This window comes from Ursus arctos, unplaced genomic scaffold (assembly GCF_023065955.2).
Source record: "Ursus arctos isolate Adak ecotype North America unplaced genomic scaffold, UrsArc2.0 scaffold_2, whole genome shotgun sequence".
Lineage (NCBI taxonomy): Eukaryota > Metazoa > Chordata > Mammalia > Carnivora > Ursidae > Ursus > Ursus arctos.
In genome coordinates, this window is record NW_026622874.1 from 72,852,785 (window position 1) to 72,924,171 (window position 71,387).

Sequence of the window (71,387 nt, forward strand, 5' to 3'; positions counted from 1 at the left end):
GAGGTCCCAGTCACTGTGACACCCAACTCCCTCCACGTCCCTTTCCAAAAATCCTCCTTGGAATGAGACAATACCACTACATTTGAGAACTGCTAGACCAGAGGCACTTTTGTTCCTGCGATAAGAACCCCCATTGACGAACAATGAAAGAAACCTTGTGAACCTGTATTTCTGAACAGAGTTCACGGTCGTCTGAGGTACAAGATGGTGGCAAGAGCAGGAGGGAGCTGCTGGTGGTACATCTTGCCTTGACTTTGCATTTTGTGGTTCTTCAGCTTCTGAAAAGACCAAACTGCTCTTTATTTATAGAACTGGGGTTTATATGTAGTAGAGAAGCACGACATGGTGGTTGGAACATAAGAGTCGGGACCCATTTGCTTTCTATTCTTCACTTTAGATCTTTTTGTTGTTGTTTGGTCATTGACAACAGCATAACCTATCCTGATTCTTATAACATATCGAATGCTTCCAGACAATGTGTTTGGACGATGCAGGGCACCGCCTCTCACATCCTTCATCCCACTACCCATCCTGGAGCCTCCCAGAACCTCCCTCGGGTAAAAAATAAGTGGTGTTTGGTAATCCTGAGCTGAAAGGTGGTAGTTAAGTCCAAAGTACACGTGAACTCAGCTAATTTGCACTAATCACCTATACTAGCCAAAGATGCGTAGGCGGGGACACACACACACACACACGATTATGATGCAACCACAACCACGCATTGCAGTACGCAGCCACCAAACTCTATTGTGATTTCTAAAAACCTTCATCCCTGGCCGCCTATCCAACTGGATTGTGCATCAGAATCCCTGGGAGGGCTTGTCAAAAGCACAGGCTGCCCCGTCCCACCCGGGAGATTCCGATGTCAGGTGTCTGGACAGGTGCCTGAGAATCTTCATTTCTAACAAGTTCCCAGTCCCCAGTCGGCACGGCTGCTACTGGACCCCACTCTCTGAGATCCGCTTCCTTCTTGGAAGCCTTTATTTGTCGATGTAAAGTCCAGCTAAGGCAGTGATCTTTAACCGAGGTGATTTTGCTCACCAGGGGACAAAATCTGGAGACATTTTTCGTTGCCCTAACTGGTAGAGTGGGCACTGCTGCTACTGGCGTCTGGTGGGAAAAAGCCAGGGATGCTGTTCAACATCCTACAATGCATGAGACAGCTCCCCCGCCCCCAAGAATTATTCGACCCAGAATATCAACAGTGTCAAGGCTGAGAAGCCCTCAGCTGTCAAAGGATGCATAAATAAGTTAGAAGATTATTATCGCAAGGAGTAAAAATTATGCAGCCACTAGGAAGAATGCTCCTTAGACCTTTTTATTTTATTATTCATTTATTTATTTTAAAGATTTTACTTATTGGTCAGAGAGAGAGAGCGCGAGAGCAGGCAGAGGGAGAAGCAGGCTCCCCACTGAGCAAGGAGCCCGATGCAGGGCTCGATCCCAGGACCCCAGGATCATGACCTAAGCCAAAGGCAGATGCTTAACCAACTGAGCCACCCAGGCGTCCCTCTTTAGACCTTTTTTAAAACTTGGGCAACTGTTTATGATATGTGGGGGGAAGAAGATAAAAGTACCTTCAACATTAGTGGTTTTGTTCATTTTCTTCATACCGTACTGCTTCCTAGAATTTTCTTGTTTATGTGTTTACTTATATATCATCTGTCTCCATTTACTAGGACATAAGCTCCTGGTGTACTTTCGGAGAGTGTTAACTAGTTGGGATCCATGATTGGGGAAACCCGACATCATGTAAGTTAAATCAGTGGTGTGCTGGTAGGTTGTTAACAACCAACTCTCTGGGGGCACCTGGGTGGCTCAGCCGGTTAAGTGTCTGCCTTCGGCTCAGGTCATGATCTCGGGGGCCTGAGATCTAGCCCCGCATCCAGCTCTCTGCTCAGCAGGGAGTCTGCTTCTCTCTCTCTCCCTCTCTCTCGGGGAAATAAATAAAATCTTAAAAAAAAAACAACCGACTCTCTGAAATCAAAAATCTCTCATTTGTAGCATTTCCATGGTGTAAACATGCCCACCATGGCTGATTTCAATCTACCTCATGATGTCACCAGAGGAGAAGTTGGATAGATGGACACAACTGGCTTGCTAAGCCCGCAGGAGCCAGCTCCCGCACACCATTGGAAATAATTATATTAATATAAAAGACTGGAAGGAAAAATGCCAAAGGGCTAATGGTAGTGCACTGGGATCATGCATATATTAGAAACCAAGAAGCTCCAGCTTGCTAGGAAATGAATTTCAGGGCATGGCTCCTGGGCTGGGGTTATGTCCTTCCTTCAAGGAGGAATAGAACAACTTAGCCATTAATTAATATGAACTCAGCTCCTAATTTCTGGTCTCAACCCAAATTCTAAATTTGGGATTCAGAGAATCAGTTGACATGATCTTATGTCAATTGTGGTGGGAGTTGGGGTCGGGGGGAAGATGCATATAAACATTTGGGACATGGGGAGCCCCATGTGGTGCAGGTGAAATTTGGGCGATGTAGAAAAGCGTGACGCCAGGAGACTCTGCTATGGACTGGCTGGTCAAGAAGGGCTGCTCAGAGGAAGTGACATGTGAACTGAGATCCAAATGACAAGAAGGTGCCCGACAGAGACTGGGACTGTGTTGTGAGAAGAGCTAGCAAGCGTCTTCCCGCTCAAGATGCAGTCCATGCCCCAAGAGCACCGGTATCACTGGGAGCTTGTTAGAAATGCACTCACTCAGGGCCCACCCCAGCCACACAGAACTAGACTTCTGCATTTGAATGAGATCGCCTCGGGATTAGAGTGGGGATTGCGGAGCTGTGGATTGAATTCGAGAGCCTGCTTTATTGTCTCAGGATGCTGGCTATGGCCAGACACTGGGACTCCATCTGGTAGACATCTTGCCCCAGTGAGAACCTGGTTCTCTCGTGATACCTGTCTTGGCAAACATTTCTGGGCCTTTGTTTTTGTCTTCAGAGCTGTGCCATTTTATTTTATTTTTTTATTATTTTTTAAAGATTTTACTTATTTAATTGACAGAGAGAAAGACAGTCAGCGAGAGAGGGAACACAAGCAGGGGAGTGGGAGAGGAAGAAGCAGGCTTCCTAGCAGAGGAGCCCAATGCAGGGCTCGATCCCAGGACCCCGGGATCACACCCTGAGCCAAAGGCAGACACTTATGACTGAGCCACCAGGCGCCCCAAGAGCTGTGCCATTTTAAAGCAGATTTTAGGAAAATCAAGGAATCACTTAGCAGGCAGAAGCCGGAGGCCTGAGAAACAGTCTGCTGGAGTGTGCCTCCAGCCCCAGCCCTGGACACCACCTGCAAAGCTGTGGCAAGTTGGGAAGGCCATGGGCAGTCTTTCTGAAAATGCATTTAACTGCCCATGATTCACCCTTCAAATAGCAGTCAGAAAATAGCAGTCAGAAGGAGAGATCATTTTTTTTTTTAAAGATTTTATTTATTTATTTGACAGAGAGAGAGACAGCCAGCGAGAGAGGGAACACAAGCAGGGGGAGTGGGAAAGGGAGAAGCAGGCTTCCAGCAGAGAAGCCTGATGTGGGGCTTGATCCCAGAACGCCGGGATCACGCCCTGAGCCGAAGGCAAACGCTTAACAACTGCGCTACCCAGGCGCCCCAGTAAAGATCATTCTTAACCTGACTATTATTTTATAACTGGCAACATTTTGCAACTTCAGGTTTAGGCTGAGCACCAGACCTGCAAGAAACACACTGTTGTTATGGGGAAATGTTTCATAAAAAGTGGGTAAGAGCAAAGAGAAAGCACAAACAGCAACCTCAAATCTCCCCAAACTACAGACTATTACCTTTATTTAGCATTGTGCAGATTACGTGCTATAATGAGTAATGAACTGTGTTTAGCTGTTGGTGTGGAGACGTAACCACAGCTGCTTATATAAACTAAAGGGTTTTTCCTCCACTTACAAAAAAAAAAAAAAAAAAGTTTAGAGGTAGTCTGAGGACATCCACAAATTCATCAGACTTCCTCCTTTCTGCTCCACCATTCTCTGCATATGGCTTCCTTCTTTAAGGTTACCTCTTGGTCAAAGATGGCTGCTGCAGCCCTGGCTATCTTGTTTGAGTTCCAGGTCCCAGGAAGGAGGAAGTAGCAAGAACAAGAGACCACGCTAAGTCACTTCCTTTTAAATAGCTTTCCTGGAAACCCCACCCAATGACTTCCTCTTATTATTTCATCAGCCACCCTTCGTTGCAAAGGAGGCTGGGAAATGTAGTCCTTAAGCTGGGCACACTGCCCACTCGAATACAATTTAGGCTCTGTTAGCAAAAAATAACTGTGGAATGGATATTGGGAAGGGAGCTAGCCGGCTGTGTTATGTTTATATTATTACATTCTATGCTCAGCTTTGAGAGACCCTTTGGAGAATCCACCATTTCCCGCACAAGGTCTGAGATTCTTGGACACTTTTTCTGTGTCACAGACAACAGATGAGCAGTGTTTTCTATTGCTTTTTTAAGACGCGTAGAATGTGCTTGCCCAAGGTAAGCCGCATTGTATAGCAAGGCGGGGAGAACATAGAAGGCTTCCGATTTTTGTTAAAAATCTCTTTCTTCAAAAGTTAACTTTGTTTTCTGTGTTTCTATTGAAAACAAGAGTTTAGGGGAAAACACCTCCCTTCAATTTCCCGCGTGAGGTGAGCTGTGAGCAGATTTGATCATGAGCTTGCCTTTCGTGCTCCAGGAAAGGTATGAAAACGCCTCTGTCCCACTCTCGTTCCCCCACCTCCCAGAACAGCAAATGGTTGTTTCTGTGCATGCGGACTATGAGATGGAATGGAGGGTCCACCCTTCTCTCCAGCGAGCCACACCACCTTTGGAGTCTAGGACTACACGGACAGTCAAAGAATCTCACCCTCAGTAGGGAGCTGAATGGAGCATGGGGTGTATTTAGTATATCAAAATTGGTCCCAAACTTGAACGGGGACTATATTAAACCACACAAAAACATTGCTCTTGTATAAATGTATATGCTGTTAAGTGTTAAATAAAAGATGTTTGATTTTATTTTGTTATTTAGATTGGCCTTTTGTGCTCACAATATTATTTGACTTTTCTCATGTCTTTTGACTCATGCCCTTGAGTCTAACTTTGACCTTTTCTGGCAGCAATTAATCTACGAGGCCACTTACACTGCTTACTGTGATGAATGCATGCATTATAGGTCGTGAGAAGCTGCTGGTATCATGCATTCTCTTGACATTTCTGTGCGGTAGTCCGGTAGGGGAGGAAAAAGATGGGCTGCCATTTCAGTTTTAATTCAATCGTGTTAACAAATAATCCCAGAGTGTGGAAAGCCTTCCTAAGCCTGATGCAAAACTCAGAAGCTGTAAAGTCAAAGGCTTAACGATTTAAAAAATTTCCAGACAAGAAAAATGGAAAAGGATGAACAAAATAAAAAAACCAACGACAACCTGGGAAACTGGACTAATTAGAGTACAAGCATAAGGAGATAGCCTTTTTTTGCTTATTTGATCAGCAAGTGCAGAGGGATTTTTAAAAAAATACTATTAATAAGACTATGGAAAAACAGCACGTTCATGTACTTCTTGGAGGCAGTGACAATAGCTCAGCTTTTCTGAAGGGCATTTTCAAAGTCTCTTATAAAATATCTAATTCTTATACCTTTTGACCACAAAATGCTATTTCTGAGGGTACACATTTGCAAGGGTGTTCAGTGCAGCACGTTTATACAAGGATGTTCATTACAGCATTACTTATAATCGCCAAAGACTCGCTATACCCTAAATTTCCATCAGTAAGGAATCTGTTAACTACGTAATATTTCACAGTACTTTAAAAGAATTTATATACTGACATGGAACAATGTTCAAAGGATGTTAAGAGAAAAAGGTTGCGATACTCATAAAGTGATCACCTTTTTTCCCTTAAAGGTGGACACATATGTATATAGTTACACATTCATGGGGACATCATGGTTACAAGTTATTTCTGGAGTATAGGATTGAGGAAGATCTGGGATGAGGGAGGTGGAATGACTTTCCGTTTTTGCTTTATGTTCTGTGTAATTGAAATTTTTCAGTTGAAACATGGAGTACTTCCGTGGTACTAATAACAGAACCAGTGAATACAGAATACAGTGGCTTTACCAGCTGATTCTACATCATGGGATGTATATGAAAGAAGTAATTGAAGGAGGGCAAAGATGAATGTATGGGAACACTGAATACATATTGCTGTAGTCCCAAAACCCTGAACACAGCCAAATGCTCTTTTGTGGTGAACTGATAAATACATTATGATGGGTCTACACCATGGGGTGCTAATAAGGAGGAAAGAGGCAACTATAGTTGACCTTTGAGTAACATGAGTTTGAACTGTATGGGTCCACTTATATGTGGATTTTTTCAATCAATACAGTACTGTAAAAGTATTTACTCTTCCTTGTGATTTTCTTAATCACATTTTCTTGCCTCTAGCTTACTTTATTTTAAGAGTATAGTATATAGTACATATAACATACACGATCTGTGTTAATCGACTGTATGTTATGGATAAGGCTTCCAGTCAACAGGAGACTATTAGCAGTTAAGTTTCAGGGGTGTCAAAAGCCACACATAGATTTTTGACTGTGCATGGGGTCATACCCTTAACCCCCACATCGTTCAAAGGTCAACTTGTATTGTTGAAATAGAATAGATGTCCAAGATATATTACAAAATGGAAAACAAAAGCTCAGTTTCCTAATATGCTATGTAATGTTATCTTTTATATTTAAAAGTGTTTACATGGGGCACCTAGGTGGCTCAGTTGGTTGGGTGTCCAACTGTTGATTTCAGCAGCGGGTGGGGGTGGGGGTGGTGGTGATCTCAGTGTCCTGGGATCAGGCTGCACTGGGCTCTGCACTTAGTGGGGAATCTGCTTCAGGATTCTCCCTCTCCCTCTGCTCCTCCCCCCCTGCTGGTGTAAGCTCGCACGCTCTCTCTCTCAAATAAATAAATTTTTAACAACATCAAAAAAGAAATAGAAGAATTTACATATACATACTTACAAGCCTGGAAGGATGTTTAAAATATAAGTACAGAGGTGCCTGGCTGGCTCAGGAGCGTGGGACTCTTGATCTTGGGGTTGCGAGTTCCAGACCCATGTTGGGTGTGGAGCCTATTTTAAAAAAAGGAAAAAGAAGTATATATTAATGCACATTTTCTTGAGTCATCAAATGCTAATTACTTCAAATGGATGTGAAATTTCCAGAGCTTAGCTGAGAGATGTCATATGCACTGTGGCTCGTCCAGGCCTCCCAATTCCAAGGTTGGTGGCTAATGTAGGAGCACTTTTTTAAGCCCCCAGAGTGCTAGTCTTTATTGCATAATTTTGTGGACTGGTATGGCACTCAGTCCTTTTCTCATTTATTCTCATTTAATCCTGAAAGCAAACCCGAGGAGTTTCTATTACCGACTCCATTTATGATGCTCAAAGAGTCTTAGTAATTTGCCCAAGGTCACTAGGATAGGAAGTGCTTATAAAATTTAGAAAGCCAAACTAGATGGTACTATCTCATCAACAGAAAGAAAGAAAATGTGGTTTAAGGCAAATCAAATAATTCCTCATTCTTTTGTGTGTGTGTGTGTGTGTGTGTGTGTGTGCAAAAAGGTAGTTTTATTATAGCATGGGGACAGGACCCATGGGCTGAAAGAGCTGCCTATTCCTGGTTAAGTCTTTTCCACCTCTGTGCCTTTGAATCCAGGTGTCCCTCTGCTCTGAGGGGGCTCTCCCTTCCAGGAGCCTAGTCTGTACTTCATGGCCTAGCAAAAATGCTTCCTATCCCAGGAAGCCCTCTGTGATACCCACCACCGGGAAGTACCCTTTTATACTCCTTACACATCTTACTTTCTGCCCTCATGGCATTCCGCACATGCTGCTTTTCACGGTGGCCACTGACAAGCCTCATCCGTCAGCTCTTGCAGGTTAGCTATGAGCACCCACCAGGTATTGATGTGTAACGATGTCACTTAGGTTTTATAAAGGGCAGTTTAGAATGACACTGGCCAGTAGCCTGGTGTCCAGAGTCATATTTGTGTGTGTGTATGTGTTTCTTGCGGGGGGGGGGGGGGGGAGGAGAGAGACTCATTTAAGACCATGGCAGTTCTCAGAAAAATCTGTATGAAAATGCACTCAAACTTTTTTTTTGCCATAAAAGTAAGATATTTTCAGATTTTTTCTATTGTAATCATTACTGAAAAAAAATTCTTTTTTAAAAAAGATTTTTAAAATTTACTTGCAATTTTAAAGATGTATTTATTTGAGAGCGAGAGCACCAGCAGGGCGGACGAGCAGAGGGAGAGAGAAAAGCAGGCTTGAGCAGGGAGCCCGATGTGAGACTGATCCCAGGCCCTGGAGATCATGGCCTGAGCAACAGGCAGATGCTTAACTGACTGAGCCACTCAGGTGCCCTTGAAAAAAAACATTTCTTTTAATATTACAGAGTCAACAGAGTGTTTTTGTAGTGCTTGTACAAATAGGTAAATCCTAGGCTGTGTGCCTCTGATACTGGGTGGACAAAGGGCACCACCTGCTGCTCCCACTCTGGTTGCCTGAAGAACTGGGGGTTCCCCTATGACCCCTACTTCTGCCTGGCATGTCCTTTCTGTGGTGGCCTCTAACCCCCTTTCTTCCTACACCCTACTTATGAATGTTTTAAGGACTCAACCAGGAACAAGAGTGCCAAGATTCTGCCCTCCAAGAAGTTACTTTTTGGTGACAAGAGACCTGTAAGTGAACGCATCAATCGTAGGATCATTTCAGGAAGTGATTCAGGGTATGGAAAAATAAAACCAGGCAATAGGAGTATGGAAGGCTCTACTTTAACAAGGCTGGTATGACAAGGGCTCTGTGCTTAAAGGCCATTTGAGCAGAGCCTTGAGAATTGAGAACGAGCCAGATTCCAGAGAGACAGTACTGTGAGGGCAAAGGCCCTGAGGCAGAGAAAAGCCTGGTGTCCTGGGGAAACAGAAAGGCCAGCGTGACTGGGCAGCACAAGCCACGCAGAGGATGGTGTGAGATGAACACAGAGGAGGCGGGCACAGATCCTGCAGGGACTCGCAGGCCGTAATGAGGTCAGATTTTAGTCCAGAAGTGATGGCTTTAAAGCCACCTTGCTTTGCAGGAGCGCGCTGTGGCAGCTCCTGGGAGGTGGTGCCCTGGCCGACTTCTGCAGGCCCTGGGTGGCTCCTGCCCTCGCCGGCATCATCTGAAGGGCCGGTTCTGCCTCTGTGCGGTCATCGCCCCTTTGCGTGGCTGCTTCCTCCGGGGGCCCTGACGGGGCCGCCGCGCGGCGCGGGTTAACCGGAGGCCGGGCGGTCCACCTGGGGCGGCCACGCGGGTTCCGGCCGGGGGAGGCGGGGGCTGGCGCGTGACGCAGGCGGCCACACGTGGCCCCGGAGTGTGCTCGCGGGGACAGGTGCGGGGCCGTCACCCTGGCCGGGGCGTCCCGTCCCGCGCTCCGCTTCACTGGCGGCCTCCCTGGCGGGTTGGCGGCCGCGTCACGGGACGCTGTCCCCGAGGGGCTGCGGGCCGCAGGAAGGGCCCGCTAGCTTCGCCACTTGCAAGTTTTTCTTGGGGCCTGGAAGCCCAACTTGCCCATCCGAGAAATGGGAACTCTGAAATAAACAGATGGGGGGCGCACTCTGCCAACTTGGCCGTTTTATTCTTTCTCTACGTCCCTACCCGTTTTGGAGGCCAAGTGCTGGAGCAAGAAGACTGCCGCCCCAGACACCCAACGTCCCCGAGGCACGGTGGCCCGACTTAAATTTACGTCCCCCGGGGTCGGAACGCTGCTGAAAAGCCCCTCCGGGGCGCGGTCCCTGGGCCGGGTCACGTGACCTCCACTCGACGCCCCGCGGGGGGGGGAAGCAAGCAAGTGCGCATGCGTACCTTTTACCCCCCCCCCCCCCCGTTTGGCTTGGATGCAACCACTGTCAGCTCCTCCCCCTCCTTTTCCATCCTTCCTGACACACACTCCCTTCCCCCCGCCCATTGGTTACGTCAGCCAGACAGGACGGTGAGCCAATCACGGTGCTGTGTTCAGAGGCCGGCACGCGGAACCGGTCGGATCGGACCAATGAGGGCCCGCGGAGCGGACGCGCCCCAACCGGGCAGGGGAGCCGAGGCCGAGTGGGCGGTGCTTCCCCAGTCAGCATGTGGGCGGGGGAGGGCGGGGACCAGCAGCCGCAGAGGCGTCGACGGCGGCGGCGACGACGACGTTCCTCAGTCTTTGGGGTGGGCTCGGCGGCGCAGGCCGGGCATCGCGGAGGGTTCGGCGGTCAGCGGCGGCGGCCCTAGGGGGCCGCGGCGCCATGGGCGGGCGGTAGACGGGCTCGCGCGGGCGAGGCGAGGGGAGGCGGCGGTCGTCCAGGCCGCGGCGACCTTCGGCAGGGCCCGGGGGTGGGGAGGCCCGGGGCGGGGGTCGTCCCGGACAGCGCGGGGCCGCGGGGCGGGTCTCGCAGGCCGTCGGGGTGCAGGAGGCCTGGGCCGCCGCGAGGAGCCGCCGCCGGCCGCTGGGCCCCGCCGCCGGGCCGCTCGACGACGACGCTCCCGCGGGGGCCCCGCCTGAGGAGGACGCGGCGGCGGCGAAGGCGAGGCCGCGGGAGGCCGCGGAGGATGGAGGAGCGGAAGGAGGAGGGCGAGGCCGAGATCCAGGAGCACGGGCCGGAGCACTGGTTCTCCAAGTGGGAGCGGCAGTGCCTGGCTGAGGCCGAGCAGGACGAGCAGCTGTCCCCCGAGCTGCAGGAGGAGGCGGCGGCCGCCGCGCAGCCCGAGCACAAGCAGCAGAAGCTGTGGCACCTCTTCCAGAACTCGGCCACCGCCGTGGCCCAGCTCTACAAAGGTGAGGTCCGCGGCCGCCATCTTGCCGCTGCCGCCGCCTCGCCGCCGCCGCCTTGGGGTCGGCGGGTCCGCGGAGAGCCCCGAGGGTGGCTTCTCGCCCGCCCGCCGGGCCGGGCCACCGAGCCACCGCCGCCGCCGCCGCCGCCGCCCCACCGCCCCCTCCCCACAAGATGGCGGCGCGGGGGCGGACCCGGCGGGCGGCCGCGACCGAGCTAGGGGCCGGCGCGGGGGGCGCCCCCGTTTGGGACCTATCTCGGGGGCCCGCTGGTGGCTGGGGCCCGGCTGCCGGCGCCCCCGGGCCGGGCGGGGAGGGGAGGGGCCCCCAGTCACAAAATGGCGAAGGGAGGCGGCGGGGCCGGCCCATTGTGCCCGGAGCCGGCCTCGGGGCGGAGACTGGGAGGGGGCGCCTCCCTCGGCCGCCGCCGTCCCGGGGCTGCGCCTCTGGGCCCAGCGGCTCGCCGTGGCCCCCGCCGCGACCCCCTTCCTGCTGTCCTCGCACTTGAGTATGGGATCCTGAAGCCCTGGAACAAAATGGCGAGACCTAATATGGCCGTTCCGGAGTGATTGACGCCCAAATAACATCTCTCTCTCTCTCTCTCTCTCTCTCTCTCTCTCTCTGTCTCTCTCTGTCTCTTTTTCTGTCTTTTGTGTTTTTTTTCCTCCTTCCTCCCGGCTTTTTCAGACCGAGTGTGTCAGCAGCCAGGACTTTCTCTCTGGGTCCCCTTCCAAAACGCAGCCACCGCCGTCACCAACCTCTACAAAGGTAAAGATAACCTTGCTGCATTGCCGGCTAAGGGGAAGGGCAGCCTGCGTCAGGGTTTGAGCCCTGCGCTGCGAGGGTATTAGACACCCTTCCCCGGATCCAGACTGCCGGAGTCTTTGCTGCTGCGGAGTCCAGCCACCAAGTGCCCGGGGTAGTATAGCTAGATCCCTGCTTCTCAGCCGGGGCGTTTGACCCCCTTCTCACCTCCCCCGGGCACGTTTGACACTGGGGGCAATTTTGAATGTCATCGCTAAGAGGGGGCTGCTGAATATCCTGCTTTGCAGGAGATAGGCTCCCCCGCCCCAAATGTCAGTAGTGTGGAGGTTGAGAAGCTCTGAGCTGGGAGACGAGTGAGGCGTGCTTCTCACTGGAGAGGGCGCCCAGGGAAGAAGGGAATTTATAGTGCCACAGACAGAGAGGTGAGCACCTCCCGGAAAAGAGTTTTGAGTTAGGCAGCTTAGACCAAGGTATTTTTGTAGCGTTTAAGTGCGTTGAAAACTAGCTGTTTGGAATAATCTGTGCACATTAACATACTCCTCTTCCCTAGCAAGTTTAAATATTTGCTTTCAAAACTACTGCATATCTGATTGCATATTGTTGGCCAGAAATGTCTGATCAGAGTTTGCATTGATACATGTTTTATGGTAGTGTTTTTCTGGAGCTAATCCTCTCCCCTCCCCATGACATGAAGATATGTAAGTAAATGTTCATCGTGCTCTCTCAGTAACCAAGGCTTTAGATTTTGTGTCTTAATGATTTTGAAGATTTGGAAATTTGGATTTGATGTTTCTTCCAGGGCAAGGTTTCTATGGAGAAAGGATTTGAATTTGACTGTTAATCTTAGTAAAAATGTAATTAAATCAGATACTTTCAAACTTGGAGAAGCTGCGCTTAACAGTATTGGACTTTGTGCATTTCAAAATAAAACAGGTTAAAACACAGGCTGTGGAGAGACTTGCTTCTCAGATTCTTATTTTTGCGTAAGAATGTGCAATGATGGCAGCATTCTATAGGAAAAATATTTTTTATCGTGAGATGTTGTGGGTTGAATTTGCAGTTTTTTTGGTATAGTAATTTGAAAACATAAGTGAAACCCAGTGAATTGAATGTTGGTTTTAGGGAAGGAGGAACTCATAGTCTAGGCCTACGAGAAAAGGGAAATACAGATGATGCCCCAGTGGTCAACTTTGATTTTATGTAGCTGAGTTCCTTAAATTTTGACTCTTGAGTAAATTACTCTAAGATCCATCAGTGCTTGAGGGTGTTCAGCATTGTCTGACTTGGCTCTTGGTTTCATCCAGAAAAATTTGAAATAATACATAAAACTTGTTTTAAAAACTCATTTCTTGGAGTATAATTTGGGTGCTGTATAATCACTCTTTTAAGAATCCTAGCTTGAATTGGACAAACACTGTGAAGACATAGAGCATCTATCTCCAACCCAAGCCCCTGGCACCGCTGATCTGATTGCCATGTATATGGTTTCCCATTTCCATAAGGTCCTGAATAGAGCCTTATGGCACAGTCTTTTGTGCGTGATAGCATCCACTTCCCATGTTTCTGAGATTGATGATGCAGGTGTTAATAAGCAGTTCACTGTCCATTTTGGCCCTCTCCCCCACCCCAACTTTTTTTTTTTTTTTTTTTTTTTTTTTGCCTGAGTAGCATTCTGTTGTGTGTGGGGTGTTACTGTTTATCCATGTGTTTGTTGCAATTGATTTTTGCTTGAAGGGGGGGATGGCACCATTTCTGGTGGCTTTTGTATGCCTCTCTTTGCCTAGGCCATACAAAAATATGAATGTTCTTTAGATTTTAATTTTTGGTGCTGTTGTGTACTGTTGTATCTTTTTAGGACTAAAGCTGACAGTTTTGTGTTGTGCTTCATATAAGAAGATGGGTTCAGAAGCTGAACTCTGAAATAATCTCAAATTGGATTGCTTAATTTGAAATTGCTTTTTATAATTTATTTTCTTTGTTCAGAAGATTGAGAGAGACGTTAATTTTTTAAAAAAATGAAAATCATATATTCTTGTTAATGCAAATGTGTTAGATTGTTAGAACTGGTTTTATTTTGTATCCTGTTTTTGTAAAAGTAAATGCATCCTTTTTTACCTGGTAGGGAAGGTAAGTTGTGGTATGTGGAATTTGGTAGTGTAGCAACATAATTTTACCTGAATGAAGGAGAGGAGATAATGCTCTGCAGATACTCACATTCCTCTTTTTCAGGGTGAAGTCTTTGGAGAACAGGACTACAGCTGTAGGAATAATTAGATACCTTTTTTTTTTTTTTTTTAAAGATTTTATTTATTTATTCAACAGAGATAGAGACAGCCAGCGAGAGAGGGAACACAAGCAGGGGGAGTGGGAGAGGAAGAAGCAGGCTCATAGCGGAGGAGCCTGATGTGGGACTCGATCCCATAACGCCGGGATCACGCCCTGAGCCGAAGGCAGACGCTTAACCGCTGTGCCACCCAGGCGCCCCGGAATAATTAGATACCTTAAATAGAACCAGTACAGTTGGCAAGGTAGTGTCACTAGTGCATGCAGCATTAAGTAGTGATAAATCTAAATCATTGTTCATAGCTCCGATTAAATATTTAGATGTAATTTACAAGGGGGAGATTTGGAAGGATGTCTTTAAGCGGGCAGTACTTCTGTATTTTGTCTGATTAAACACTTACCTGGCAAACTAAAAATGGCTCATTTTGCAGACTGGGGAGAGGTTGGCACTTCTACCAGGTTCTTGATAACTCCTAAAAGGAGCACATGGGCTTTTAAAAAGTCGACCGCTCAGTTATTTGGTTTGGCTGGAAGGATTTAGAGGACAGCGAATTGTCCCTCAGTGTGGACAGAATTCAGGAAAATGGAGTGTGTGGTTCCTTCTCTCCCTGTTGTAGGGCCAGACTTTGGTATCCTCTTTTGGAAAGGGGAGGAACAAATGTTGGTTGCTGGTTTTTGTTTCTACCTTGATTTGGTAAATCTAAAGAGGGTGATGTTTAGTTTTCAGTTATGTTCTCTTCTTGGCCTAGTATATTTTTTGATATCTTCGACTCTAGAGGGGAGTGAAAAGTTACTGAGGTCATTTTAATTTAGCCCCGGGTTCATGCTTACCTGGGAAATACTTGGCCACACCTAGTCGTTTGCTTTTTAAAGCACCCTCCTTGGATTTTCCTGGGTGCCATTAGGAATTATTCTCCTTGTTTAATGCTCACTACTTCTGTTTGGGGTTTCTTGCTCAGAAGAGAGGTTGGACTGGTGGTTGTCCTTTGGGACAAGGCTATCCTAGGAGCCCCAGTGGTCAGCCTGAGGTGGGTGCTGGCGCCTTAGCACTTCAGCAGCATCCTTGACCCAGTGCTTGATCACACCGCACAGGGTCACTTCTTAGCATTTCCCTAATGGTTCTCTCTCTCTCAGGTTTTTAATGTTTTTTTCTTCTTTTACTTTTGTTTTATGCTAAGTTCCATTTCTTTACTTCTACTTTTAATTAAATACTTATTCTTTAAAAAATATTTTTAATTTTATTTTTTTTATGTAAGCCCTGCATCCATTATGGGGCTTGAACTCACGACCCTGAGATCAAGAGTCACATGCTTTACCAACTGAGCCAGCCAGGCGCCTCTGTCTCCACTTTTAAAAACCGCATTTGAGACTTTTGTTGCATGCTGAGTACTATCACATATGTTGAGAGGTTTCTCTTGATACTGTTTGTGTGAAAGATGTTTCTGGTTCTCTCCCTGAGCAGCATGTGCCCAGGGAACAGCTGTACTCCAGCGGTGCTTGAAGAAGGCCAGCATTGTTAGGCTTTCTAGGCCTCCTGCTAGGTTGTATGAGTTCTGGTTTTGGCCTGTCATTACTTAGCTGTGTGGTCCGGGAGGCAGATGATGGAGCAAGATACTGCACCATGGTGCTCCTTCATTCTCTCAACTGGAACTGGGGATAAGTTACTCCTACTTCAGAGGACAAGATTTGAGTTTAGTGCTGGTGTATGGTGAGTATTCCAAGTGCTGATCTTGTTGGTATTTAAGTTCTGATTTCCAGGTGTTTCTGGCTATGAGCAGTCCTTAAAATGAAGGGAAGAAATTCTAGGTTGTATTTTGTCTTTGCATTTATTCTTGTGTTGAAATAAACTTTGTGGCGTGGCGCTTTCCTTCTTCATCTTTCCCTAAGAGGGTACAAGTAAATAGAATTGACAGGTGAGAAAATGGTGTGACGCCCTTTAAGTCCTTATTATTGAGATTTCTTGATGCCAGATCCCTTTGTAACATGCTGTCTCACTTCAGCATGGCCATGTTGGACTTGAACATAAAGTGAAACTGAGCTGGTCTGCTGAAAATTTTTGGGCCCAGTGGTGAGTGATTGACATATAAACAAATGGTCAGAGAAAACATGTTCTACCTGGGGACAAATAGTGGAATTTCATCTTCTTAAATTTGACTTTCTGGAGCTGGTTTGTGACTCTCCTTTCTGCAAAAAACTATTACTGAGCTTTGAGACTTTGTTCAAAATACCTTAATATGGATTCCAATTAGAAACCTTAAGTCTTAGGTTTTATTCTTTAACTTTTGCTTAAGGAGCTGTGGCCTCAGTCATTCCTAACACCATTTGTAGATTCTGTTTGTAAATTTTTGTGGAAAACATTTTCTTCTGTGTAACTTTTCTGTAAAAGGATGTTTTGATTGCAGGTAAGCAGAAATACAAGCAGACAGGCTTCAGTGGTGTGGACATGGATTGGCTCCTGTCTGACATGAAGGCCGAGGGTAGCATTGACTTCATTCAGTGGCTCACACTGTCCTGCTCCATAGTCTCTTGGCCAGAATTGGGTCACATGTGTACTCAGAACCAGTATCATAGCTGCTGTTTGGGGCTATGCAGATTAGATTAGGACTAAACCACATGTTCCACTCTTTGAATTTGTGGAGGAAGCTTACCCCAGAGCTATCCAAACTGAAACTTGGGGGAGTACCTTTAGGAGAGGGAGGATGAGGATTGGATGCCAGGCAAATGGGGTTGCTACAGTTCTTCCCTGGCTCCTGTCCTTTCTGTGTGTGCTAGGTGAAAAATTAATTATCTAAATAGCTAGAAGTTGGTACCTGTTGTTGGATGCTACGTTGTCTGGGAATGCATGAGTCGTTTTCTCAAAACAGTTGGAAAATGGTTTTATTTTGCCTACAATTTAGATCTTTGTTTCTTATGAAACATTTTAAATGCTTTTTTCCCCTGTGGCAGACTGGATGACTAGTGGAGGTTGAAGTTCTAAGTTTGAATATTTTGTAGTCATTAGTATTCTTTGGAAATGTTGCTTTGAGATAGCAACGTGCTCTTACACTTCATAGGTCCTCTAAGGAGGATGGGAGATGGTTTCTCTTTTGTTGGGGAAGAACTACGTTGTAGAAGGAACTCTGTCACTTACCTAACTTTGGGCAAGGCCCTTTGAGCCTCAGTTCCAGTTCCTTGTTTAAGAAATTGGGATGTCTGCTCTGGCCAACTCACATAAGGTTTGTGAATATCAAAAAGCTATAAATAGTGAAATTGGATTAATCTTGTCTGTGTATCATGTAAGAAAGCTCTGCATTTGGTCTCCTGTCTCAGATCAGGTGATTCTGTGCCTGTTGTTCCCTGCCAGTGGTGAGAGGATTAGACTTGTAAGAATCTCTAAGTCCATTTCAGCTGTTCATATAAAAAGTTCCTTAAAAACATAAGAAACACGGGACATCTGTTACTTGTCTGCGTCAGTTTGTTTCTTGTATAAGGAAATGAATGTGTTGTGCTTAAAGGTTAGATTGACATTTTGATGCCCTTGGGGTTTGCCTAACCTTCAAGTTTATGGCCCTGTTCCACAGTGGCTTCGGCTTCAGTAAAATAGTTTTGGACATAAGACTGTCCCCACAGTTTCTGTGCTCTGCATTTCTAGGATTTGGATGTCTATTTGTCAGGGTTCAGGTGTATTCACAGCAGTCTTTGGCAGAGAGCCTTCGGAAAGCCATGCTTGTGTGTGTGTTTATTGTGCTTCTGTACACTAAATTAGCCTGTGATTACATTAAAATCCAGCCTAGTCATGCCTAAGATTCTCCAGTAAGTATTCACGTCTCTCCTGTTTGGTTCAGGGTATGATAGGAGGGTTTTATTTTCAACCAAGTAACTATTTAAAGTCCTAAACATAAGGACTATATTTGAAATGCTTTTGTTTCAACGTGAGATTTTCTGTTTAGGGAAATAACTGAAATTGGATTAATCGGGGTGGTAAAGTAATTGGATTTGGCTTTCAGGATATGCTGTGATTGGTATCAAACCAAATTATGCACAGGCAGTGCAAAAGCAGGTACCTGAAAACCTTAAATGTCATGCCTGCTGTTCTCTTTCTATACCTTCTAATCTGTAGAAGTCAGTGCTTGTGGAATGCCTGATAATTTAGTTTGTTCTTGGTTGGTTCTGATGTTGAGGCTTGCTCACAATTTCTGAGGTGAAATGATTGGTCGGTTACATAAAAAATTTTTTTTAGTTGCGTAAATTTTAGAAGAGCATCAAACGTGGATAACTATCTTTCATCTAAACCAGTGAATATTGCATTTTCCAACTTTGTTCAGACCTGTGATTGAAGCATCAGGCCCTCCCGTGAGGCGCCTGGCTGGCTCAGTCAGTAGAGCATGTGACTCTTGATTTCGGGGTCGTGAGTTCAAGCCCCACATTGGGGTGTGGAGCCTACTTAAAAAAAAAAAAAAAGCCCCAGGCCCTTGCAGATCTGATATTTGGGACTTCTTGTTGTGTCCTCAGTCAAACCAAAACGTAGCCAGCTTTCTTCCCTGGATTGTCAGTTTTTTTGTGTTTTGTTTTTTGAAAAGACTTTATTTATTTATTTGACAGTGAGAGACAGCCAGTGAGAGAGGGAACACAGGCAGGGGCAGTGGGAGAGGAGGGAGCAGGCTCCCAGTGGAGGAGCCTGATGTGGGGCTCGATCCCAGGACTCTGGGATCACGCCCTGAGCCGAAGGCAGATGCTTAACGACTGAGCCACCCAGGCGTGCCCGGATCGTCAGTTTTTTAAATAACCATCTCAGGTGTCCCCCCTCCCTCTGGCTCTTGAGTTTTGTATCCAGTTGAGGGAGAACGTTTTGCTGTCTGGTTTGCCAGGTGTACATTTAAATGCCTGCTTCATCCTGCTTTTGCACTGTGCAGGCCTGCTTCAGACTTGTTTCTTGTCGTCCTTCTGTGCTTCCAACATTTCCCCTCTGTACTTCCAGTTCTGGGCTTACTTCCGTTTGGTTCTTGAAAAATAAAATTTCCTTGGTCATTCTGTTTGGACCCACTTCTCTACATACAAGCTTGAGTAAAACAGTTCTTTTAGGTAGGGCAGGTTTGTAGAAACCTGGTTGCTTTGAGGTTCACACTTAACATTTCTCCTTTCTGTGGTGCTGTGGGATGGACTTAGGTTTTGCTCAAAACTTTGTTTTCTCTTTTTCAAAAGCTTCCAGCTCTTTCAGAATCACTCTTCTAGATATAGCTTTACCAAGGTCATCTTGAGTTTATCTACCCCTAAGGTTGGCTTTATCTGAGTCTTTAAGAGATTGGAAAGTGCTGTAGTGTCCTCTTAAATGTTATTTACCTTTTTTTAAAGAATTTTTTTTTAATTTATTTGAGAAACATCTTGCGTGCCCATGTGCAAGCACAGTTGGGGGGAAGGGGCAGAGGGAGAGGGAGAAGCAGACTCCCCGTTGAGCAGGGACCCTGAGATCGTGACTTGAGCTGAAGGCAGAAGATGGCTTCACTGACTGAGCCACCCAGGCGTCCCAATGTTTTGTACTTTTAAAATGGAGTTCATGCTTGCTTTGTTTATGATGAAATGAGAAATTAGAAGCCGTTGGTTCACATTGTAACTTGGCCATATTCTAGTAATGAGACACTAGAGAAATTACTTCATTCCAAAGGTGCTTTTTATATCTTTAGAATAGGAGTAACCCACTTCTCAAAGTTGTGATGGAGTTGACTGTTTTTAAGAGTGCTCCCATAGACAACTTCTTCCATGTTTTTGTTTGGAAGATTTTTTAGCAGTAAGGACTGATCATCTAAGGAATAGGCCTTGTGATAAAGTTCTGCTTGTGCTTCCCTCTTACATTCTTGCTTAATAATGCAAATTCATGCAGCTTGGGATCCTCTGTACTGAATTACTGTGTTTGTTTCTGGAACACAACTCTTTATTGGTTATTGCTTTTTCTTTCAGAGTCTTCTGAGTTAATGTGTTTTAGACAAGAAATTAAAAAATCATGGCCCAGAAAAGTAGTAGAGGAATGATTCTTTGTGCTACAGAAGATTTCTTGCTTTTACAGAAGGCTCAGGGATAAATGGAACAGTTGTCTTTAATGTGATTAAAGGTATACTTGTGAGTTTCTCTGAGCCTAGCAGTTCAACTAAAAATAAATGGCTATGACTTAAATTTCCCAAAAGGTTAGGGATCATTTATTGAAAATGTGGGTTCCATATATACAGGGGTAGTATTTATTTACAGGGAGACTCGGAGGCCAGTCTGAGAGATTTTTAAGGCAGGGTCTTTTGGAAATGATTGAGTTGTGGAAAACTGTTGGGAACTGGAAGCACAAAGAAAGTATACCTCGGGAAATGAATGAAGCCTTTTCTCTTTCCACTGTGCTGTTTGGTTTTGGTGTTGAATAGTCAGTCAGAATTAAGTTTTCCTCTTGATTTCTAAAATGTTTGCTATTGCCTTCAGTGTGTTCCCAGTTCTTGGTGCTGAACCTTTCAGTAGGAGTGCATCCCCAAAATGACATAGTAAATGCAGGTGGCCTAAGTGATGTGTGATATTTAGTCATCTGTTGAATGATGTGTGCTCCTACTTAGAATTAATTGTGAGATTTCTCATTTCTGAAGGAGAGTAGAGCTTAGTGGTTAAGAACCACAGACTCTGGAGTAAAATTTCAGCTCTTTTATGTATTCTGTGACCTTGCTAAAGTGGCTCAGTGCTCAGTAGCTGTTTCCTCTTTGCAATAGAGGGAATCCTAGTACCACTTACAGTGTCGTCTTTTTTTTTTTTTTTTAATTAACTCTACACCTAGTGTCGGGCTCGAACTCATGACCACACAATCAAGAGCCCCATGCTGTACCACTGAAGCCAGCTAGGTGCCCCTCAAGGTCTTCTTACTACCTTTTTTCTCACATGAAGCAGAGTATAGTACTAATACACATTTAATAATTTACCCATCATTAGTATTGTTAAACAGGCTAGCTTAATTAGATTAAGCTTAGCAAGATTTTTAAGGGAATAGCATTTTAAAAATGGTAACTTGGCTAACAAAAAGTAGTCCTGCTTTCTATTTAAAATTACTGTTTTTGGGGGCCACCTGGCTGGGTCATTCAGAAGAGCATGAAACTCTTGGTTGTAAGTTCGAATCCCACATTGGGTGTAGTGATTACTTAAATAAACCTAAAAAAATATATATATATTTTTTAAAGGAACAAGGCAGAAGCTCTAGGTCTACATGATGTGTTAACTCTGAATTTAGACCATTAAGATTCAGTGCCATGTATAACACTTCAAATATGGATGAAATACAGTTTAGTTTAATGGATTACCAATAAACTTTGAGAACCACATACTTCACGATACTCCTTTTGGTTCACTTGTAAAATGGTTTTCTTTTAGAAGAGAATGCAGCATGGCTCTACTGATCATCATATATCTTTTTTCTTTTTCTTTTTTTCTAACAGAAAGCGTGGATACTCATCAGCGAAGTTTTGATATTGGAATTCAGATTGGCTATCAGCGACGCAATAAGGATGTGTTGGCTTGGGTTAAAAAGCGCAGAAGAACTATTCGTAGAGAAGATTTGATCAGCTTCCTGTGTGGAAAAGTTCCTCCACCACGAAACTCTAGAGCTCCCCCAAGACTGACTGTAGTGTCCCCTAACCGAGCTACTTCAACGGAAACTAGCTCATCTGTAGAGACTGATTTGCAACCCTTCCGGGAAGCCATAGCTCTGCATGGTAAAGCCGTTTAAACATATTTCTTTGGAAAAATGGTTAAGAGTGTGCCTGTGGACCCATTTTCACATTTAGGTTTAGGTCCAGATATATTGTCTGTGTTTTGTCTATTATAGTAACTACATGCTCTAGAAATGTTTAAGTAGAATGTAAGCTAAGAACTTAACGTGGGCAATTTTTTGAATGTTAGCTAGCCCATCCTAAAAAATGTTTTTAGAAAGCTAGTTTGAGCTTATCAGTGTGACAATAACAGAATCTTTTGCAACATTGATTAGATCTTACTGCTTTATACTTACTATTGTACATGTTTTCTTACTATTCTGAGTCAAAGAGGAAGTTCTTGTGTCTTAAGAATTCTGTTACATTTCTGACTGCCCGGAGAGCCTGGTCAGCGGCAGGCAAGTGAGGCAGGTAGTTGTTGGGCTGTTCTCGTGGGAACTCCCTTTGACACTCTCAGGTATTGAGTGTGCCTGTAAAGGGTGAGAGTTGATGACCCAAGTGGGAATGGACAGATGTAAGAATAAGTGACTTTCCTTATGTCTGTTGTTCCTTAGGTCTGATAGTCAGGACTGTCAGGACAGTCACCATCACCCCAGGCCAGACATGCCATAAGAAGGCCGCCTTGGCTAAGGGCTTTACGTATTACTGGAGAAGCCTGGGGGTGTGTAGTCAACAAGTCTGTTGTTGTTTGTCCCTCTCTAATACAGATTTACAAGTAGAGCTGGAAGAGGTGCTTACATGACATTTAATACTGCTGTAAAAATAAAAGAACAACAAAGCAATGAGACTTAGTTGGAACTGAACAGGAAACATGGATGATACAGGTGACTAAGAGGAAAGAAGTAATTAGTTAGGTCAGGAGACCTGTTAAAAGCGAACATTTCTGGGCCGTAATTTAGGTCATGTGAAACTAAGTAACCTCGTATTAAAAAGGGTGGGATATAAATGCAGAGGGTTTCTGTGTCCTTGAAGCTTTAAGGCTTGTACAGATTCTTGTTCTCTTTGGCAGACCTTGATTCTATACCTAAAACCCTAATCAGAGCGTGGGGTTGGAAAAAGTGTTTTTTCCTCCTGATAGTTTATGATAAGTTAAAAACACAAACATTTATTGCAAGAAAGTCCTGATAACATGGATGCAGTACTTAGGACTGCTGGCTGTTTCTAATGTAGGGGAATAGTCCTGTCATCAGAACGTCTCAAACTCAGGCAAAAATGAGGTCGATCTGTTCTTACTCAGTTACAGAGTTCACCTCTTTTACCATTAAGTTTGGAACAGATGACTGGAAGTGTGTGTAGTGTCAGGTGACTGGCCTGTCCATGCACAATAGAGCTGGATGTAGTTGTCTCTAAGCATTCTGATTTTCTTTATCATCAGATGCATTTATGATTCATTCCATACCTCTCTCATTAAAGTTTCTTTTTTCTGTATCATACTATAGTTTAGAAGGTAGTTTTAAGACCACAGATGCCACTTCTGTTACAAAATATTAGTGCAGTTGTATACCTTGTAAAAAGTGCCAGGTTTCTCCTGCCCCACCCTTTTTTGACTGTTAAGCTTGTGATTTGTTATTTTCCTGAATTTTTGGAGTTTTAGTAACAATGTAGTTTTAAGAAGAGACTTTATAATCTTACATTTAAATTGTGAGGTTCAAGAAAGTTTAATTATAAAGCTATGTAGAAAAATAATCTTTCCCTTCTAGCACCAGTGCAGGATATACTGGAGACTCTGTGTACTCTTACTCCTAAGATTCCTACACTGAATTCATGTAGTTGAAACACTGTTGTGGTCAAGTAATACGGCCCCTTGGAAGAATATACAAAAACATAAATTACACCGAGTTTTGTGCTTAGTGGTTTTAGAGAACATCAGTATATTGAGGAGACAGCTAGTCTGGTTTGGGTGTTTAAAGTGATTGGAATGATTTCTAGTGATAGGGCATTGTTGACTAAATTGTAAGGTAGATTAATGACCAACTTTGTAACCAGGTGTCCTCCTGATCTGAGTTACTGGATAGTCTGTAAATTGAAGTGAAAACTGTCCAGATGATCTTCTAAAATGTATTTGGAGACATTTTCGGTAGGGTACATTGTTAGAATTTAGTTTTGCATATAATTGCTTAGCCAGATCTGTGAAATGTAGTTGAAGTCAAAATTGAAGGTCTTAGTGCATGGGAAGGAGAGTCTAAATTCATGAGGTTTTGGACTACAAGGAGGGGGGGACAAAGGAAAAGAGTTGCATATTGAAGTATACTTAATAAGTTTATAAACAGCAAACATGAGTGTATGAGGTCACATCATCCTATCCCTTTTTATGAGAGGACGTTTTCCCCTGTAGTTTTTCTTGATCAACTCCTAAATACTCTCCTATACCAAACACACCTGCATACACCTAAAATATGCATTTTATTTGAAAAAAAAAATGGCAAAGATGTAAGATACTTGTAGAGCATTTGTTTCCTGTAGACACTGAGGGTATGATAGTAAGATCTTCTGATTAGTACCTTGTCAGCTTTGGACTTAACACAATTTCAGTCATACATACATCAATTAATGGTTATCAAACAGTTTCAGTCAAATCTGTTGGTTATTGAGGCTTAAAGAATATAATCCAGTGCTTTATTTTGGCACTGGTCTGCAATATAGGTTGCTTTTTTTCCTGTGTACCATGGGACCTAGTCATCTGGATATTAAACTTACCAAGAAGTCAGAGAAATACGTAAGCATGTGCTAAACTGATTTTTGTCCTTGCCTTATTAATCCTTGTCTTAAAATTAGAACATCGAAAAGTTACCAAGTGCTGAATTAGTACCTGCTACCTCGTTTTTCATGTAACAAAATTTCAGATGGACCTAAAATCCTCTGGACCGTTTTGTGGTTCTCCGTCTCCCTTTCTAATTCTACTTCTTAGTCATCCTTTCTCATCTGGAGCCTGCCTTTTCTTTGTTCTTTGGTTATTTTATTTTATTTTTTATTTTATTTTATTTGTTTTTATGCTCTTTCAGCCTCGATCCTTTCCTCAGACTCTTTTGCTGACATGGATTACACTCTATCAAGCCCTAACCGCCTCCTGCAAGGCCCCATACTTGTAGTTTAGCCCCTGTTCCTGACTGCCTGGTGCGTGTGCTCCGTCATCCTCTAGTGGATGTCCACACCACAGCATCCCTGCAGAAGTTTTAGATGTCTGCAGCCCTTCCAGCCCCCTTAGCAAATACCTGTCTTTTCCTCATTGAGCCATTCAGATGCATACACGGCAAATTCTGTGCTGTCTATGGGAATGTGTAAATGAAGAGTATTTCCTTTTCTGTTGAGGCCAACGCAAACTTGGATAATTTACTTTATAATGTCATGAACGTGGGATGTGTAAGATATTCTAGGGGTAGAAAGGGACATTTTACTGTGCTGCCTGGCTGTGCATTAAGAGAAGGCTGTTTGGAGGAGATGAGCCTGGGCTCCGGGAATAATCTCCTTCCTGCTCTTGCTTCCTGGCCCCGAGATGACCCAGTCGACGGTCCATTTTTCCTGGGGCCACTGGAGTAGTCTTTTCGATCTTGTCACTTCACTGAAGAAAACTTTTATTTATGGCTAATGGGTTGAAGTCAGAACTGAGAATGGCATTGCAAGGCCCTTCTGATTGGGTCTTGACCTTGGGGTCAGATATCTTAGCCGTACTGTCTCATCTGTGGAATACCTCCATGCTCATTTCCTGATCTTTCCCTCTGCCTGCTCATACTTAAAGATGGATCAAGCGCCTCATCCAAAATGAAGCTTCCTTGCAGTTCTGAAGCCCTTCTGGAGCCTTCCTTGAGCTCTTAGTCTGTTCTCCCCTGGGATTTGCTTCTCTGGCTGTCCCTCACAGTAGATTGGGGCTACCTGAGGGCAGGGCCTTGTCTTAAAGCTTCTGGCTTCAACAGAACCTGGCAAAGAACCTGCTGTAGATGTGTTCTGAGTTGAACAGAGTTCAGAGGTCTGTTAGTGGATGGATATAACACAGTGGGGGCAGAGAACCTTTCAGAAGAGTTGAGGATCTTAGATCCCGGGATGACTGCAGTGAGGGTAGAAAGAATGGTGTGTACCTTAGGAGAGCTGCGGAGGAAACTCCTTAAATTAGAACAACTGAGACTTTGAACAGGGCTTGAAGATGATGCACTGTTACAGCTATGTTAGTGTTTACTTTGTGCCAGATTCTGCTAAGGAGGTGCATTTAATCCTGCACTTGCCTTGAGTTATTGCCATTTTGTTGATGAAGAAAGGGGGTTTATTTGGCTTCGATGGAACAGATTAGGAAGTGGTAGGATAGATGTTCCAGATCTGCCTGTCTCCAAAGTGCATGCTCTTAACCACTGTGCCTCCATATTTGTACATTTGTGGTCCCTCCCCCATGGGTCTGGGGGTGGGATGGGAAAGATCTTTAGGCTTATTTTTCTTATTTAAAGATATCAGACAATACGTGAATTTTCTATCTGTCTCTGGTTTTTTGTCATAAATGAATCTTAGTAGGCTTGAAGATGAATGGCTCTTGACCTGCTGCATTTCTGGTACTCTTTAGTAGGAAGAGTAGTTAGGCTTTTTTGTGTGTAGATTACATTCCCAGTATGACCTTGGGCAATATGGTTAACGTTTCCAAGGCAGTCTCCTCCTTTGTGGAAGGCGATATACTTATTGTAAGGTGTTAGAGTGAATGAGAAAGTAAGCAAAGTACCTACCTACCCTTTCACAACACTGTTTTTTCCCTTCAGAGAAGTGGGACTTCTGATTAGTTCTAAGTCCTGTGAGCGCCCTCTTTGCCTCTGGGTGACATTTCACTGCAAAAGTAGACCTAGAGCTCGGGTAGCCTCTGAGGATACTTTTTCCCCCCCTCCCTTTTCAGTAAGGATGGCCTTTTAAATTGAGTATATCACTCCAGGAGGGAAGGATAATGTAAAACTTACTGTTAATTACGTTACTTGCTAGGATCTGGAACTTTTTTCATTTTTCATGTTGATATAAACCAGGGAAGTTGGTGCTGTTCTATTTCTACTGGATGGACAGAGATTCTCAGTTGACTTGCCCAAGCAATTGGAAAGCCTTGGATTGAAATCTGGTCTTCTTGTTCTGAGTTTTGTTCGTTATTGGGGAGAGGGTTTAGGTGAAAAGGGTCCAGAGTAGGAATGGGGCATGTGTTCATGGACGGGAAGAGAGAGACCAGGCTGTGAGAAGCAGCTGGATGCCAAGGCAGACTTCACTCTTTTGATAACTTTATACAAGGCCTCCTCACTCACATCTTCTCTTAGATTGTGGGTTCCTGGCTGTGGTTCAGACTGTTCCTATAAAGATCAGAAACACTGGGTTATAGTTCTGAAGTCATTTTGATGACATTCTTGGCTGAGGTACTAGGAGCCAACCTCACTGGGTCTGGATTGTCCCTTCTGTAAGATTCCATCCGTTCACACTCAGGGACCCCTAGCATGCAGGGTCTGGTGTCATAATAGGCACTGGTGGGAATTGCTGTCATTGGCATTTGGCTTTAGGATCTAACCTTGCCCGGTTTTAAGTTCATTTCGTGTTTAAATTAGTAAGTTTTAGGGGCGCCTGGGTGGCACAGCGGTTAAGCGTCTGCCTTCGGCTCAGGGCGTGATCCCAGCAGTCTGGGATCGAGCCCCACATCGGGCTCCTCTGCTGGGAGCCTGCTTCTTCCTCTCCCACTCCCCCTGCTTGTGTTCTCTCTCTCTCTGTTAAATAAATAAAATCTTTAAAAAGAAAAAAATTAGCAAGTTTTAAAAAGGCTGTGGGCCGCCCCATTCACTAGTATAAGTACTGAAAGGGGCTTAGGTAGGCTAGCCTTTAACGTGACCCTGGAGAATTTCAAACAAAGGAAAGAAACAGAGCATTTGTTGTTTTAAAGAAAGCACTTAATGACTTAAGACAGCAACTCCTTAGTATGGAAGTCTGGCGTCTGAACCCTTTTTAGTTTGAAACCCTCCCTTTTGGTGGATGTGTTAGGAGTTTGATTTCTGCAGTTCAGATCCTTTTGTGAAAGTCGTGGTCATTTAAAAATAAAGTATATATTGTCATTCTGTAGCCTTTTCTATTGCCCAGGGTTTGGTGAACACTAAGTACTAAGTGCTGTTTATTAGAGAGGCTAGTGGTAGGGTCTATGATGCAAAGGTGAGTTACATAATATCCTTGAGTTTCTAGGCTGATAGAATTTGGTTAGAGCTTTTGAAGTATAATAACACAGGCAGTCAGATTGAGGTACAGTACCATCGCCCTAGGAGTTGAATAAACTCCATTTCTGGCTCCTCATTTTTTGCCTAGCAGTCTTCTCTGGGCTACGTACCTGGTGGTCCTTAGTCTCTTGAATCATTAAATTGCTTGAAAGATTCTTGGATCTGGAGGAACTGGGTGTAGGGCTTTTTCAGAAAATCATAAAAGGTCAGATAGGAATTTTTACCTAGGAAAAATGTAAGGTAAATTCCTAATTTGTCATACTCAATGTATAAAACTGATACCTCCTTCTCTTAGTGTTTATGGAAACCTGTGGATTCCAGGGCAACCTAAATGAATAGGGTTTTCGTTCTCTGAGCACAGGTTTTTGTAGCTTTTGTTTGTTTGTCAGAAAACATTTTTGGACCTGTGTGCACTAGAGCGATACAGAAGAGAGTTAAGAAATTTTGGTGAGAACAAGGCCTCTTGATAGGATTTGCTAGACACCTGAGATCCAATACATTTAAGAAGAAATGAAGTAATTGTGTTTGGTTCTGTTTCTTCCCCTTTCCTTATCACTCTTGTCCCTTTCCATCCATTGAGCTAAATATTTAGAAATAAATGTTTGATAGCTAATACAGATGTTTAGGTTAAGTGTTTTTAAACTGATGGTATAGTATATACGAAACTCCTTGTAACTTTCCGTTGCAGAGGACTAACTGGAACTGACCTGTGGGAGATTTTGATTTCATCCATCTGTCAAAGTCCTTCTCTTGCCTGTCTGTGCTCCTAGTGCAGTGTGTGGAACACGGGAGTAGGGACTTAATAAATGCGTGTTGAATGTTGCAGTCTGCATCTTCCTGAAATACAGAACTGTTAATAGTTACTTAACAGTAAAACGTTTTTAAAAACTTACTTGGAAATTAAGATGTAAGAGATTAATGCACCAAAGCAGTCTCATCGCTTAATTGCTTAAAATTGATCATTTCAAAGAATCTTCTTTAATTAAAATTCCTCTGCAGGCTGGAATTTCTAAATTATGGCCTTTGCTCAAGCCAGCTTTTGAGAACAAGAAAAATGAAGGCAGTTAACACAGCATTAACATTTTTGATGAAAAGTTGGCATTTTCTGTATATTAAGATTAGGTATTAGCTGCTGAAGTTTCTGGGGTAGGACTTAACTAAAGCTACCATACCAACATCAGTGATGCGAAATTGGTTTTGAACTTGAAGTAGAATTTTGTTGGACATTTTTTCATTGACGTGAAAAGGAGTCCATGTAGCCATGCCTCAGTCACTTTTCTCACCTAGTACTGGTAGTTATGAAGCACTTTAACATTTGAATTTAATTTTTCCACTAGTTTTCTGATTTATAAATACCAGTTTCTTGGAAAGTTTGAAAATTTCCGAAAAGTAAAAAATTCAGTATCTTGTTATCCCACTATATAGAGATAACTACAGTTAAATGTTTGGTGCATTTTCTTTCAGTCTTTTTTTCAATGTATAAATATTAAAACTATTTCATAGTTGAGATCATACTGCATATATGGTACTGTATCTTGCTTTTTTCATTTTAACGTCGTGAGCATTTTTCCCATGGCATTAAAACTGTCTTTGAAAAATTTGAAAGCATTGGGCTGTCAGCATAACTGAAAATGTTTTCTTGGTGTGACACATGTATCTTTGTAATTGGTTTGATTTAGTGTGCTTTACTTCAATAAAAATTCAGTATTACAATTTACATATTGGGGTGGGGAGTGGTATCTACTTCAAATTACTAAAATCTTAGTAGAACTCCTTTTTCAATAATTTGAACTCCTTCCCTGGTGCATTTAAAACACGACATTCTACACACAAGTGCTTGCTTAAAACCTCAGAACACCACTCTGCAAAGGGAGTGCTACCCACTTGAATAGCGCAATTCATTTGAAATGCAAGAATGCCAGTGTCCTGGGGTTCCAGTCAGGAAGTTACCACTTTGTTCAAATGGTGGGGATTTCAAATCCCCCCTTTAATACTGGAGATGGGAGAACTGTTGGAGCAGATCTGCCCAGGGTCCTGAGCCTGTGCTGAGTGGATGGACCGTAATGACAGCCCGCGTTTTCTCCTCCCGGGCTGGCCCTCTGCCCTCACAGGCCAAAGGGGGTTGGGGAGCAAGTAGACAGTGTAGAGGCAGCCCCCAGGCCCTGGGCTACCGGGTGGAGGAAGGGAGGTGGACCGGTTCTGCACTTGCTCTTTCTGTGCCTGTCACCTGACTCCATGCTGGGAAACTGGAATGACATGTAATTAATTCTGAAAACAGGATTTTCTTACTATCTCAAGCATGAACTTGGTATGAAAATAATAGTTATGTGCTACTTTTAACAATTGACCATGTAACCTAGATTCCTATAACTTGGACTGTGACTTTGTTTTAGCTCCGGTGGGAGCTTTCTTTTCAAAGTATGATGAAGTCATCCTAATCTTTTTTTTTTTCCTATTCCTGCACTAATCATTTAAAATGGATGCAGAAACTTTAAAACTGATTGAGTTTATCTTGTATTAAGCAATTGAGACTTTTCTGTCTAATCATACTACTTGTTCTGCTGCTTTTGTCAATTGATATTCCCATAGCCCTTTTGAAAACGTGTGTTTTGGTAGAAATTAAGTTGTATGCCCTTGGGCCGTACAACTTAGTTTTTAGTTCTGAAGCATGTTCAGACTTTCTGTACTTGTATAGGCCTGATTGTTCATGTGGCTTAGCTAAGGTTTCCTGAAGCATCTTCCAGTAGCTGTCATTGGTTTATAAAATAAAATTTGGGCTGTTTAAAATAATATATTTTTTGGTTGTTCATCTTAATTTTTTTTTTTGACACTTATGAAAAGTCTTTTTGGGGAAGATTTTAGATCGTTAAACTTTGAAAAGAATTTGCGCTGCTGAGAGTAGATAGGAAGCAGGTAATGTGGCACATTGTGACTTGACTTTAGCTTCCCAACTAAGCCCTGAGTCATACACCCAAGAGAAAAAAGATTGCGATTTTCCAGCAATTACTGGGGAATTTTCAAATTGACCAAGTCGATAATTTAATGTCTCTTCTTTTTCATGGAGAATAGCAGTGGAAGCAATAGAAGTATTTGCTTGATGTGCCTGTTCACTTCTGGTGGAGTATTCTGTGAGCCTTGGGTATCTTTCCTTAGGTGTTAAACATGTTGCCATGTTAACGAGGGGTTCTGGGGAGGGGTGGGTGGGGGCTATTGAGTTCTCTTGGTGGTTTCAAATGATAAAGGGATCCTCAGTTTAATTATTGAAGTAGCCCAGTTTTGTGCTGAAGGCCCACATTCTGCAGTGTAATTACTTTAGCACTTCCTGCATTATGAAACAGCTATGAAAAGGTTATTGTCTTAAGTTCATGGACACTTTTTAGTATTTTGTTGTGGGCTGCTAGGTTAGAAAAAAAGTACAGGTCTCCCCTCAAACTGGTGGAGAGCTGAAAAAAAAATGCCTGCAATTTGGGAATAATTGGAGTTTTTTAAACTTGATAAGGCAAAGATTTAAGAGAAGAGAGTCACCTGGGTTTGTTTCCTGGCGTTGGAGAGGTGAATGAACGTCAGCAGCTTTGGATTTCAGTGGATTTCAAAATGGGCAGGACTTTGAAGCACTCTCCTGTTTTGAGAATTCGGTGAATGTTGTGTGCCAGGCACCATGTGCATTAGGTAGAGGTGAAATGACCCTGTTGCTAGGAAGAGCCTAAAGGATCCTACTGTGCTGTGTAAGATGAGCCTGGGACGTTCCTTTTCCCTTCCTTTCCAATGTGTTTAATAAACCAGTGTGGGCTGAGGAGGAAGCGTAGTTCCTTTTTGATGTTACACTGGAGATGTCCAGCAGGCAGTTAGAAATACGAATGGGTCCTTGAGCTCAGGAGAAAGGCCTGCTCCTGTGGAAAACGATGCCTGTAGGTGAGCTAAGGGGTCAAGGACACCACCCTGGGTGCCACCAACCTGTCAGGGGCAGAAGAGAAGCCTGCAAAGGCCACTGAGGAAGGAGCTGGCAGGCTGGAGAACAGGAAGGAGTGGAGAGTTTCAAGCAAGAGGGAAGAGGAGCCAGCAAGAGACTAAAAAGGAGAGAGGTAGGAGAACCAGGAAAGAAGCCTCCTCGGGGAGGAGCTGCTGGAGGAACTAGGGGCCTCAGTCAGCAGGAGCAAACGGAAGGGAGGCAGCCACAGGCCCGACCCTCGGAAGGAACAATAGGTCCTTTGCTTCTGGCCACGCACACTCCCGGTGGGAGCACAGAGGGCAGGAAGGGAGAGAAAGTCACTGTGTAGTGAGGCCTAAGGCAGGCTAGGCCCTAGACCCTGTCACCACTTCCTGCTGAAATGTTGACTTGAAGAAGGGGCAGTGTCACAGTGAAGGAGAAGTCTTAGATTGTGCTTGAGTTTGAGTCCCAGCTCTTGCTCGCTGGCTGTGTGACCTTGGGTCGCTTGCTTAACCTTTTAACCATGGTTTCTCATCCGCAAAACTGGTCAAAAAATAGGTCAATAGGATTATTTTGAGATGAAATTTAAAAGAGTGCCTAACACAGGAAGTGCTCCAAGTTTAGTGCCTTTGTCATACATAATTTTTTTTAATAGGCACCAGCCTTGCAATGGAGTGGAGCTAGAGAGGGGCGTGATCAGCTTTCCTCTGGCCAACAGTGGGGAGGGGGAGGACATCTTCCGAGAGGGCCGATCGGTACCAGGTAGGGAGTTTGAGAGCAGTTCAGAGGAGGTGTGTGGTGCAGAATGGGACGGGCCTAAGGGAGACTGCTGAGGCCACATGCCTGAGAGTGTTCACAGGGTATTTGTAGAGTAAGAACGGTGTCAAAGGGAATTTATTAATAGATTTGATGTGGTAGAAAGTAGAGAATTTTTTCTCGACTTAATGTTCAAATTTAAATCACATTTACAGAGCATAAAAATAGAGCGGGCCCCTACCCAAACAAACCTGTAAGCTTATTTTAAAATCTAAGGTACAAGTTCTGTTCTTTGGGAACATGGGTTATACTAGATCCGATTCTGTAAATTTAGTCCAGCAATAACAAGACCCCTTGTGTGAGGCTAGAGTAACGTAAGGGGGTTGGAGTTCATAAGGCAAATCCACTGTCCGTGGTTTTCAAATTCAGCACTATGGTTAATGATTCCTGGCCTCGCTTCTGCCTGTCACAGGTTTATCCTGTACATTTCAGAGTGGAACATATGTTTGCCTCCTTAGCTATTCCAGAGTCTGAGGGTTGAGTGTCCAACGATAAGGGCTGGGTCTGTTCTGGATTTAATTCAGCCTTGAAAGCAGTAGGATTTTTTTTATACCATCCTTGTGTTCCCTCCTCTGAGGGATTATATACGGTAATAAGTTAGGCTGTCCAAAGGGGTATCTACCAAATACAGTCCAGACCTTGGGTGATCATACAGCTTGATCTGCCCAAGGGCAAAGTATGATGTCCCAGCATACTTTTTAATAGTGATCCCTTTTTTGGGCTTGAGAGTGCACTGTTGTGGATGATAAATGACGAAGTCAACTTACCTGGAGGGGTAGTTGGAACAAGCCCACTCAGGCCTGGAAATGATTGCTTGGTCTCCCCTGTGTGCACATAACACACACTGGAAGGATCTGTGGGGGGTAACTGGATAACCCAATTGTCCTGTTGGAAAGCAAGCACCTGCTGTCCTCAGCCATCAACTACAAGTAATACATAAACCGACTAGAGTAGAGGGGAGGGTTCTGTGATAGGTGTGTACGCCTAGCATGGTGCTTGCGACCTAAGATGCTTCCAGGATTTGGTAACGATCAATATTGCAAATACTGGTAGTATTACCAATAAAACATCTCCTACGTCCGAAGCCCAGCAATTGGTTTTTTCCAGAAGAAAACGTAACTGCTCCCTGGTGACCCCTTAAGAAAACAGGAAAGACGTCCTTTGACCCTATGAAACGTTGAACGTAAAGTGGGTTGCTTTCAAGAGGGTTACATAATCGAGCAACTCTAAAACCTCTTTTCTTCTTCCTAGGTCTTAGTGGTGCAATGGCTAGTATAAGCGTGCGTTCGAGTACCCCAGGCTCTCCTACACATGTAAGCAGTGGATCGAATGCTAGTCGAAGGAGAAATGGACTCCATGATGTCGATTTGAACACTTTCATATCAGAAGAAATGGCACTCCACTTGGACAATGGTGGAACTAGAAAGCGTACCTCAGCCCAGTGTGGCGATGTCATTACAGACTCACCAACCCATAAACGCAACAGAATGATCTAAACTGCAGACATTTTCACACCCACCATGCTGCTTGAAAGCCACTTGATCCTCAACATATACTATTATTGCAAAGGAAACATGAGGCCATCTTCCCTTGTTCACTGTTTCAGACAAGTGAATTCTATAGTGGTTGCCATAAAAGGAAGTTCTAGGTATTTACAGTAGATGCCTCTTGTAACTATGGCTTTCTTAAAACTATAATCCTAGCAGAGGACATCAGATATCGTGTAGTCATTAGCAAGATCATCATAGGCAAACATATATCTGTTCCAAGGCTAAAAGTGACCTTAACTGTATTTATTCTCAAAGGGAAAGGAAATATCAGATGTTTATTTGGTTATAGAATGCTTTTTTTCCCCCCTCCCCCGCCCTTGGTCCATTTCTGCTGTGTTGAGTATTTTGCTTCAACAGTATTGCCAGGTTCCTAAAATGATCTCAAACCCACGATTTGGCTTCCTCGTCAGATCTGCAGGCTTCCATTTTTTGCAGCAGCACTCTATCACGCACCTGGGCTCTCCGGAGTCACGGTGTGCGACGTCTGATGATTGGACTGTGCCCCGTTTTTTAGTTTTCCAAGCAGTTTCTAATTCTGGTGATTGTGTGATGTAAAGAGGTGCTATGATGGTCATGCAATTAATACTTAATATTGAATCAATACACAGAACTTTATCGGATTCACTTTGTGTGTGTTAGCGCTCTAAAAGTAGCAATACTATTAAATTGCCCCCAGACTGACCCTGTAGGCTTAAAATACTCCCGTTTTAAGACAAGTACTACTTCCCACGCAGGGTACTGTTCCTTATGGTAAATGTAAACACGTAGACTGCATTCAAGGGGGACCTAAAGTAGAGAGGTCATGAACTTTGAGGATGGGCTTCCTTTTCGGTTCAGTATTAGCGAGAGGGAGATGGATGGTGGGGGAGGGTTGGTATTCCAGTCTTTCTTGTCCCGTAGTACATTTTTCATGAATGCCCTACTTTGTGTGCAGTTTCCACTGGAATGGCGGAAGGTAAAGGTCTTTTATCTGCTATAATAATGTGGTCACAACTTAAGTAGCAACACCCCGTTCTCCGGTCCCTCTCCCCCTAACAAGTGCAGTTTGGAATCTCATTCTGGAAGAGATGGAATCGCATGGAGGCTCTCTAGATGTTAGGTAGACCTAAGTAAAGGTTCCGAGTAGATCCTCTGTTGAGTCCCTATAAGACCTCTTGTAGCCACAATGTTTTAGAGCATGTTTGATTGTTTCCTCTTCATTTTTAATATCTTGAACTGAATGATAGTCTTTTTTAGATGAAGAACTGATGTCAGCCTGCCAGGTACTGTAACTTATTCTATCATATTATTATATTATATATCAAGTAGGACAGTGAAAATGTTTCCTTGCAAACTCGTAGTCCAGTATCAGTTAACTTCCTGTTTTTATCCTGAAAAGACCATTGCAAATCAGTGTAAGGGTTTTTCCAGTTAATTACTTACAGCACTTTGTTAAAAGTTTGCAGTTCCTTCAGCCATTTAATAATAATCTTTCTGTGAAGAAACTTTGCCGAGTTAACCATAATATTCATTGACTGGGTGGGAGGTGAATGGAATGTGTGAGCTGAAGTTCTGTACTCACAGATCTAGCCCTTATTAAAAAAAAAAAAAAAAAAAGTCAATTCCGTACTAAAACTAGGAACGAGAAGTGAGGTATTACTAAATTTTTGCGAAAGTGGATCAGTTTTTGTTTGAATATAATAGCAGGAAGAATTACAGCAATCCGTCATTTTACCTGAAACAGACAAGCCTGTGTATTATGAATACTTCTAAGCTTCCCTTTGGAATATGCCCAGAAATGCATTTGGAGTTACCTTGTTTTTCTATCGTCCATTTAGATTCTGGAATGGGCGTTTGGTGGTGTGAAGCGTTGCCCACAAGTGGCCAGAACTCCTCTTCCTAAAGGAATTTGAGATTGAGGAACAGCTGTATAACCTCCCCCTTAAGCCTTGGTTCTAGTTCGTCCCTCTGAGTTGAATATAACATTTTTTTATTTTTGGTTGTTTTTGTTTTAGTTGGTGCTCTGACGCTTATTCTCAGTACCCTCTACTCTTGATTGTCAAATTTTGATAAAACATGTGCCATTTTCTTTGGTAAGAGAAAGCAGGTCTTAATGTCTGCCAGAACACGATTTATATGCCTTATTGGCTCCATTAAACTTTTTAAAAACTTTAGCACTCGTTACTTTTTTCCACTGCATTTAATCTCAAATGCTGTTTGTCAACTCCTCGTAACTCCTCCGCCTGTTCTGTCTCATGGCTCTCTTCCGCGCCCCCTGAGCACAAAATAACCCTAAGATCTAGGAGTAGAAAGGGACATGATTTCTTCTCATAGGAAGACTTAGTTCTGACTGCTAGATTTTTGAAGACTTTGATTGTGCCATTTTAGATGCAAACAAATCATGGAAGATTGCATATTGTGTGGTACTTTTTAAAATAACATTGATTTCCCCCCCCTCCCAGTCTCTTGAGAACAGTGTAGGCTGAATTTTAAAACTTAACAGTTTACTTTGGGGGAACAGAACCTCCCTTTATCTTTTAAGCTAGATTCTCGGATTCGTTTAGACATCATGACTCATTAGATCTGTTCCCGTCACCCTAACTTGGCATGAGTGGGTTGAGTTCATCCTTACACTGCAGTGTTCTGAGCATGGCTGAAGCATTAAAAACTTAATTATAATGTTTAGTATTTTATAGAGCAGAATTAATGGAAAGCATTTGGCTGAATCTAAAGACCCACAGTCAAATTCTTCAATGTGGTTTACCCAAATGGAGTAGTGGTGCACACCTTAAATCATGCAATGAATAAATAATTTAAAAAACCGAAAAACTATGGGGCTTGTCTGCAGTTTTGTTTTGGTCATCACATCTGAATTAACTTTTTTGATGTAATCAAGTTCAGGCTTTTAGAAGAGAACCAGCCTTCTTAATCCACCCCCACCCCCACCCCCACCCCCACCCCAGGGACTGTTGGAACACACTGAACTTTCCTAACTGTGTCTTTGGGCCGTAGGGGTTCCCTCCAGCCATGAAAGCGGGGCTGGCTTCTTCCTGTGAAGGTGCAAGACGCCAAGGGATGATTTGGAAGTGGAGGGAGCTGGGGACCTAGTTGGGAACACAGGCCGCAGAGTTAACTTTTAGAAGAGTATTGTGGACGAATCACAATTTTTGGCATGATTGTTTGAGGGGTATGGTGGCTGTGTTAGTATATTTACCTCCTTGCCTTTGATTCCATACTGTTGGTTAGAGCTGGCTGCTCCATGAGATGGATTACCCAGTGTCTGTGTACAGCGTGGGGGATCATCCAAGATATATTCCAGATTCTCGGGGTGTGTGTTGGGGGCGGGAGTGACTTGAAAGTTTCTGCCAGAGACGCCGTCGTTCCTTCTAACGTGACAAGAAACTGAAGGTTCATCCGTTTAATTTAGTTAAAGGCAGTTGTCGTGACCACATGTCCGTAGTATCTACTCCCCCTCCCTGAAAGCTGTTACCACTCTGTTCACATGACCTGACCTCACCACGGCCAGCTTGCAGACTCCTCGCCGCAGTGTTTCTGCGGGGTGTGACGTGGGACACCTGAGAGAGAGCAGCACGCCCACACCCCAGGCTGGCCGTCCCATCGCTGTGTTGCACTGATGGCGTGTGACGTGCCGAGATCCAGGGTTTAACTTCCTGCTACACACCTGTGCGTTCTCTGTGGAGGTCAGCAGACGGCAGCCTAGGTAGGACACGCAACAGGTTTGGAGGGTCCACCACGGATTGGGGGGTCCTTGGGAAAACGGGGAAGTCTCACTGATGCTGTTCTGCATTTCGGAGGACCTCTCTGTTGGCATTTGTATGGCATTAATGCTGTGAGGAAACACTTGAAACTCCCCAAAGTCCAGCCACACAGCTGCTTACAGTGTGTACGCACAGATCTTTTCTGCATCAGAATATATATGCTGATGATTTTATGACCGAATGGTACGCCCTTGTATGAATGGGCCTTTAGCTTCTCATAATTAGCGGTAGTGCAGTAGTGACCATTGTAGTTTCTTTAAGTTTCTGTAGGATCAGTATCTGCAGGTAAAAATAGTTCAAAGGAATTCATATTTAAAACATTAATGGGTCCTAGCAAGGGACCTTCTGCAAAGTACCGGATAATGAAAGCATCCACATGGTTCTCCCTACCTCTGAGCCAGTGTCGGGTTTCTGTACCATTTGCAGGCAGGGGTGATCTTACCATTTTCATTTGCTTTTTTACCCCCTTGTATGAAGGAAGAATCTTTGCTTGAAATCCTGTGGATTTGAATGCTGACTTCACCATTTAACTGGGTATGAGAACCTGGGTAAGTTTGCCTCCTTGGGCTGGTTTCATCATCTGTGAAATAGGCATAATGGAAGAAAAAAAATGATGTGAAGCTCAATGACCCCTATTCCCTGGGTGCATTTACGTCTCTGCACCTATAACCTGCCTCCCCGTCAGGGGAGCCCTTGAGCGCCCTGGGATGTGGCTGGTAATTTTTGCAACGGCACATTAAGCAAAACTGACACATGCATATTTGTAAAGAGAATTAAAATGGTAGACATTAACATAAGGCCCCTTATAATTTGTCCCTCCCAAGGGTAAAAACTGAATAGTTTTGGAGAGTAACCTTCCTGATATTTGTCTTTGATGTATGCAGCCATTAAAAACTAGGCAGGTTGATTGGTGGGTATTTAGGATTAGCGTTGGGTAATACACTTGGGGGGACGTTAAGTCACTACAGGAGATGAACGTAGAATCTTCAGTCTCGGAGGTGGACTGATTTCACCGTGTTCCGGTGCAGTTTAAAACCGGAGGGATAGGTATTAAACAACACGGTGAAGCTTTTGTGCTGTTAGGTGGTTAGTTTTCAGGGCAGAAGTTGTCCACATGTGAGTGTGACCCTATCTTCAGACAGACAGACTGCCTTCCCTGGGAGCTGCCACAGACCAGCGAGTACAGGAAGGCCTCGCTTTACTGGTTCTTCATCCTCAGGTGGGGGGGGCCACACACCTTTTGAACCCAGGTTGAGGGGGTTGCTGTGTGTTACAAAGGCTTTTGGTGCAGACTTCTGTCACAGCACAAGTGTACCCGTCAGTGAGGGCTGTGGCTTTCCTTCGTTTTAGGTTGGGGTTATGCCGCTCTGAGCTGCAGAAGTGTTTAGGGCTCCCGATGGCTTACAGACCTGCCTCTGGGAGCTCAGGAGACTTAGGCTGGATTCAGCAATGGGCAGGCTCAGCAGGCTGAGAACAGTCTTGCAGCCTGATGAGAAAGAAGGCTCGGGTACTCGGGGCAGCCTGCCACCACCAGTTCTCCGGGCTGCTTTCGGCCACCTGGGCCAGTGGACTCCTCATCCGATGTCCTCCAGAAACCCACCAAGGTATGTGCCACGGTAACTTTGAGATTTGAGGGAAGAGTCTCAGACCGTTGATATTCCTTAGGGGTGGTGCTGCCAGGGCTGAGATACCTCGGGGGGGGGGGGCAACACCAACCAGTGGCCCCTGAGTGCCATGGGAGGAGGCTGATGGCTTCCCTCATCTTTTCCGCCAAAGCCAGTCTTGTAACCACGGTGGCAGGGATGGTTTCAAGGTGTATCTAGGAATTGCTAACTACCAGGAAGTTCTGATTTGCTCTTCGAGGCTTGGGTTAACCTAAGCACATGGCACTGTTTGCTTGCACTTGTATTTGTTATATTGAGGCTTGTCTCTTGCCCATCGCAGTGTTTGTCAGACGTGCTGGACTGCGATCCACAGTAAGAAACACAGAGACAGACGCGTACGCACCGTATTGAGAGAGCTGAGCAGATCCTCTCTCTCTCTGTCTGTGCACGCCCCTCCACAGCTTCTTGCTGTCTCACTAGACAGATTGCTGCTTGTGGTCCTACTACAGCGATTTCACCACCAGATCGGAAACTCAGGCTCTCTGGGCATCTGTGGCTGGGCACCTTTCTGACCCGGACAGTTCTTGAACGAGCGAGTAGGTAAAAGGCAGCCTGAAATTTTCTGGGTTTTCATGAAAAGTCCCTAATTTTTCCTCTTGGGCTTTCATAGTGTGTCCAGAAGCAGGGTGTGTGGCAGTTAAGAGCTGGACCTCGGGGTCAGTGAGGTGGAGACGGCTCTGCCATGGGTCTTGCAGGGGAGGAAGGTGCCTGCCGTGGCAGCTGGTACATGGTGAGCACACACCTGTTAGCCACTAAGTGCGGTCACCGTCCTCTGTGTGCTTGGACAAAAATCCCTCATCAGGGTCTTAAGAGGGATCTCCCTGGGGTTCTACAGTAGCCTGCAGCCTCAGTATCCCCCATATCCTCTCTTCCTCAGATTGCATGGTTCGCAGGCTGCCTGCACATCCAGAGTCAGCCGTGCTCAGGCTGTACCCAAGGGAAACTAGATGGTTCTCTGTGGGGTGGGGTGCAGGCACCAGCAGTTTCCAGACTCCTCCAGCTGAGGAGCACTGTATGAGGGCCTAGGTGCATCCTGCAGGAAATGTATAAGGGAACATTGCTTTGGCCCTTTCCAGATTGTTTCCTGGGGAGGTGGCCAGTGGCATCGGACTCTACCGTCCCTGAGGCTGAGGGCAGCCGGTGCTGTCAGAGAACTCTGGCCCTCCCCTCGGGCTGCCTGCCCATCCACCTTCAGTCCCTCAGGCTTGGAGGAAATCTGGACTTGACCAGTGCGTTCCTCTAGGGCAGGGTGCTTTCCTGGGCTTGGCAGGAGGAAGTTGGCACCCACAAGCCTTCGGGGGTGGTGAATCACAGCTCACCAGGAGTGACCCAACAGGTGTGCCCCCAAGACGAGACTCCTGCATCTGCTTGGGAACATGTCACCTTGGTAGGGGTTTAACATCGATTCCTAGGCTCTCTACCCACATACACGGAACGCAAAGGTCTGGGGTGAGAACAGCGTATCTGTAAAAGAATAAAACAAAAATGGATCCTAAGTCTTGCCACCTGGTTACCTTTGTTTACATTTTATAGATGACATTGATAATAGGTGCATTTGGGGGGAGATCGGACAGGAAGGTCCCAAGTAAGGAGTCTTCCTCTCCTGAGCGGCCGCCTGGGTGCCCGCGTGTGCAGCTGGGCCTGGAGTCCTGTAGCCTGCAGCTGAGCGGGAGGCTGGGCTGTTGCACCATCTCCACCTGGAACCCTCTCCCAGGGACCTGTCACAAGGACCAGTCCCTGTCCCAGGATCGCAGGGTGGGGCACACCCACCACACCCCAGGTCCCCCTGCCTGGTCCGGAGGCACTCAGTACAAGGCTGTGTGTGTGCCCGCATATGTGTATATCTGAAGAATAGTACATGGAAGGGGTCCGATACTCTGCAGACCGCACTTGGGTTTCCCTTACCAGCTGGGCAAATGTGCACTTGTGCCCTGATTGTTGCTAGAACATCCACCCTTCTCTGCATTTACCAGGTGAGGAGCTGAGCCTTCAGTGGCTGGCTTTATGGCCCCTGCGCCATGCGGGGCCTGGAGCCTCGTGATTACGGTGTCACCCATCTTGGCAAGTCCTTGAGCCAACCTGCCTCGGTTTCCCCATCTGTAAAGAGGGTTGTGAGGATGAACCAAGGTAATGCCTAAAATGGGAGGGTCCCTGGCACCATGGCCATGAGATGGCGTGTTCTCTGTTTCTCCATGGGGGAGTTGAAGTGATCTCTCGAGGCTGGTAAGTGGTGGGTTGGAAGCTGCCTCCAGCGAGGGGAAAGCGTTCTGGGGGAGGAGTGGGGTGCGCTGAGGTCAGCGGACAGTTTAGGTGGGAGTGTCACCAGGAACGGTTTAGGTGACGCTCCTGGGTTCAGTCTGGACCCACCTCAAAGGGCAGGAACTGTCTGTTCCCCATGGTGCACGGCCTTGACCTCGACCTTAACACAGGAGCCGGTGGGCTCCCGCAGAGCTGCCTGGGACCTGACAGCCCAAAGAAATCTCATGTCAAGTCAGCTCCCTGGCGGGGCTGCCTCCCTCTGTCCACCGTGTGGGCGTCGCTCCAGCAGCGGAAGCCAGAGCGCCAACAGATGTCCCCAGCATGGATAACTGGCCAGTGGGGTCACCGGCCCAGTGATTGCAATCCTGCACGGCTCCCAGCCCAGCAGGCGGGGAGGCCCCATGAAGGCAGAAGCGGGGGGGGGGGGGGTCAGCTGTTTCCAGGCCCCCAGCACAGAGCTGACTGGCCCTTTCTGAGGCCGGGGAGGAAGGACTGAGCTGGGCCACAGGCGCTGGCAACCCCGCGGGCGTTCTCAGTGGGTGCCAGCAGCGAGGATTTCCCGTCCTAGGCGTGACCTGGCAGGGTCCAGTGTCCACCCCACTGGAACCTTCTCCCACAGAGGCCTAGGCCTCTTCCTCCTTTTAACATTTACTCGATTCAGGGGCTCTATCACACGCAGTTCTTGGATTTATGTCGGCCCCTGAGCTGCCCTTCTGCCCACTTTTTGAAAAGGCTGTCCCCTTATTTTTGGTTCATTTTCCACGTCCCCTTCTGGGAGAGCCTTTCTGACCCTCCACTCCTGTATTGTTCTCTCTGCTCATTGTTTCTCATTATGTCTTGGGGATTTTATTTACTGGTCTGCTTCTGTTTGGCGTCTGCCTTCCCTGGAGGCTGTGTGCTCATGGTAGTGGTTGGAAGGATGGGGCATCTCCACGGAAAGGGTCAGGGAGTGGCCAAGCCAGGATCCTAATCCAGATCTGTCTGGCTCTGTCCTGTAGAAGGCACCAGCGTGCTTGGGTTCAAATTCACAAGGACTGGGGAGTGTGGGATGGTAGGACTTGGGGCAGGTTCCCTTACGCGGAGCCTCAGTTCTCTCTTCTGTGAATTTGGAACGACAGATTGCCTTGCAGTGGTGTGAGCGTCTGTAAATCATTTAGCATGGTCTTGGTATGGGTTCCACAACCCTTGGTGTTGGGGGTCTGGCCAGTGACGGAAAGAGATGCCTGTGGGACCTGCCTGACCCTGGTCAACTCGGATGAACTTGGACTGAGTTTGAGACCTTCTGTCACACCAGAAGGCTTGCACACCAGCCAGCGATGCAAGCAGATGCTGAAATCTTGTCCCACTTCCTGCCCAGCAAAGCACCCCACAAAGGCCCGACCCCCACTGGGGGACCTGTGGTCGCCCTTGAGTGGCTCCCTAAGGCTGGGAGCCCTGCATTCTTCTGGGGTGACTCACTTCCTGTTTGGGCCTGGAATTTGGAAGACTGAGAAACAGCTCAGCAAGCTCCATGGAAACAGCTGGGCCCGCCTACCAGAGCCTTAAAGGGACAGTCATCCCAGGCCAGGGCTTGGGGGGGTGGGCCCTGGTGTTGGGTGGGGTGTTGATACAGTTAGGATTTGAACCCAGGGAGTCTGCTGCCAGATCCCACCGCCCTCCTCTCTTCCCCTAAGGAAACTCCCCACCGCACTAATGTGATTCCCAATCCAGTTGCTGGTCCAGTTTGGAAGGACCCGCACTGCCAACACCTCACTGTCTGATCTTGTCAAGCTCCCAGCCTGTCTTGTCCTTTGTTGCCAATCCAATCAAGCTGGGTAACCATATCCCAGGCTGATGGTGAAAACCCCACGAGATCCTGTTTGTTGAGGGGCGGCACACATACAGACGCTGATGGGGACAGATCAGTGAGTCTCTGGCAGTCCAGAGACAGTAGTGAGTTGCAGAGTGCACGTCTCCTTCAGGACACTCAAACTCATGTGTTCGGTCCAACTGAGCACCTGTGGATGAGGCTGATCTTGGCCTTCCTTGGGTCATGACCTCAGGAGAATGCCTGGGTAGTTGCTTTTCTAGGCTCCTTCAGAAACAGCTGTCTGGTTCTTTGGGCCTCACCTTGTCCACCTGTAAAATGGACCCACTCCCCAGTCCTGGCCTTGGCCCTGGGACAAGTTACAGTGGGCTGTAACTTGCAGATACTTGTTCTCAGGGTTTGGACCCTGCTCCCTCCTCCACCTCCCTCCTACTCCCAGGCTGTACTACATGGGGTGCTTGTGGTGTCCTTGGCCTGGCCGTCCTAGGTTTCCGTTGTGGCTGTAATTCTGCGGTTAGCCTGCGATAGGAGGTGTCCACAGACTCTGGCTTGTCAGTGTGCAGCTAGCCGGGAACAGGACAGACAGGAATGGACCCTGCCAATCCTGCAGGAATTTATATAATGGGCACAGGAGAGGGGCCAGGCATCCTCGCAGCCCCATTTCTCAACGGTCTCTTGTAAGGTTACGGCAACACCTGAGGCATGTGAGTTCCAGCTGCTTTTGCCAGTGGAGAAGCTACAGGTCAGAGAGGTTGAGTGACTTGTCTGGGAGATGCCCAGCCGTGACTCAGACATGGGATTGTGTTTCTCTAAAAAGTCTGGACTCTCTTCTCCTGTGTGGTTTTTCTTACCTGAAAAAGGCACAATCCTTATTTTCCCCGGAACTTGGGATCCAGTGGGCATCGTGACACTGGCATCATTTTTACATGTTTAACTTTGCTTTTTTATTGACTCCAGTTAAATGGTGATGTTTTGTGGTCTCAGCATAAAGAGAGAAAACCACTGCTTTTCCCACGCAGTCATGCTTTTTTTTTCACTATACGAATGGAATTCTTGATCAGAGTGGCTGGTTTAAAATATTAGAAGCACACTATTTAAAGAAATAGACCACCGGACGACTAGACAAAGTAACACTGATACACATTCCCTGCTCGTAGACCTCCTGGATTTGAATTCTGGCTCCGCTGATGAGCTCTGTGACCTTGAGCAAACCTACTTAAGGCCCTCTGTGCCTCAGTTTCCTCATCTGTAAGATGTGGAGAATAATAGTTTCTATTTCAAGTTTTTAGGAGGCTTACATGAGTTTAATGAGTTAATATTTATAAACTCGTTAGGCTGGCGCTTGCTGTACAGTTAGACCTTGACACATGACAGAGCTAATAGCCTCCCTTGTCCCCCAAGCCCTGATCCTGGTTCTTTAGCAGAGACAACCTCTATTCTAATTTTGGTAGTCTTCTTTCTGGGCCGGGAGTCGAAAAACCTACAGCCCGAGGGCCAAATCCAGCCCACTGCCTGGTTTTGTAAAGTTTTCCTTAGACTCGTGTGTTCACATCATTGTCCCGGGCTGCCCTGGTGCTTCAACGGCAGAGCTGAAGCGTTGCGGCAGATGCCCTACAGTTCACAAAGCCATAAATATGGATTGTCTGCTCCTTTACAGGAAGCGTTGGCTGCCCTCTGCCCCTAGAGTACGTCCTGTGATTTAAAACAGTAGACGGGCTCATAGTGTAGGCATTTGTCTAGCCGTCCGCGTGTCTTCACGTTAAATCGAGAGCCTCCTTCCCCCTCTGTGCACGTGGCTGTGCCGTACCCTCCCACCCGTCTCTGAGCTTTCATTGTAGTCTGTTGCAAAAAGCACTGCAGTGCACATCTTTTGTGCCCATGTGGGAGATTTCTAGACATGAGCGGACATTCTGGGTCAAAAGCGTACATAACGTCTAAAAGTTTACAATCGCGGGCCGCCTGGCTGGTTCCTCGGAGGAATGTGCAACTCTTGGTTTCGGGGTTGTGAGTTTGAGCCGCACGTGGGGTGTAGCGATTACTTAAATAAATAAAAACTTAAAAATATATACATATAAGTTTATGATCGAGACTATATGGTTATCTTCCCAGAAGACCAGTTTTTACTACCTCCAGCTCTGTCTGCAAGTACCCATTTCCCCCTCTCCACCCCGGAGGGCCGATTCTTTCCAAATTATAGTTGGGATTCATAGTTGTAATAAAAAGCCCAAAGGGATTTTTGGAAACGGGTCGGAAGTATTTAAGTTCAGCCAAAAGAATTCACAGCTGTAAGAATAGCTACAGAAATTTTGAAATAAAAAATTAAAACAAAAAACAGTAATAAGTAAAAGCTAGGTTTTAGCACCAATGGTGAGACAGGATAGAACACTCCAGAAAATACCCTGGGTTATATAAGAACTTGGTTGTCCATCAGGAAATAGCACAAAGTGACAGGGAGGGGATGGATTGGTCAACAGGTAGCATCAGGAAAATTGACTATTTGGGGGGAAAAGTTTTGTTAGAGCATTACTTCATGCTCCCATATATGTTGACAGATTAGGAAAATACATGTGAATGTTTTGCTTTATAAGCGTAAAGGTACTGGGACAACATTTGTGTGTGTGTGTGTGTGTGACAATATTTTTAAAATAAAAGCTTGAGGGTGCCTGGGTAGCTCAGTCGGTTAAGCATCTGACTTCAGCTCAGGTCATGATCTATTGGTCTTGGGATCGAGCCCCACATAGGGCTCCCTGCTCAGCAGGGAGTCTGCTTGTCCCTCTGTGCCCCCCTCCCCTGCTCATGCTCTCTCTCAAATAAATAAAATCCTAAATAGTTTAAAATGTTGATTATAAGTATAAATATAAACATCACCAGTATAAACAAACTTGGAAAAGGGACCATGACAAGTATGACAAATTTAATATCTATATGTATATCTCTATATTTATCGACATACACGTGTGCACACGCATATACATGAGTAAGAAAGTAATATGCCTAAAAGGAAAAATGAACAAAAAATACCAACAGGGAGTTTTCAGAAGCAGAAATACAAATGACCAATCAACACATGAATCACAAATTCAACCTTTGTGAAATGCAGATTTGAAAAGGAGGTACTGTGTTGAATGCATTTTTGAGAAGATCGATGCTATTACCCAGCACCGGGAAGTCTGAGATGCTGTATCCTCAGCACACACTGCTCCTAACGGGACAGCCTTTCTGCCACGTGTTGAGAAATCAGTTGGCCACGTATATGAAGATCTTTTTTTTTTTTTTTAAGATTTTATTTATTTATTTGACAGAGAGAGACAGCGAGAGGGAACACAAGCAGGGGGAGAGGGAGAAGCAGACCTCCTACTGAGCAGGGAGCCCGATGCAGGGCTCCATCCCAGGACCTGGGATCATGACCTGAGCCAAAGGCAGATGCTTAACAACTGAGCCACCCGGGTGTCCCTGTATATGAAGATATTTAAAGGCAGCCCTAGTTTCCTATCCTCTAATTCTGTTAAGTATTAATCCCAACGGGGGGATAATCGGAGTGTGGAAGGCCGTTCCTAACAATAGGAAGCGTAGTATTTGGAGTAACAAGACAACATGAACCTGATGATAGGGGACTGATCACACATCTCAGTTTCACTAGGTGGTTAAACCTTTACAAAGCACGCTCTTGACGATGTCTTAAGAACCAGGAGAATGCTCTTCACATAAATACGTACAGCATGGTCCTAATTTGACTGGAAGAGTGCCAGGCAGCAAGTTTCCAATAAGTGTGAGCTACTATCATTATTGAGGATCACAGGCCCTCAAAGGATCGTTCATCATTCGTTCATGTATTCGTTGCTCTGCTGACGTGCATGTGGACGTCTCACTAGTATGTGAGCCAGTTGGGGAGGGTTGTGGGGGCGGCGTCCCTGGCTTCCCTCTTCCTCCCCATTCGCCAGCTCCCTGGGCCTTCAGCTGGCTCTGTTTCTGGCTGGGCACTGCCATCTAGAGGCTCCTGGCCCACAGGGCAGCTGTCCCTTGCAGCCCCTCACTCGGACACTGGGTCCAGGTGCCGAACACCCTCTCTCACTGCACAGGCGCTACCTGGGAGAGCTGCTTGTTTTCTGGAAGCCTCTGAGGACATCAACGCTAGAAAGACCCTTCTAGCTCCCTTACGCCAAGATCTTTATATGGAGCAAGGAAGCCTTTGGGGCAAGTGTTTCCTAAAATGTGGTCCTTGAACCTGCAATTAGTGTCAGTAGGTGGGGAACTTTAATCATGAAGATCCAGAGCCCTGGATGGTGGAGTCATCTGCTGCTTGCAAACCCCCTGGGATGTGAGTGGGGCTGACTCATTCACCCACGACCCCTGGAGAAGGAGGAAACCCTGTTTTTTGCTAGTCTGCACACTCTTCTCTGCCACAGAGATACTGCACTTTTAAAATTTCTATTTGATAACATAAGCAGTGATTTGAGTGTAAAAGACTAGAATTCTAAATGTACTGTTTTTGTATAATTTCTCTCTTCCAAGCAACATAGAGGAGTTAATTACTAATACCTCATCAGTACCAGGTGCATGAGAAAAAGTATCACGAAACAGAAGAATCTATCCAGAGAGTATCACAATCAAGAGAATTGACTGTGACCTTTGTTAAGTTAGCAACTTCTAAGTTTCCTTATCTGTACAAGAAAATGAACAACAGTATCTTACCTGTGGCAAAAACTGCTCATTATCTCCCAAGATCCCTTCTCCCTCGATTTTTAGCTGGGGGTGTATGGCTGCACTGAATAATGACTACATTTCCCAGCCTCCCTGGCAGCTACAGCCGTATAGCGGTGCAGCATGTGACCAAATTCTGGCCAACGGGCCATGGTAAAAGTGGAATGAAAAACTTCTGGGAGGTGTTGCCTTTTTCTTCTTTACTGCTTCCCCTGAACTGGATTATAGGTGAAATGACTGGAGCTGGAGCAGCCCTCTGGAACATGAGGTCCTCTTAGGAATGGAGAATGGAGGGCATGCATAGAAGACCCCTTGTCTTCATAGAAGACAAAAGAAAGTCATTTCCCTGACACCATGGGGCTGCCATACAGGCCTGGACTGCTTCATCTCAGATTTTTGTATCACAGAAGTAAACGTATCTTATTTAGGTCACAGTCATTTTAGGTCTCTGTCACTTGTAAACTGAACTTAGTCTTAATAAATGCATAGATTTCTTGGGGGAGATTCAATGAGACATTGTATACAACTCCCCTATCACAATACCCGGCAAAGTGTAAACACTCAGGAAATGTAAACTCTTTATGAATACCTTCTGCACCGTTCAGGTAAAATAACCGTCCCTCCTCTCCAGTGAGAGCTCTAGAGAGGAGTGCTTCTGCAAAGAAAAAAACGACCAAGATTGTGTCGTTAACTTCTTTTTCGTTCCAAACAATTGCAAAAAAGAAAACAGCATCATCAGAAACAACTGATTCCACTAGAAATGATTTCATTCGAGCTCCTCTGGTCTGTTTACTAGTTGTAGCCCTGCCTTACAAATTTGCATAGTATTTTAATTGGGAGATAAGTCACACATTCTTTTAAATAGCTGTGTTTACAAACACATAGCTCAATTGTTCCACATTTGAAACGCAGCCTTTCAAAACAATTTAGTTCCATTCTTCTTGGCTTTCTCTGTTTTAAAACACAAGTGTGAATGTTTTCCAGGAGTCAGTGGGCCCCGTTCAACTTTGTGCCCTGTCAGCTGTGGATGGTTCATTCATCAACTATTTAATTCTACTGTGTCTAATTAATGTCGTTCTAAGGTCCTGTTTAACTCTCAGGTTATCTGATTTGGCAAAATGCTGCCAGTCTTCAGAACACAAACCTTGATTCCTAAGGAATTCCAGGGGTAAAACAAGGACAGCCAAATTGGAGAAGGAAATTTGTCACAAGGCTTATTATCAATGGATGAAAGGAAAGAGAAGAGAAAGATGAAGATGATCACTCTTGGGGCACCTGGGTGGCTCGGTCTGTTACGTGTCTGCCTTCGGCTCAGGTCCTGTTCTTGGGGTCCTGGGATCGAGTCCTGCATCAAGCTCTCTGCTCAGTGAGGAGTCTGCCTTTCCCTCTCCTTCTACCTCCTGCCCTGCCTGCTTGTGCTTTCTCTCTCACTCTGTCAAATAAATAAAATCTTAAAAAAAAAAAAAAAAGATGGTTACTCTTTTTTTAAGTGTTTTTATTTATTTAAGTAATCTCTATAGCCAACGTGGGGCTTGAACTCACAACCCCAAGATCAAGAGTCACACCTTCCACCGACTGAGCCAGACCTGCGCCCCTAATCTTCCCTCTTCTTGTTCTCTCTTTTTTTTTTTTTTAAATGGAAGTGTGATTGTCTTCCCATATCCTAGTCCTTTCCAGGATCCATTACACTGACTTGATTTTTATATGTTATGAAATATCCCCATGATAAGTGTGGTTACCATCTGTCGCCACACAAAGTTGCTACAATATTGTTGACTGTATCCCCTGTGTTATACCTTAGACCCCCAAGACTTACTTTGTAACTGGACTTTTGTACCTCTTAATCCCCTTCACCTATTTCGCCCCCCTCCTACCCTCTCCCCGCATCTGGTTACCAACAGTTTTCCTATAGCTATGGGTCTGTTTCTGTTTTGCCTTGTTTGTTCGTTTTACGTCTTAGGTTCTGCATGTAGATGAAATCATCAGGGTGTTTGTCTTTCTGACTTGTTTCACTTAGCATAATATCCTCTAAGTCCATCCCTGTTCTCCCAAATGGCAAGATTTTCCTCTTCGTCTTGGTTTACACCTGTTTGTTTTTCTTTAGGCTAATCCATATCAGGGTTTCAGCTGCATTTCCCTGAAAGCCAGGTACGGAATCCTTTCAATCTCCGTAAGACATCCATCCATATTCACGAAGTGTTTTTGGTTGTTATAAAAGCATGCTTAGTATTTGGGCAAAAAATAAAATCTAATACGTCACAGTCCGCAAGGTGTGTGTGATCAGACACCTTGCCCTGTGTCTTGAGGGGAGGCCATGAGGACTGGGGGAGACCAGTGAATCAAGGAATGAGTGCCAGGAGAATTTCTGAGACAGAGTGCAGGACACATGCCATCGGGATTCCAGACTAGAACTGAAGTTCCCCTAGACATAGGACCTCATGTCGAGGATCAAGCGTCGAGTTGGCAGTTGGCCTTGAAAGGACCTGAGTGTGTTTGCAGTGAATGCTCTTGGTGACCCTCTGTCTCCTAGCTTTCCAGAGAACCCCACCTTTATTTGGTTACGCACTGTAATGGTTTGCTGAGGCCACTGCTGCAAAACACCATGAACTTCCTGGCTGAGACAACAGACGTTGATTCTCATGGATCTGGAGGCTGGAAGGACAGAATCAAGGTGGTGGCAGGACTGAGGGATGTGAGACCTGTCCCAGGCCTCTCTCCTCGCTTCCACAGCTTCATGGATCCTTGGCTGGTAGGTGGGTCGTGTCTCCTCTCTGAGCTTTCACATCATCTTCTCTCTGTGCACAGCTTTATGTCCAAATATCTCCTTTTTATAAAGACGCCAGTCTTACCAGATTAGGGCCTCATCTTAACCTGGTTCCCTCTGTTGATCAGATGTCCCCATATATGGTCACATTGCAAAGTCCGGAGAGTTAGGGTCTCGACATCTTTTTTGGTCTCAACCAGTTCAGCCCATCACATCCACCCTCTTCAAGGGAGCTCCCACAGTTGTGTGGCAGGCTAGGGCTACCCCCAGCTCTCTCTGGCTTTCCCCGTTCCACACGGTATCTCTCTAAAAGTTTGAGCTCAGCATTTATCCATGCAGGAGGGGAGCAATTGCACGTGATGTGTAGTGCAGGAATCCCTGAGGGATCTCTGAATGGGTCCAGATGGCCCGCATTCTGGGTGAGCAGGTCCAGGACAGGGAACCTGCCAAGGGTCCCCTGGACCCAGGGACAGAACAGGATTTGGAAGAAAGGCTTTGCCTGGGAGGCTGCACAGCCATGTGGTAGAGAAGGAAGACCTTGGGGACACCTGCCTTGCTTGGAATCCGGCTCTGGAACTCGTAGCTAAGTGACCCTGTCTTTAAATGGGGTCGATGATATTACTATCACAGAGAGTCGTTGTGAGGCTTCAAGACCGTTCCTTCATTCAGCACATATCTATCGGGGTCCTTTACTAGATACCCTAGAGTCTGTGTAGAGGTAGGCATTGAACAAGTTCAGGAGGGAATTATTTAGCAAGTTGGGAGGATGTAAGTGCTATAGGCAAAAAAAAAAAAAAAAAAAAAAAAAAAAAAAAAAAAAAGAATCGGGAAGAGAGAAAGTGGCAATTTTGTAAATGGACCTTCCAACAAAGACCTGAAGGGGAGGGAGGGAGTTGTGATAACAGAGGAAGTGCAAAGGCCCTGGGGCAGGAATGTGCCTGGTGGATCTGAGGGACAGCACAGAACCCAGTGTGGCTGGAACAGGGCAGGGAGTGGAAAGGATAAGGTGAAGGCGGAGAGGGACAGAGGCTGCCGGAAGGACCTTGGCCCTACAAAGAGGTCAAGTTTAGCCATTGGAAACATCACACACATTTTTGGGCACTGCTTTGCCTTGGGGACTATGCTGGGTGTTGGGGCCTTGGAGAACTCAGCCTTGTACTTGGGGCTGTTGGGGGTTTGCAAAGAGGCTTTCTGGGAAGTCCTTGGGGCCGCATCTGGGTTTGCTTAGTTTGTGACCAGGAACGGGCGCTCTGAAAACCGTTGGAAACAGAATAAATACACCCTTTCAAAATCCAGTGGCTTATTTATTAGAAATGACTTAAATTTTTTTCCCCCTAGGGATGGCGGGTTACTTTTTCTCCTGCCCCCAGTGGTGGCTGAGCTTGGGTCACTTGCTTCTCCGGCAGTACTCCAGGCAAACACTGCCAGCCTTTGGGATGGGCACAGATAATATATTCTCTTGAAGTGCGTTTTTAAAGAAAGATTTTATTTACTTATTTATTTGAGAGAGAGAGCATGAGAGACAGAGCATGTGCAGGGTGAGGGGCAGAGGGAGAAGCAGACTCCCTGCTGAGCAGGGAGCCCGATCTGGAGATTCTGGGATAATGACTCAAGCCAAAGGCAGACTCTTCACTGACTGAGCCACCCAGGCACCCCACTGAAGTGCGTTTTTGTTATTATTCAAATCTTTAAAATGTTAGGCTGTTAAATTTGGAACTTGGCTTGGATGGGGTCACTGGACTGAGCTCTTCCCTGTCAACCCCCATGCCCCCCAGTTCTTTGCTGGTTTCGTTCTCTCCAGATGACGACAGTCCCTGTGTCTCTGGGTCCCTCCCTGTTTCTGCACCGTCTCCTTATCTCTGTCCTGACTCCAGCGTATTGACATTGGGTCTGGATGCTTCTGTGTTTGTGGTGTCCCTGCCCCCCCCATTAGATGCCAGGAGCATCTCCTCCCTAGTTGTGACAATACTACACCCTTCTAGACACTGCTGGCTGTCCCCCCGGGGGGACACGGTTGCCTTGAAAACCCCTGGACCTGAAGCAGATCACTTCACCTCTCTGTTTCCTCTTCTATAAAATAGGGAAAATACTGCCCAGTGGCATATGTGGCTTATATGACACCCAGAGTGGATCATTTTTAACACCCTTCACTTACTTTTTTTTTTTTTTTGACAGCTTTATTCAGATCCAATTCACATGCCATATACTTCACCCACTTGAATGTATAATTTGATGGTTTTGGTCATATTACATTACTCATTTAAATATTTCTCATAAAATACATATTACATAAAATGCACCATCTTGACCATCTTTAAGTGTGCAAATCAGTGTAAATTAATTACGTTACTGACAAGATGATCTGTGATAGTCTGTAGCAATCCCAAACACTTGATTTGTCCTTTCTTTTTACCATTAAAAATCTTTTTAAAATTTAAATTTCTAATTGAAGTACCGTTGACATATTATATTACTTTCAGATGCAAAACATAGAGATTTGACATTTATGTATATTATGAAATGCTTAGCATGACAAGTGTATTTGCCATCTGTCACCATGTAGTGTTATTACAATATTATTGACTACATTCTCTCTGCTGCACTTTTCATCCCTGTGACTCATTCATTTTACAGCTGGAAACTTGTCCCTCATCATCTCCTTCACCTATTTTGCCCAGCCCTGCCATTCCCCATCCCTCCTTCCTTTCTTTTAAAAACAAAGGATTAACAGCTCAAAGAGAAGCATCCATTTCAATTTTCAAGATGTTACTCAATCCACTAAACTGTTTCCTGTGTGAATTGGAATTTGCATTTACTGAACAAAAATAGCTCACCGCACAGAGCCCATCCTTTCACGGTCCCAAGTTGTAAACACAAAAACCCCCAAGTTCTGGGGCGCCTGGGTGGCTCAGTCGTTAAGCTTCTGCCTTTGGCTCAGGGGCTCAGGGCGTGATCCTGGAGTTCTGGGATCGAGCCCCACGTTGGGCTCCTCCGCTGGGAGCCTGCTTCTTCCTCTCTCACTCCCCCTGCTTGTGTTCCCTCTCTTGCTGGCTGTCTCTCTCTCTGTCAAATGAATTAAAAAAGAAAATCTTAAAAAAACAAAAAACAAAAAAACCCCCCAAGTTCTTATGTGGCAACAGGATGACAGAATGGGAGTAGCCCCCGCTCTGTGTGTTAACTCTGCCATTTGCACGCAGGGACCCGTTGGAGATGTGCACTGCACCCAGACAGAGCCCCGAGAATGCCCAGCCACCCGAAATTTTCTCTCCAAACAGACGCAGGAGCCAGGTCTGTTTGGTTGTGTAGCTGGGTGTTCTCAGAATTAACTTCTGGAGAATGCAGTGTTTATGAGAGGGTAAGTAATAAGAATGTGCGGATTTGAAGTGTATGTATACGTTACTACTATGCAATGGAGCACTGAGCAATGTATAGAATTGTGGAATCACTATGTGATACACCTGAAACTAATACAACGTGTATCAGTTATACCTCAGTAATACATTCCACCTCGCCCCCCCATCCCCAACAAAAACCCAGTGCCAACTGCAACAGGTGTTCAGAACTTAGACCAATGAGAGGTGTTTTGGGGGAAGAGGATGTCAGGGCTCGCCTGGTGAGGGTAAAGAGCAGTCCAGCTTGGAGGTGGTTTTATTCTTGCTTTTAAGTTCTGTGTAGACGATGCGGCCCCTTATTGCCTGCCCCAGGGTGGGCCACCCTACCCCTCACTGGGCTGTGGATTGAGGGTCAGCATTCATGTGTGGGACGCACCCAGTATGCAGTGCGCTGACCGTGTGTAGTGTGAATTTGATTCACAACTGATGCCTCCGTCGGCGTCAGTACTGGCCGATGGCCTCTCCATATACAGGCTTTCCACCACCTGGTTAGCAGTTAATGCATTTCCCATCTTGGGTGTGGCCCCCATTCAAGCATAGGTCATTGTGTCCCGTCTGAAACCCTTCTCCAAGAGGACAGGAATATGGAATGTTCAAGAATTGGACTTCACGCTGGTGTTCTGTGTAATTTGCTGGGGAAGAAAGAGTAACCCACGTTGCTCTGAGCCTTTCTACTTTGGGGATATCAGTTGGAGCTCACGGAAGATCCCCTTTTTATTAAAATCCTCAAAGTAAATTCCAATGATGAAGTGTGCACATGCCACAGAGGGTAACGAAACAGCCAGGCATTTCAGGATGGGCTGGGCTGGCAGCGTGGGGGCTCTGTCCTAGAGTAACACCGGATGAGATCCTGACACCGTCCTCCCAGGCCACCGCTGGCCCCCCTTCCCTCCCCTGTCCCAGAGCCCCTGCTCTGGGCTACACCTGGTGTCGTGGATGCTCACACCCCACTTCAGGGACAAGGACACTGAGGTTAAGTGAGTGAGCAGATGTCTGGCCCCACACCAGATCGGTGCCACTAGAACTGGAGTGGGCCATCCAGGGGGCTGCATTGTGCAGGGAAGCCTGGGCGGGAGGCCCAAGCCCTGCAAGGGTTGTAGAGGTGCTCCCCCTAGCTCTCCCCGGGTGCCCAGGGCAGCTGGCTCAGACAGACGACCTTGAAAAGCCTCTCAGATGGACCACTATCCCCCTCTGCAGGGCCCAGAGTGGGGGCTGGGGGTCCTGGGGTGATATCTCACAGAGCATGGGGGGGCTTGTGCAGGGGGAGTCGCTACTGAAATATCATCCTTGGGTCCTGCCCCTGACAGCTTGCTTCTCTCCAATTACCGTGGTGACTGCAGTGATAAATTCTGGCCACCAAAGTCTGGGTGCCTGGCAGGCTGGGAGGATCCAGGGTGGCCACACTGGGCCCTGCTCCAGCCCTTGTCAGCCCTCCCTCCCCTTGGAGTGAACTCTGGGCCGTCTTCCCTCCTTGCAGTCCCTCCTGTCCCTGACTCTGCAGGACAGACAGAGGAGCCAGGTGCCCTAACGCTGTGTGCTGGGCTACATGGTGTCCCCCCACCCCCGCCTCATTTATATGCAGAAGTCCTAGCTCCCAGCAGCTCCTAATGTGGCTGTATTTGGAGATGGGGTTTTTAGAGAGGTAATTAAGTAACAGGAGTTCACTGTGGTGGGCCTTCATCCAGCATGACTGGTGTCCTTATAAGAAGAGGAAATTTGGACGTAGACGTGCTTAGAAGGAGAATGCCAAGGAAACACACTGATGTCCATCTACACGCCACAGAGAGAGACTGCAGAAGAAACCAGCCTGCGGGGATCTTGCCCCTGGACTTCCAGCCTCCAGGGGATATATCTCTGCCATTCAAGCTGCTGGGTCAGTGGCGGCTGGAGCCCATTCACTCAGCTCCGGGACCCTGGAGCCATCTCAGAATGACGTAGCCCTCATCCGAGTGGTGATCCGCAAGCTTTATTTCCTTAACCGCACAGCTGAATTTTCCAGGGGGAACCTCCTCTATATATGTTTCAGGAAAGCAGGGTTGTTCTGGGGGTTGGATGCTGTGGGAGGGGCTGCCTGGTTCCTCTGTCTGGCGTCCTTATTCTCACATGACCTCTGGCGGCCCCCGGGGCACTTTTCTTGGGGAACACTTTAAACACCACTGCATGGGAGGGTTATACCCATTTTGCAGAAGAACCATCAATCTGGGACTGGCAGGAGTGAGCCCTGCAGAAAAACGTGAAATCCGTAACTTCCTTCCCTCTCGGTGTGACTCCTGGGCGTCACAGCTGCAGAGAATCAGTCCCTTCCAGAGCCAGGAGTTGCAGTCTAGAATGGAGCACTGCGTTTGCAGGCAGATGCCAGGGTTCGAGTCCCTCCTCATCACTCACCGGCTGAGAGCGTGCGAACAAGTCACCCGAGCTCGATGAGCCACGTTTTCTCCTCTGTCAAATGGGAGGAGATGCTGAGATTGTGAGCCTGGAGGCGACCTGGGGGAGTAGAATCAACGTGAGTTTTGGAGTCAGACAGATCTGCGTTCGAACCCAGCTCTGCTGCCTCTTAGCTGTGTGGCCTTAGGTAAGTTGAGTGACCTCTCTGAGCTTGTTTCACAGGCCACGAAATAGTCTTTTGATTTTTAAAATTAAGCTTAAAATTTTAATTCCAGTACCGTTAACATACAGTGTGCTTAGTTTCAGATGTACAATATGGTGATTCGACAATTCTATACATTACTCCGTGCTCTCAGCATGGTAAGTATACTCTTTTGATTTTTAAAATAATTAAAAAATGTAAAAGTCGGGGCGCCTGGGTAGCGCAGTCGTTAAAGCGTCTGCCTTCGGCTCAGGGCGTGATCCCGGCGTACCGGGATCGAGTCCCACATCGGGCTCCTCTGCTATGAGCCTGCTTCTTCTTCTCCCACTCCCCCTGCTGTGTTCCCTCTCTCGCTGGCTGTCTCTCTGTCACATAAATAAATAAAATCTTTAAAAAAAAAAATGTAAAAGTCATATCTCCTTGTGGGTTGCTCAGAAACCCAGTGGGCTCGATGTGGCCCCTGGGCCGTAGTTTGCCGACCTGTGGGTTAGACTGAGTTTCTCCAAAGTACAATGTCTTTTATGTTCTCCATGCCTCACACGAGGGCAGACGCCTTGTAGCCCCAGCCAACGTCTGGTGAATGACTGGGACCGTCTTTCTACCTCTTAGAGGATTGTGGCTATTGGTTGGGAATATGTATGCGAACGGCAGGCATGTTGCAGGTACCGAAGATAATTCTGGAAAGACAGAAGCCCCTTCCAGGGGAATTTGCATCGTACCAGAGGAGTCAGGGAGATCTTGAAGTTCCTCCAATTCTGAAAGTACTTGCTTCTCCGTCATTCCCAACTCAGCCAGCAGGGGGCGCTGGGGGACCGCTTTCCTCTGCGTGTCTGGGCAGCCGGGAAGCTTCGTTGGCGGCGCCCCGCCAGGGAGGTCGGACATGCTGGGGATGGCCCAGATGACCTCCGAGTGTCTTTCCTGCCCACTGAATCTGGGCTCTTTTTGCAGAGGGAGGTACAGGGATGAGCTGCCCGGAGCTAGCCGCAGGTGCAGCCCCCTGGCCCTGGAAATGCAGTAAAATGACAGCCCATGCTGCAAGGGGCTGTCATCCTGGGGTTTCAGTGTTTCAGAATTCCAGCAAGCGCTCCCTCTGGTGTGTACGGATGTGTTCATGGAGGGATTAGTGGGGAAAAAATAAGACAGGGCTTTCTTTAATTACAGGCCGGCCCAGGAAGCACACGGCAAACAGCAGGCAGAAAGAAAATGGTCAGATGGGCCGGTGTGGGCACTGAGGACTCACCGATGATGCTCTCTTAGCCTTGCAAACCCCAAAGAAAGCCGAGAGGCAAAAATGTCTGAAAACCCGCAGCAGCTTCCTGCACTGTCTGGGCTGGTGCTGAATATGGTCTGCTCTGTGATTCTTCATGACCCTGGTTGCAAACTAGGGAGGAAAGATCGCAGATGGGTCCATGGTGTAGGGCAGTGTTTCCAAAGCATGGATCCCGATCATCAGCATCAACACCACTAGGAGACCCCACCCCTGGGACCCCTGCATTAGACACTGCAGTTGGGGGCCAGCAGCCGACCCCTGACAAGCCCTCCAGGTGAGTCTGAACCACGGGGGACCTGTAGCTGTTTTCAGCCTCGCCGCACACTGGAACACCTTGACTTTCAAGCCTTGATGGGGTGGAGATGGGGGTGGGGGTGGGAACCATACCCTAGACTAAATGCATCAGGCCCTCTGGGGTTGGGACCAGCACCTGAGGTTGGTTCCAAGATAACAAAGGTCAATCCCAATGGAATAGTGAAAAGTGGTTTTGGGGTCAGCCAGACTCAGGTTCAAATCCCAGCTTTCTCACTTGCTGGCTGTTTGACTCTGGGCAAGGCACGCCCCTTTCCTGGCCCACAGGAAGCTCATATTCTGGAGGATTGAGATTATCTTTCCTGCCCTGCAAAATTGTTTGAAGATTGAACAAAACATCTGGTGCTTAGAAGCACCTAGAACAATACTGGGTGCCCCAAGGGAGTTCAGCACATGATGGCTCCCTTTCTCTGCTCCTGTCTGTTGCCCTATGGGATTTTTCCAGAGCAGAGGCCGTATCATATTCTTCTTTGCATCTCCAGGGAATAATTAATCCCACTGCTGGGGGAGAGCTGGGGAAATGGATGTGCGACACTAGTAGCTGAGCTACTAGACTTCTTCCCTCATAGCCTGGCTGCGATGGGCTCCGTGACCTTTCTCTGTGTCGTCCTAAGGTCAGCCCTGATGTCTGTTTAAAGTACACTCAGTCCCCTTGACCTTTAGGAACCTATCTGGTACAAACGAAATGGCCAGAATGTTAAAATATGTGTGCAAAGATATTGTATTGGTGTGTTGTGTGCCGTGGCGATAACTGAAAACAACTTTACCAATAGGTGAATAATCACGATTCACAATCGTGATTGTGCAACATCATGAACCAGTAAAAAGAATTAGGCAGATCTCTATGCAGTGACCTAAGAGATGTACTATATATTGTTAAGTGATAAAGCAAATTGCAGATTCATGTCCGCGACGGGATTCCTTTTTCTCTTTTTCTTTTGAGGAAACAGAGCCTCCATATTATGTGTGTGCTCATTTGTATGTGTGGTGTGGGGGGGGGGCATAAACAAAAGCAAAGCATGAAAGAGTATACTCCAGGCTGTCGGTTACCTTGTAGGATTGCAGACCGGGCAGACTCATTCATGCATTTGTTCGTTCCTGTTTTCCCTCAATTAACATTTATTTAACGTCAACTACGTGTCAGGCACTGGAGCTCTGGGGATACGGCCTTGAACAAAATAGACCGAGTCCCTGCTTTCATGCAGCTGGAGTGACCAAATGTCCGGTGTCCCAGGACACTCCTCGGTCCTGGGTAAACCAGGATGGGGTGCGGTCCCCCATGGAGCTTGTGTTCTAGCCCAGGAAAGACAGGAGAACACCTGTTAGAGTCTGGCAGGTAGTTTGGTGGGAAACCAGCTGGTTTGGAGCTCTTCTGATTTGCTTACAGCGAGAATATCCCTCCTTTAAGTTTGGATCGGCTGTCAGGGATGGAGGGGTGCTCTGAGCCGTCTGAACGCCCCAAGGGTCATTGGTTTGCTCTCAGTTTTGCTGAGTAGGCAGCAGGACCTAATTTGTTAATTGAGAGTAGATGGCCAGCTGTCCTCGTATTTTGATTAACCTAATGGCCTTCCCAGCACGACTCGGGTTCAGCTGCAGACATCACTGCAACGTTTAATGAAATAATCTGGAGAGCCATTAGGAAGGCTCATCTTCCCAGATCACGGCCTGCAGCTGAGCCGGCCGCCGCCGCGCCCCCGCCGCGCCCCCACGTGCACTTGGGTTTGGGTTTTAAGGCACGACACTTAATCTTGTAGTCATGCTTGACGGCTTGCAGGCCTTTTCGGCTTTCACCCAATTTGCTCTGCGTGGGAAGTGCAGCCAGGAGACGAGGTCTCGCGAGCTCAGAGGCTCTGGCGGAGCTGCTGGTGTCCTGCCCCGTGCCCCCTGGCCCCAGCGGCCGCCGTCTGTGAGTACCTGTGACAACGGAGACTTTGTGCAGGGTTTTCCTCGCTGGCCTGAGCGTGGCTGGAAGTGTTGGGGGTATGTTGTGAGTTGAATTGTGTCCCCCACGAAAGATGTGGAAGCCCTAAGCCCCCCGGGGAAATAGGCACTTTGCAGATATCGAGTTTAGATGAGGTCACTGGCGTGAGCCCTAATTCGCTATGACCGTGTCCTTATAAAAGCGGGAGATCTGGACACAGAGATGGGATCACACCCCCAGACGCCAGGAGAGAGGCTTGGAGCAGATTCTCCTGCCCCCCGCCCCACCTCAGAAGGCCCCAGCCCTGCCCATACTTGGATCTGGGACTTCCAGCCTCCAGGCTCAGAGATAGTAAATGCTTGCTGTTGAAGCCCCCCCCCCGCTCGTGGGAATTCGTTACAGTGGTCACGGGAGACTCGAAGGGGGAGTTGCCACACGCTCCTACCCTCACAAGACATCCTTCTAGCAGGGGTGGATGGGAGTTGGCGGATAAATACCCTGGAGGGTGCTCCGTCTCCCAGAGGGTGGCGGAGAGGTGCAGCCCCCTCCCGCCCCCCCCCCCCCCGCGGCATGACCTGTGGACGAGCACAGCCTGCACAGACTGCCCTTCCTTCTTTTCTCTCCTCCCTGTGTTTCCGGGGATCACGTCCCAGCTGAGCGGCTTGCACTTGCATTTCCCTAGCAGAGCCTGCTTCCGAGACCGGCCCTAGCAATGGGATGCACGTGTGTGTATGCGCGCGCATGTGTGTGCGTGCATGCACCGTGTAGTGGAAGGACCCCAGTTTGCAGCCTTCGGTATGCAGGAAAAGTAATTCTGTGTTGAGAGCACTCCATGCCTCAGACATGTGAGGAGACAGCTGGCACTGGGCTGGGGGGCGGCCAGGTCTCAGGTTGGGGTGTGCCTACACAAATCCTCCACTGTCCCTACCCCTGTTCCCAGTTCTGTCTCTCCCGTGACCCAGGCCAGGACTGACATCCCTGGGTGTGATCATGGCTGAGAGACCGGGAGGCAGGAAAGAAGGACCTGCTCCCCTGGACACATGATGGGGCTCAGGGTCATCTGAATTTTGAAGACGATGTCACTACTCTTCAAATATATGAAAAACAATAACACAGAAACATTTGGAGTCAGAAGTGGAAGGTGCCCCTTCACCTTGTCTGTTGGTAATATTTCCTTTCTTTTTTTGTTTTTAAGATTTTATTTACTTGAGAGAGTAAGGAAGCACGAGCAGGCCGGAGGGGCAGAGGGAGAGGGAGAGGAAGAAGCAGGCTCTGCACTGAGCAGGGAGCCTGACGTGGAACTCCATCCCGGGACGCCGAGATCATCACCGACAGCAGACGCTCAACCAACTGAGTCACCCAGGTGCCCAATAATACTTCCTTTCTTGACTGTTACATGAATCTGCATAGAGATACAGTCACAGACACAGATACAAATGTAGCTGGATAAGCAATGGACATAGATACATATATGTGTGTGTGGAGACAGGTTTGGATAAAGACATGGACATATCTGTAGGTATAAATAGATACAGGTCGTGTATTTTTGAATATACATGTCATTGTGCTGTGTGTGTGGTCCGGTGCTTCTCCCTTACGCTGCCCAGGTGTCTTGAAGGTTTCCCAAAATAAGAACATCTGTATCCACCTGACTCTTTTCATCCAGTCCCCTGTTAATTGACAATCAGGTTGCTGCCGTTCCTTCTGCAGCTTTTCCCTATAATGCTGCAACAAACATATTTTAACAACCAGGTAGATCTTTTCGTATTCGTGCAAGGATTTCTGTAGAACAGATTCCTGGAAGTCGAATCCCTGAGTTCAAAGGTAAGCGCTTCTAAAATTTGGGGAGGTATTATTATCCAGTTGTCCTCCAAAAAGGTTGAACCAGTTTCTGCCCCCGGAGTAATTTCATTTGAATATTAAAAAGACCGGTGACCTCGTTTTGTGCTTTAAGCTGGTGAAGTGGGGTAGATCAGTGACATGTAAATGGGTCATTATGGATCAAGCAGGGCCCTACCAGCTCCACTCGGCAATGCTTTGTTGTTTCCACTGTGCACACTTGAAAGAGAAAATACGCTGCATTTCCTTCATAGGTTTTATAATTTAAAATTCCTCTGACATCATGGCCATGAAAAGCATGCTCTGGGTACTTGTGGGGTCCCAAGGAGTGGGAGACCTGTGGAGCAGAGTCCGTGCAAGCCCTTGTAGCCCCGTGGCTTGAAGCAGAGCTGCCCCAGCTGAGCACGAAAACAATCACTTAGTACTGTGTGTCTCTGGGAATGTTTGATACACAGTAGTAGCTGACTGATACAGAGCTTTCCCTTGTGCTCCCATCGACCATCTCTGTGTACCCCATGATCACTCTTCCTAAGAAACATTATCATGACCTGTTTAATTCTCTAAAATCTTTATCAGACTGCTCAGAATATGCAGAAATCCTGTTCACCTAAAATTCTATCTGGCACCCAGTAGGACTGTGTAAAGTACACTAGTCCCCCCTTATTCGTGGTTTTGCTTTCTGTGGTTTGGTTACCCGTGGTCGAATGCGGTCTGGAAGCAGATGTTTCTCCTCCTGACACATCACCCAAAGGTCGGCGGTAGCCTAGTGCTACGTCCCAGTACCTACATCATTCTCACCTCACCACCTCTCGCGAGGCTTTGTATCATCTCACGTCATCACAGGAAGAAGGGAGAGTACAGGACAATCATATTTTGAAATAGGCCATATTCAGGTGGCTTTTAGTACACTACATTGTTGTAACTATTTTATTTTGCTAGTAGGTATTGTGGTTCATCTCTGACTGCCCAATTCATAAATTACACTTTCTTGTAGGTATGTGTGTATAGGAAAAAACATACTCTATGTAGGATTCAGTGCTGTTTGCGCTTTTGGGCATCCGCTAGGGGTCTTGGAACGTACCCCCTGAGGATAAGGGTGTCCCCTGTACTTGATGGAGAGATGAATGAATGAATGAATGAGACTAAGGATAAATGAGCTTAGGTTCCCCCAATTCCTTGGCTGTCCTTGGATCCTTCCAATTACATTTTCTTCTTTCTTTTTGAAAAATTACCCTAATTTTGGCCAGAGTCGGTTTTTTATTATCCACCAAAATCAAGCATGCACAGAAGCCAAACCTTAACTAATACATACACACTCAGCACTTAGTCTACTAAGCACTCCACCCTCTACTTTGCTTTATTTCCCTTTGACAACAGTCTTGTGTGGTGTTATTCCTTCCCCTTCCCTGGGAAGCCCCGAGGATCAGACAGGCTATGACTTGCTCTCGTCCCCCGGCTGGCAGGTGGCCTGATGGAACCTTGCACCTGCATCTGTCCCTCCTGCTCCAGGGTTCTCCCGCAGCTGTCTCCCTTCCCAGGGGGTCGTGCCCCTCACCGAAATGACCCAGGGGTCCTTCTCGGAGAACATATGTATAGTGTTTGAGTCTGGCCCTCTCTCCAAGAACGTGTCTGTGTCCCCTGGGGTGCAGGAGAATAGAGTGTTACTTTTTTATGGCCAGGGAAACATTAATGAAAAATGAACCATCAGTGAAATTAATTTCAAAGATTTATGCATTCTCCATGACTAACAAGCCTGCACCTGTTCATTTGACACCCTTTAACAGCTCCCCACTCACCCCCCTTCCCAGCTTCTTAAAATTCTCTTTCCCTGAAGGCACCTGGTTGGTGCGTTGAGCAGTGAAATAAACGTACAGTGGGATAGAGACACGACTTGTTAATTAAAAAGGCTGCTCTGCCACTTCACAGTGAGGAGGAGACGAGCCAGGTTGAGCAGCCAGAGTTCCTGACGAGGAGACACTGGCTGGGTTGTTACGTGCTGTGGAGAAGGCTCTAGTACGATGGGACGAGAACACACATCCATTAGCTTTCCCCCTGAGCTCCCTCTGCCTGCCCACGTGGGGACAGCTGCCCTCTGTCACGGTCACGACGGGCACCCCTGTTGGAGAAACGCGTAGTGAGAGGGTCACCTGTCCCCGTCTCCTCCCCGCCCCGAGTCGTTGCACCAGCATTTTTCTCACCCTGTGTCTTGTCATATTTCCTTGTGCACTTTGATGGATGGATGTCTCCAAGAGATTGACTCGATGGGTCCTTTCTGGTTGGCAGCTCTCAGAGGTCAGAAGCTTGCCTTGTAGACTTTGTAAAAAGCGACACAGAAATCCAGAATTTCGACCTGTGGCAACCGGGCTTTCTTTGGACGTGGCCCCATGTCTGCACACTTCACCCTCAGTCACCTTCTTTCAGCAATATGGAAATGTTTCTAGAAATTTCTCACCTTCTAGCCTTTGTATGATCTTTGGCCTGAGGATGATTACCCATCTCCCTCCTTTAAAAAACAAAAACAACTTAAATCAAGAGACACCGTGTGTAAAATGTACACGTCTTAGTATGTAGCTGAGTGAATGTTTACATATGTATACACCTGTGCCCCCACAGCCCAGAGCAGGACAGCATATGGAATATTTCTGCCTTCCCCAGAAAGTTCCCTCAAGCATGTAATTGAAGGTGATAGAAATCAGAAGAGTGGTTCTTTCTGGGGAAGAAGGTATTGATGAAAGTTTCTGAGACTTTTTGAAGGGCTGGTTCAATACGTCCAAAAAATCCTCAGAGACTTTTGTCATGGTCAGTTAGAGGTTATTGTCAGGGGGTGGGGTTTCTCTGATGCACACGGGTTTCTTCTGTGCCCATAGACCGTTCCCGTGGCAGCTGCCATCTCTCATGTGACCTAGGAATAACCCGGATAAGACAGAGCTGGTTGGAAGTAATTCTGGAAATGTTATCGCTGTGAAGTCAAGTCACTTTTCTGGGCGAGAGCCAAGTGAACTTCAAGTTTGCCTAAAGGGACACCTTTCGGCTTGAGTCTATATAAATCACAGAGCCTCCTCTCAAATTCAAAGACTATGACGACCACATTCTCCAGAGTCGGATTCTTAACCACACCGTGGTTAGCGTCGACTCCTGATGCTTCCTTCTCTCTTGAAGCTTCTGAAAGCAATCTCTTTTTTGTGATCTCAATCTTTTCATGCCAGAGGGGATTATAGGTCTTTATTTTGGTGACTAAAGGCTGTATTTCAAGAAGGGCAGAGTTAGCAGGCATGTCCTAAAGTCACTAGTAAGACCAATAGAAGGCACCAAAGGGAAGTCTTTAGGCCCCGTGTCTGGGCATGCAGTCCAGTCGGCCTAAATCCCTAGCAGGGATGGAGTGTGGTTGAGAATTATGAACTATTGCTGCTGACCTGCAGGATTAATTTAGAACGTTTTAGAATATTAGGCTTCTTTAATTTTAATACAGGTTGCAGCCCTTAGAAGTGTGAGGGAGTGAAACCTAACACAGCGCCCTCCACGAGATGCGTGGAGAGAAGGCACGGAAGGAAGCAGGCAGGAACGTGGGAAAGATCTGGAGTAGTCCCTTCTCTTTCTTTCCTCTGCAGTCTGGGAATGTGCTCACACGGGGGACTGTAAGCAGAGAAGGACTGAGAGCTCGTTGCTGGGTGGTTTTCCTCTGTAAGTACCCACATGCATAGACTCCTGTCTATAGCCCTCTGCCCTGGGTTTGGAGGCAGAACCTAGGATGTGGTGACCTCCAGAGACCTCTAGGAGCTGGGGGGCATCATCTCTGGTGTTGGGGGCTCTTGCTGGAGGAGCAGTAGCATGTTCTCCACGGTGGGAGAAACCCCAGAGGGAAGAAGCACAGGCTTGGGAACCAGTCTGCACAAGTTTGAATCCTGGCCCCACCAAGGATGAGCTGTGCCACTGGGGTGCTCTCATTTTCTCCGTGCCTTATATTTTTCACCCACAGAATGGGACGATGATAATAACAGGACCTGTCTCACGGGGTTGTTGTGTGGCTGAAATAAGCTGATGTGTGACTGGGACATCGTGAAGACTGTAAATTTTTGCTCAGACTCAACGCAGACTCACTATCAATCCCAGATCCAACACTTAACAGCTGTATGACCTTGGGCAAGCCCCAGTTCAGAGGGAGCAGTCCTATAATCTCATAGGATCGTGGTAGCAATGGAAACAAGACCCACCACTAGTAAGGAATGCATAACAGGTACTCAAGAAATACTACTCCTCGTCATACACACGAGTGGGCTGCGTTCTAAAATTGTGTTGGAAGGCCATGTTTTGAACTAGAAAGGCCCTTTCCAATAGCAACCAGGCTCTAATGGACTGGTAGTGTCCCAAGATAGCCTGCTACATTCTGTTTTTAAGGTTGAGAACATTTCCGTTATGCAATATTTCAGATCTTCAGAAAAGCACAGGAAATAATATGACACCCGTGTACCCACCCTCTGGAGTTAACAGATGTCAACATTTTGTCATATTTGCTTCAGATCCCTCCTTTACAAGAGGAGAAAAAAATATTCTAGTTACAGCTAAGACAAGCTATTTAATCAAGAACATCGCTGAATTCTGGTGATGAGCGGTCCTTTGCGGGTCCGGGGGACGCTGTTACGAATAGATGAGTTCCCCGGCCTCCATGAGCTCGCAGAGCAGTGAACAGTGACTCTCCATTGAGACAGACAGTTGTCCCACCTTGGGACCAGTGATGCAGCTGTGGAATTGCCTAAGAGCTGTGGTGCTGGGGGGAGCGTCGGTGGTCAGAGAAGGTTTCCTGGACAAAGTGACATCACATTTGTACCTTGAAAAATTAAGTAGAATTTTTTGGGTGGATTAAGGGAGAAATGGGCTTTCCGGGTGGAGGGTACAGCATGCGCCATGTCAGGGAGACCAGAAGTCCTGACTTTTTGCACTGCGAGGTGTATCTGCTTCTTGTGGCTTCCGTAACAAATCAGCACACACTGAACAGCTTAAAAAACCCCAGAAATGTGCCGTCTCACAGTTCTGGAGGCCGGAAGTCCTAAGTCAACCAACTGAGCCACCCAGGCACCCGAAACTATGACCTCATCTTGATTCAACTAATCACAACTGCAATAACTCTGGGAGCTCGAGGATTTTTTCCCCCAGGGTGCTCCTCTCTGTACTGTGGGGGGGGTGTGCGCGTTTGTGTATGCCCGTGTGCACCTGCATGTAGGCGTGGATGGAAAGATGTATTTTATACATTTTGCTTCTGCTCTGCTCTCCATGTTGCCATTCTAGTTTGTAAGCACAGGGAGATATTTGTGGCTCTCCTAAGTTTCAAGAGCAGGCATTCTTGGTTTGGCTTTCCTCTGGTTTTTTGATTTTTTAAATTTTTAAAAAAGATTTTATTTATTCATTTGATAGAGAAAGAGAGGGAGAGAACGAGAGAACACAAGCAGGGGGAGCAGCAGAGGGAGAGGGAGAAGCAGGCTTCCCGCTGAGCAGGGAGCCCGATGTGGGGCTCGATCCCAGGACCCCGGGATCATGACCCGAGCCAAAGGCAGACGCTTCACAGACTGAGCCACCCAGGCGCCCCTGATTTTTTTTTTTTTTTAAACAGATATTTCCTCTGTGGACTTTGTCAAACCAAGGAATCTAGTGGATTATGGGGCATGTCTGGGACTCAGTCCAGTTAATCCGGTATTTCCGGGCATCTGCTAGGGGCCACATGATTAAGCTGTGGCTGATGCCTTTGTGCCATTTTTAGGTGGTTGGTTGATGAACATTCCAGGTGTCAGAAAGACCTAATTCGTAAAAATGGGCTTGCGGTATGGTCTGAAAGCAGATGAATGCCAAGCGTGGGCAGATGGTTTCTGGAGCGTTTATGGGTCTGAGACAGTGCACATAAAAGACAGTTGAATTTTCGGGTGTTGAAGTGAGCGTCTGGAACTGTCAAAACCTGAGGATCGTCTGGGGAAGGCAGAATGCTCCATTACAAGGTGCCAGCTTACCCCCTCCTCTGTGCGGCACTTTGCAGTTGACAAAGACATTGATTTTGCACCTGTTGTCTCTGGGACCCGCAGTGTCTCTGTGATGTAAGCAGTTGCGTATTTTATGGTTCACTCCAGGGATGAGAAAACTGAGACCAGAGAGGTGATTCTGTGGAACGTTAGGACTTTTCTAGGTGATTACGTGGGGATGTTTGTATCTCCTCCCCCCTTTCACATCCTAATGGTGGGCCTGGGGCTCCTTCCAGGCGGGGAGGAGGTGTTGGCTGTGGTCTCAGGCTGGGGGCTCGCAGGGAGGACCCCTCTTTGTCACAGATTCGGGGCATCCCAGGGCTCCTCTCAGATGTCCCTTTCTTGCATGTATGCAAGAGTCAGCAGCCCCTGCCTCTGAGGCCCTTCACTTCCCTCCATGCCTCCTCACATCCCCTACTCCCCCCTTTCCTTAGTGGGGATCTGGGGGGGGTCATCCACCCCAACCCCTCCATGTGCCAGGCATAGTGCAGAGCACATTATATCCATTTTAAACCTTACCCCATCCCCGACAGGAGGGGACTTTTCTATTTTGTAGATGGAAAGATTGGGACAGTGATAAAAGATGCCTGTACTTAACTGGATTAGAATCCATTTTGGTGCAGTAGGGGAACCAGGCTTACGGTTGGCTAGCTGGAATAGTTTCAGTGGGCTCTGGGGCATAGGGACTGCCCCCAGGTGTCTGGTACCCAGTCCCGGAGTGATTTGGGCCAGAGATGGTGGCCGGGAGGGAGTGTGAGCCTGAATAAAGAAGGTGGTTGGTGGATGGGGTCTGGACTGGCTGGTTTGCCTGTGGAATGTGTGCTTGAAGGCGACTCGTTTGCTACCTTTAGGAACCAGCTAACCCTGGGAGGGTCCATGCCTTCTGAATCAGCAAGGCTCCAAGATGTCAAAACATCAAAAATATAGAATTAAAAAAAAAAACATGATTAATACCAAGCCCTTCTTTTGAGTACAAGACCACATCCTTTCTCTTGCATCCATCCATCCTTGTCAGAGACAGGAGAGACTTCCTTGAGACCAAGAAGAAAGTAGCATCTTTTTTTTTTTTTTTTTTTTGGCCTATGAATAATTATTTCCACATTCCAGAGTGTCTGTGCTCTCTCTCTCCCTCCCTCTCTCTGCCTCTTTCCCTTCTTGCAGTCACTTTCTGTCTGGTGTCCAACATGGCACCTCTCTTCACTGGGCCCAGACTGTATAGCTGTCGGGTCTCTGGTTAAAAAGCGTAGTGCACAGGCCAGGGGGCCATGACAATAGTAATGAACAGACAGAAGCGTATTCAAACCCTTGACTTGCTTGCTGCCTGTGTCTCTGGAGCCCAGGCTGGGAATACTGCAGTATTAACTCTTCCCGGCTGGCAGGCAGCAAGACTGTGGGAATCAGAGGCTTTCTCTGCCGGCTGCTTGGAGGTGAACTCCAGAGGCTCTGTCTGCCCTGCCGCGGTTCCCTGGGAACTTTCCCACGGAAGATTTGGCTGAGCACCAGAGAAAGGGCAGAGAGACCTAGATTTGAAATGGGAGCCTGTGTTGGGAGCCTCAGCACATTGCCGTCAGTCCTCATTCTGTGTGTGAGCCGCGGAGTAACAACGAGCATGATAGCTTACTCTTATGCAGCTCTTATCATGTGCTGAGCACTCTCCATGCATCATTTACTGAATTCTCACAGTGACTCTAGGCGGTAGGCATGATTATTGCCTCTGTTGTACAGAGGAGGAGACCAAGGTGTAGAGGGACGTAGGACATGTAAGTAGCAATTAACTGGTGGAGGTGTGATTAAAATTCAGGCAGGCAGTTGGGGGGGACCCAAGCTCTAAATGTCATTTAACAGATGAAGAGCCAAGACTGAAAGGTTAAGTAAGTGACTTATTATACGTGCTGTTGAAGTGAGCACAGCAAGTGACTTATTTCCTGAAGGTTCTTAGCCCTTAGAATCCCCCAGGGGTGATTTTGGGACATCTGGCAATGTCAGGAGAAATTGTGGTTGCCACCCAGGGTGGAGGATGAGGGATGCTATTGGGTGGAGGTCAGGGTGCCGCTAAGCGTCCTAGGTGTACAGGACAGTTTCCCACTGCAAAGAATGAGCCAGGCACAAATATTAAGAGTGCCAGGGTGGAGCACCTCTGCCTTAAGGTCACGTGCTTACAGCCAAGCTGGGACTTGCATTCTGGAACCCAGACCCCTAGCACGGGACTCATCATGTTACTCTGAGCGAAGGTGGTCGGTTGTTACCCTCTGCTTGTGCCAGTGCTGGTTATTGGCTGGTCATTGGCTCTCCACTCAGGAGAGAGCCTGTAACTCTCCCACAGGTACTCTCCTTCATCCCTTATGCTCCCAGTTCCTTGCTGGGGGTCTCTGTCACAGTGCTTATAACCTCGTCACAAACTCTCCCTTTGAGGGAGAGGCTGGATGATGATGGTGATGATATGGTGATGATGATGGTGATGCTGCTGCTGCTGATGGTGGTGATGATGGTAATGGTGGTGGTGATAGTGATGTTGATGGTGATGATGATGATGGTAATGATGGTGGTGGTGATGATCATGGTGGTGGTGGTCATGATGGTGGTGGTGATGATGGTGGTGGTGGTGATCGTGGTGGTGGTGGTGGTGATCGTGGTGGTGGTGGTGATCGTGGTGGTGGTGGTGATCGTGGTGGTGGTGGTGATCGTGGTGGTGGTGGTGATCGTGGTGGTGGTGGTGATCGTGGTGGTGGTGGTGATCGTGGTGGTGGTGGTGATCGTGGTGGTGGTGGTGATCGTGGTGGTGGTGGTGATCGTGGTGGTGGTGGTGATCGTGGTGGTGGTGGTGGTGGTGATCGTGGTGGTGGTGGTGATCGTGGTGGTGGTGGTGATCGTGGTGGTGGTGGTGGTGGTGGTGGTGGTGGTGGTGGTGGTGATGATGATGATGGTGATGGTGATGATGATGGTGATGATGATGATGATGGTGATGATGATGATGATGGTGATGATGATGGTAAT

General features: G+C 46.6%; 1 protein-coding gene across 1 annotated transcript; it reads left to right on the forward strand.

Annotated features, from left to right (window-relative positions):
- The first annotated feature begins 10,466 nt into the window (after positions 1–10,466).
- HAPSTR1 (HUWE1 associated protein modifying stress responses) lies at positions 10,467–36,922 on the forward strand. Its single transcript, XM_026520345.4, has 4 exons — positions 10,467–10,866; positions 11,548–11,628; positions 21,342–21,617; positions 33,816–36,922. The coding sequence occupies exons 1-4, from the start codon at positions 10,641–10,643 to the stop codon at positions 34,058–34,060; spliced, it is 828 nt and encodes a 275-aa protein (XP_026376130.1). The 5' UTR covers positions 10,467–10,640; the 3' UTR covers positions 34,061–36,922.
- Positions 36,923–71,387: the final 34,465 nt, after the last annotated feature.

Coding starts and splice junctions, on each gene's coding strand:
- HAPSTR1 (XM_026520345.4), top strand. CDS start 10,641: ATGGAGGAGCGGAAGGAGGAGGGCGAGGCCGAGATCCAGGAGCACGGG. Junction 11,629..21,341: donor CGTCACCAACCTCTACAAAG/GTAAAGATAACC, acceptor TTTTTCTAACAG/AAAGCGTGGATACTCATCAG. Junction 21,618..33,815: donor GGAAGCCATAGCTCTGCATG/GTAAAGCCGTTT, acceptor TCTTCTTCCTAG/GTCTTAGTGGTGCAATGGCT.